Below are 72,089 nucleotides of genomic sequence, written 5' to 3'. Positions count from 1 at the left end.
TTGCCCGAGGGGGCTGTGGCCCCCAAAAATTTTTTAAAATTACAAATTTACTTATAAATTTTAGTATATTTTTTAAACAATTATTTTTCGCCCACCCTAATTTTTTAAAATCATAAATTTACCTATAAATTTTAATATATATTTAAAAAAATTATTGTTTGACCCTTCAACATATGTCAATTTCATTTAAATTTTTATATTATCTAATTTTGATCCCTTAATATTTTATAGTTTCATTTTTATTTCTATATATTTACAAAAAATTCATTTAATTTCTTTTTAATATTTATTTTTGGCCCCCCAAATCCAAATTTCAAGTTCTGCCTCGTTTTAATGAGTCTTTACAATTATTAATGCAGAAAATGTCCTTTCAATAGAATAATATAATATGAATTATAAAATAAAAATAAAATTTAACTTGCAAAATTAAATTTGTTTAATATAGTTTTATCAACATAAAAATGAAAAAGAAAAAAATAAAGTAAATTGATAAAGAATGAAAGAAAAAAAAAATTATAAAAAAAGTAATGAGAGAAGGAAAAAAATTTTGATTCTATGGATACAATATATGAGATGAGAAGAGATGAAGTTAAAAAAAAAAGAAAAATAGAAATGAAAGTTAGTCTTTTAGAGTTTTTAATAGATAGGTTTTAACTTTCTGTTCAGATTTTATTATTTATTTTAAAATTAAAATAATAAGTGCCTAGAGTGAAGTTTCTAATAAATCTAAATTTATTAAATATAATAATATTATAATGGGTTAAAAATTTATTTTAATGGCTCATATAAAAAATTTTATATATTATACATGAGAAATATTTTCTTGTTTTAAGAAATCGAGTGGGTCAATTGATAAAATACCTACAAGTATTAGCAATGGATAATAAAAATAATTAGTGATGAATTTTCCGCACTAATAATTTTTTTTCTCTTATTAATTTTTTATTTTAATTAATTATTTTTTATAAAATTTTATATTTAATTGAAGTATAAGTAAGATTAAGAATTTTAAATTTCTATAAACTCTAAAATTAAAAATGTTAAATTTATGTAAACTTTAAAATTAATTTAAATAATAAAAATATAATTATAATTAATTTAATAAATAATTGATATTTTTGACAAACCTAATATTTTCCTCTTCCTTCATACATTTATATATATTGTAGATATTACGAATCTCTTTTATATATTGATGTGCTAACTTCTTATCTATTTTTAATTGAATATGTTAATATTGTTGCTTCTTTATAGGATCATTTACGTGATTCAAATGTGAAAGAATGTATACAAATAGTGAAGGACAAATGGTTGAGTTATTTCATTGAAATTCCTTTAGTTAATTTTGTTGCTATTTGTTTTTTTCTTAGGTTTAAATTAGATGGTATATGTGATTTGTTAGTTTACTATTATCAATATACTGAAGTTGAACGATATACTTTAAAACTTATAGCAAAGATAAGGCAAACTGTTATAAATATGTATGTCTCATTTTCCTGCCAACTTAGCAGTTGTAGTCACTCCTAGTGTAATTGTTTCATCCCAATCATCCAATACAACAAAAAAGTGGTTACAATACTCAACGCAAAGACCAAAAAAAATATATTGAGGTACAGGTGAGCTATTTGAAATTGATTTATATTTATCTACTATCTTATGCTTCTAACTTTTTCGTACATCACTGATGGAAATGGCATGAATCAAAATTTTCAGTGTCAGCTAATATGGTGAAAGAATTATCAGTAGTTTCAGTTTCAACAGTTGAAGTTAAACAAGCATTTAGCATCGGGGGTAGGATATTAGATAAATATCAGTCTACGTATAAAGCCAAAATTACTAGAAATACATGCTTGTTTGAACGATTGGACAAAAAAGCACGCAATTGTCAATAAGCAAAATAAGGTCGATAGCACTGATGACAACTTTACAAGTCAGAACAATTTCAAAACTCACAAAAAAATAAAGGTAATTGGGGTTTATACTTTTTTGAGATAAGCAAATTGCAGGGTTTTGATTCCTCTAATACACAGATGACATGTAAGCAACTTAATTACCATATAATTAAGTTCAAGCCCAATTTGTTTTTATCTTGTAAAAAAAGATGTAATTTTTCTATTTTTATTTTTTCTAATGTATATTTTATTTGTGTCCAATCAATTATCAATGTAGTAAATAATGTAATATACTTTTGAATTAATAAAATCCATTTTTATTTATTTTACTTGCATAATTTTTCTTTATTTTTTATTTATTTTCATTTAACAATATGCAATTCATAAGAAAAAAATTATTTTTTTATCAAAATTTGTTCTTTTTTATATAAAAAATACATAATTTTAAAAATTTAAATGTAATTGATTTTTTCAGTTCAAACTGAAATCGAAACCAATTTGAATCAAAATCGAAACCGTCAAGAACGGGGAACCTGAATCGCCAAAGAACTGGACCAAAACAACTGTAATCAAAACTATTTTGTCCAGTTTTTGTTTTTCCTCCCTTTGATACTTGAACCATCGGTGGGTAGGTCTAAGAAAAGTAGAGGAATCCAATAAAAACATGCGCCGCAGTGATTGTAGGCCTTTGAGCTTTTTTAAGGATTTCTCTTTGCCTTTCTCTCTCCTTAGTCCTCATCTCTATTATTGGGGCCATCATTTAGATGGTTTGTTTTGTTCTCTCTCTATATATATATATTAAAAAAAATTTTGGTTTTGAGTATCTAAGATTTCTTTAATAGCTTTGCTGTTACATACGATTTCTTAACGCATATCATTTTATGAGTATTTGAGATTTCTTGATATTTTTACTCAGTCTTTGTTAATTTCGATACAATATGTGACATGGGTTGGCTATAGTTTGTGGGTAATGTAATTTATCAATTTGCATCTCTGACGAGGAGTTCTAATTTTGGCTACTGTGCAGGTTATTATCACGTTGACGTAATGTATAGAGCAGAAAAAGATAACACATGATCAAATCCTTAAAGTAGACAAGATGTAATCCAAAACCTCAAAAATAAAATAAGACTTAAATCCAAAGTTTAACATAAATAAAGCAAATATAACTTTATGAAGAAAAAAATTTTATTGAACAATTTTAAAAAGGAAAAAAAATTTCAACATAATAAGAATAAAATGGGTATTTATAATGCTTATAATCCTAGACTAATCAACTAGGAATAAATTTAAAAGTTCTAATTTAAGTAGGAAATAATTTAAAGACCTAAACTAAATAGGAATAATATTTTGAGTCCTAAATAAATTAGGAATAACAAATCAAAACTAAATGGGAATTAAAGAATTCAAATTGTAGTAGAAGTCCTAGTCTAAGTGGGACTTCAAGTGCCCCTCTTTTTCTTTGCACCGTGCCATTCACCCATATTTAAAGAAAAAAAATTTGATTTTGAGTTAATTTCTGGCCCAAACAATAATGAAACAACTATCTTCCATACCATTCTCCTTCATTAAGGATATATTTGGCCTCGTATGTTGAAGTGTACAAGAATTAAAAAATCCATGAGAAGATCACACCTTATCTCTTTCTTGAATAGTATTAGCAAGATTAACTTGAGCAATTTTGCATCTTCCTTGGCATCCTTAAATTCACCTTGACAAATAAAATCAACAAAAACACCAAGGAAATTGTTAGAGAAAATTTCAATTTTCAGTATAACCTTTATGGCTTGATATTATTCTTTCCCATAACACTCTCTTCAAACTCTTCATTATTCACTATAGCAAAATGCATTTCAAAAGTGTCAATTTTGAATTCAAGATGATCCCTTTGCTTTACAAAATTTTTCAATGGCTTATCTTCAATCTTTTATGAGAACAATGACCTTCTCACCAAGTAATTAGATTCTTATGCTCAAGCTGTTCTTCACTATCCTCTACATCCGATGCATAATAAATTTCATCATCATCTTGTTTTTTGATGATGTTGATGGCTTTCCTCTTTGGACATCTATTAGACTGATACCTGATCTCATTACATCTATAACATTTGATAAGAGCAGGCTTGGCATATGGATTATTACTCTTCCAAAGCTAAGATATTTCTTGATCCACTTATGGTGTTCTTAATGTTTGATTTCTCCATGTTAGCACCCGAAGAAATATATTGTGAGGATTCCTCCTTTTTGGTTGTGGCCTGGTGATCATCTTCATCATATAAAGGATAAGGAATTTGGTGATTTTTCTCCTGTAACATCATCTTAACTTTCAAAGCTAAATTTCTTGCATTTTGTATACTCATCACCATTTGAATTCCAATTTTATCTGAAATAGAAGGTTTTAATCCCCTCAAATATCGAGTTGCTTGTAATGTCTTGAACTTTGAGCTCTGAATAGTGTCATATTCAGTCAGTGAATAGTATTATTCAAAGCCAAGTTGAGGATTAAAAATAAGTTGAAAATAAATTGAATTAAACACTATAAAAATCAAAGTGGCCATCGGGTTATGGACTTACAAGTTATTTTTTCGAAAAAAAAAAAAAGATTAACTATAACACGATGAAGGGCATTTTGGTCATTTGATACCCAGAGTTGACTTTTGACCGAAATGTCATGTAAAATGTGTTGAGTTAAAAATGATTAAAAATGAGAATAGGTAGAGGGAAAATGAAGGGGGATATGGGTGGAATTAAAAGAAAACATATAAATATAATTATATTAATTAATTTTAATTAAAAACTAATACTAATTATATTAAGACACCTAAAGACATATGAGACAAATCCAATTAATAAAAAGGTGGTCATCTTCTTCTTCCTCTTTGTATGGCCGAACCATTCCCACTTCCTCCTCCCACCATTTCCACTTCAACAAGCTCCAATTCTTGCCCTTATCTCCATATTTCTCCTAGCCATCTTCATTAAAATTTGTCATTAGACCTTGTTAGTGTGATCAGAAGCCAAAAAGAAGAGGAAAATTTGAAGTTTTGGTAAAGGGAAAATCTGCCTATTAAGGTTAGTGCAAAATCCATCCTCCCTCCTTCTTTAGCTCTTGTAATTGAGTTGAGATAAGAGTGAATTACATGAAAAACAAAAGAATTAAGCTTGAATAAAAATCATCAAATTTCTGCCAGCCTTGGTACTTGAAGAATTGATATGTTTAGTTGAACTGAAACTTAAATTTAAGCTTGGATAAAGATGTATATATGATTAGTAATGTGAATTGCATGTGGGATGCATGAGTTGTGAATGGGAAGTTAGGGTTTGAGAGGGAAATTGGGGGTTTGATAATCTGATGTTTAAGTGAAGTGTTTAAGGTCAATTATTGACCAATTGATGCATATTGAGTTTGAATTGAAGTTGGAATTTTGAAATTGGAAGTGCTCTTTTGTGCAGAAATTCTGGACTCTAAGTCCAGCATATTTAGGCAGCCATAAGTAGAGCTACACTGCTCCAATTGGTGTGAGGCTAATTGGACATGAAACTGAGGACATAATGCCACAATTTTCATGAAGAGATCCTTCCCAGAAACTATTCTTAGAATGCCCTAAAATTTTCTTGAATCAGGGTTACCATATGCTTCATCTGGGAAAAATGACCATATGAATAGAAAATGTTCAAAAGGGCATAACTCACTGTAGGAAGCCCCAATTGAGCTGATTTTTAAACCAATGGAAAGATAAGACATAGGAAAACATTTTTTGTGGAAACCTCAGAGCCTAGTTGTCACACCCTACCCCTCCGTAAGGCATAAAAATATCCCATAGTATACCTAATGAATTACCAACTTCGTCTACTGATAACCCATTAAATATACTACAAGGGATTTTAAACATTTTCTTACTTCTTTTTACAGTGGTGAGCACTATTTACAGGTGTTAAAAATTTTTTTAACTGAAATGAAACTAGATAACACATTTGAAGTATTAATCATTTCTGTAAAAATTTTGGTAGAGTGCCATCTGTATTTTGAATAAAATAGTTCTTCAAAACCTTTAAAAAAGCACTTCCAATATTTTGTTCAATCTCCAAACTCCAACATCCAATCAACACAATAAGTTTCTCAACATTTGCCAACTCAAATCCATAATAATTTTCCAGTATTTTTAAAAGCTGAGATAAAAGAAATATATCACAATATTTACAAACCAAAATAATTTACAAATTTAGTTTACAACTTTAATGTACAATTTAATGTACAATTTTAATTTACAACTGCTTAAAACTAAGAACAATATATACATACAGTGAACATATATTACAATGCAAAATGCAAAATATGGTATACTCAATATACCTGATGAACTCTCAATGTAGCACTAGCAGCCTAGTCTGCTGCCCTGTCAATCTGTCTACCTGCGACAGCAATGAAAAGCTATCGCTGAGTAAAATTTACTCAGTGGTGCACAATAACAATTTAAAATGCGATATATAAAACTTTTATTGACAATTTACAAATCAATTAATTCACAATTCCATTTCACAATTTACAAAGCTCATATAACACAAATTTGATCAAACAATTGAATAACACAGTTTTGCCAATCAATAATACCATTTGATCAAATAACTGAATAACACAGTTTTGCCAATCAATAACACCATTTGATCAAATAACTGAATAACACCGTTTTGCCAATCAATAACACAATTTGATCAAATAACTGAATAACACCGTGTTGCCAATCAATAACACAATTTAGGCCATGACACAAATTTTTTTTTCCGAACATGCCGTGTTGTACACCACGACAAGGCACACTCACCCCACTAATCGAAATCAATGAGGGAGGAAGCTAGCTAGATAATAAGTACTCATCAACACTCACCTCAAACTGGCAAGTCAAAGAGGGAGGAATATAATCATACTCACCCCATAAATGGAGGAGAAACATAGTAATATTGTCATGCCAAGTGTGAATCAAAACAATTCCAAATCACAATATTTAAATATTTCATACAAACCGCAAATCATATTTTATCTCAAAATTTCCCGATTAAGATTCCCGAAGCCAAAACAATAAAAAATTATTCATAACTCATTTCTCTAAATAAATTTTCTGGTAAAAGCAGTGAATATAAAAAGTATTGTGCACAAACACAATTTAAAACTATAATGTTGAATTAAATTTTTAATTAGAAAATGAGAAATCAAAATTATTGTGCACAAACCTTTGATATATGCCTCCTGGCCCTGACTCAGTGTTCCTTGTGCTTCTCAATATCCTTTTCAACTGAAACACACAATTTAAAGTGTTTCAGTACTCAATGAATTTGTTTCTAACAATAAAATCTAATATTTAAATTTTCTTGGTACTATTCCCTTCAATTCATTTCATTAGTCAACCTATAATGTTGACCCTTGATGCACTCTAAGTGAGTCAATTCTAATGTTACTAATATGTCACATTTTATAGCCCTTTAGTGTTAGTATATGTTACCAATTTCATTTCCAAGTGTATTGCATTTTATTGCAATTTACTAGATTTTGGTATACTAATTTGACCTAGCCAGACAACCTAGTTCCCTCAGTTTTCGGATTCCGGTCCAAACTACAAACCTGTAGGTCTATGTCTTATTACACGCGGGGCAAAATTTCAGGTCATTCTGAGTTGTGTAGACCAAGATATAGTCAATTTACCAATGCTAGACATAATGCACTAAAATGGTAGGCTTAGTTCATTTTTAGGTCACTTTTGGTTCAGCTAGTTTTGGTACCTGAACTTGTGCAAGCTATTTGGCTTGGTTCTGGTCATTTTTGGGCTTTGGTGTCTTCATAAGAATTGTAGATATATGTCTAAACTATTCATGGTAAAAATTTCAGGTCATTTGGACCTGTTTTGAGTGAGTTATGGCCAAAATACTAACTACTACCCAAATGGTCAATTTTCAAGCTTTCAAGTCACTAATCCGGATTTGGTCATTTTTCAAGTTACCTTCTAGGTAGAATTTAGGTAAGCTTCCTTCATGAAAGTTGGCACATTTTGTGCCTAGTTTCACCTCCAATTGGTCTCATATCAATTGGAGTTACACACTTAAAGTTCTACGCCAAAACATACACTGCCCTACTACACACTCCTCATCACTTACCAATTACATATTCAACACTTACCAAATTACTTCCTTCATGCCAATTCTGGTTTGTACCTTACTGTTAACACATTTAACAACACATTTCGGTCATTTTGGACAGCTTGTAACTATTCTCAATATGCCCACTATAACACAGAATTTTCCAAAGTCTATTTACACCATTTAACCACATGAACATACCCCATTTACATACCCAATTCCAAACAATTATTCACATACACATGCTGCCACCATAAGCAACATAATTCAATAATATTTCATAAATTTAAACACTTTAATCTTCTTCATGAGGCTGCCACAAGTTTACACATACCCTTCAACTTCTATTTTCATTTTTCAAGCTTACAAATCAAACCTTACACATGGGATTCAACTTCAATACAATTAAACATTTAAATCAACATCCAAATAACCATTTACATGCAAGGACAAGCTGTTCATGGTGAGGTTTCATGGCTACCAAAATGCTCCATCACCAATAATTCATTAAACCTCAAATTTCTTCCATAATTCAACTACCCACAACCTTAGTTACACTTTTAATGAAATAAAAATTGAAAATAACCACTTACCTCTTTTGGACTTCTTCAAAACTCTACCAAAACTCTTCTTTCTTGCTTCCAATATGCTGCCCAAGATGTGTAGATAAAGTTTAGTAAAGGAAGTCTTGAATCAAAAGTTGAAAATGATGGTGATTTGAAGCTTTCTTGCAACCATCCATGGAGGAAGAATGGTGAAGTGTGAATCGGCCATGGAAGGGTGAAATGAAGAAATTAGGTACTGAAGTGGTGAGTGCTATCCACTTATGGTTCTTTATACCCCCATTATCTCCACTAACCATTATTTAATTAACTAAATAAATCAAGTTTCAATATTTCCATTAATCACCCCTTATTTTTCCCTTATTATATTTTATACATAAGTTCATTTTTCATATTATTTACAAAGTTTAATACCACTTATTTTTAATGGACATTGAGGTCAAAAGACAACTTTAGGTGTCAAATAATCAAAATACCCCTCTTCGAGTTGTATTCCTGATTTTTCGGTAACACTAATTTTTATCATTTTCTTGATTTTTCGTTTTTATTTGTACTAATTAATTAATTTTTCTTTGATATTTCTAATGAAATTTATACTTCAATAGATATTTATTTAAGTTTTAAAAATATTTTTCAGGGTTCCCCGCAGTCTAGGGCTAGTCAACGGTCCACGCCATAACTTCTCAGTGCGGTCACCCATCGCTATGATTTTTGGCTCGTTTAACTTGTTTTCATTTCATTGCTATTATTTTTCCTTTATTTTTCTTGTATTTCATTATTTTATGTCTCCTCACTAACATTTAAATGTAGTTCTGGGCATCCTAGCTGTCCGGACAGACATTGGTCACCGGAATAATAGAACGCACTACCGAACATAGGGATGTTACACTAGTTCTGACCCTAACCCAACCAATTTGCTAGAATAATTTGGTCCAGCAAATTTGACAGAACCAAACCTGACCTGAAATTCTGAATTTTAGGGTTTCTGATCAGTTGTGGAAAAAATGCCATAACTCAGACTCCAAAACTGCAAATGCAGTGATTCAAAAGCTAAAATCTTCATAAGACCTAGAACTATAATTTTGGTGTTTTGACCAAAACCCAAAACCAAATGCAACTTATGGAATTTGCTTAGAGAATTTAGGAATTCCCAATCTGGAAATTCCTGCACCTGAGCAATTGACCATTTGACATCAGAATGATAATAAGACTATAACTCCTAGTAGGAAACTCCAATGGAGGTGAACCAAACTACTCTGAAAATATAAGAAATAGGGATACAACTTTGGTTTAAAAACTCTACCCAAATTATGAGGATAAGGACCTCAAATGTAAGTTCAAACACTGACCTGAAATTTGGAGTCCTGAAGGTATAGGGTCCTTGAGTTCAGGTTGGTTAAATTGCTATAACTCACCATACATAACTTGAAAATTAGTGATTTTGAACCAGTGTGACCAGGAAACATAGGGGAACAGCTCATATGAAGAATATCAGGCCAAAATATGATTGTAGCTTGTCCAAATGGCTGGACAAAGTGATATTCCAGAATCTGTCAGATTCTAGAATAGCAAAAGGTTAGTGGACCAGTCTTGGTTAATTGACCATATCTTGAGTTACAAAACTCCAAATTGAGTGATTTAAAAAGAGAATTAAAGTTAACACATTAAGGAATAACTTTGATAGAAAGTGAGATCAAATTTCCACTGTAGATTGGCTTAATGTAACAGTGAACTTAAGTTACAAATTCTAAAATTTTTACAATACTCCTAAAATGACTTGAATTATGGGTCGCAATTAATGCCAATAGCTTAATGAACTAAAATGTGGGATGAATATGAATTTGGGACTTGTGTTCCCATTATGAATGGAATGATCAAAATTTAGCATGAATAGTGCAATGATAGCGTAATGAATAGCAAATGTAATAACATAATGTAAAGAACAATGCTTAAGGTACTAAGGTGCCCATGTATGCCTAGTTTTATAATTGGTTTGGATAGGCTGGCATGCCAATAGGGTTCTGATTTGCAGTACTGCTTATGGCTCTGTGCCATTCTGTGATTTATGACTTTTAATGCCATTTTGTGATTTATGGCTTATAACCATTCCGTTGTTTTTCCGATACACATGCCTTTATGCCCAATTGATGTTATGGCTCTTTAGCCATTCTATTGCACACCTGGCAGACACTATGTGACCGATGGTGTGACTGCCTGAGGTACTTGATACCTAGTACTAGATTATCCGTTTATCCAATCTAGTCAATCTGTATAGGTTACTTGGGCATTAAAATAAGTCCTAAAAATTTAATAATAAATAATGAATAAAAAAACCAATAAATTAAGTATATTACAAATGGTTATCAAAAATACATCCTGTGTGGCATAATGACATAATTTCTTTGTTTATAATTATTTAGTTTATTTTTACTTTATTATTGCACCACTAAGCATTATGCTTAGCGCATTACTTTTTGCTACGCGTAGGTACTGAAGAGAAGGATAAGGCCTAGGAGGAGACTGACTGGGATTACTTAGAGATCAGAGTGCATTGTGTCAGCTGTGTCACCTCACTATAGTCCATTGGTAGGGTCCATCTAGCTGATGTATTTTGTTTTTTATCATTGTAATTAATTATTAAGCACGTAATGTATATTAAGAATTTGTATTCATGTGTACATTATTGTAAATTAATAAAGTTTGTAAATTTCATATCTAAACTGAGTATGAATGGAATGAGTACGATTTGAAATTTTGAATGGATGATGAAATTATGCGATGATGAATGAATTTGAAATCTATAATTATTGATAAAAAATTTTAACAGGTGGGAAATTGTCAAATGTTAACAAAATAGGAGAAACTCCGTCAGTTTCTTCATTTGATTTCTTTTGAAATTTAAAATAATAAATGAAATATAATTTTCAAGAAATAAAGTAAGATCAGATAAGGTGCTCCAGCACAGTTGTGGCATGCCTCGCCCGGCTACACTGTAGATTGGGTAAGGGGTGTTACATTGCTTGTTGATTATCAATTTTGGATAAGTGATTTCTTATTATCAATGATAAGAACTTAGTTGTATATTAATTGATACTCTTATTTCCCGATAAGCAATTTTGGTAAGATTTGTTCATAATCTGGAGGTGAAAGTCTATCCCTTAATAATTGTTACATCCTCCTTCATGAAGTGATTAGATTGCACCCTTCTAACCTTTTCATCTCCTTCAATCAATCCCAACATACGAAAGCTCCACCTTTTAATCAGTATGCCACCATTTTTACCTTTTGTTCCTCTGGAATTTCAACATACTCGAAGAAAATGTCATTCTCAGTTAACTAATCAAGAAAACCATTAATGTCAAGGTCTCCACTAAATATGGGCATATCCATCTTCGATTTGAACTTTTCATTCCTCCTACTTTATCTTTGGCGTCCAATATACTCCAAGTCCATCTCCTCATTGTCACAAGCATCATCATCCACCACGACTCTTCTTCTTGGATGAACAAGAACAGGATTAATTTCAACTCTACCAGGGTTAGCTCCATTCGCTTGAATGGGTCCTTGATTCCTATTTTCACCAACATTCAACTTGGTATTCAATTGCTCTTGGATCTTCTGCAATTGTCGCTCTATGTCTGTTATAGAATTTCGTTGCTCTTCAATCACTCTCCAAACAATTGATAACCTCTAAGTACTATCACGAGATTGATTGCCACCACTTCTACCAATATTGGTCACCTTAAAGAGGATGAAATCCCTACTTTGATACCATCTGATGCGATGTTTAGTGCAAACAACGATCTACACACGTTCAATTCTTTGAAATAGACCAAATTTATGCAAAACCTCAAAAAAAAAAAAAGACTTAATCCAAAGTCTAAGATAAATAAAGCAAACACAAATTTATGAAGAAGAAAATTTTAATGAATACTTTTAAAAAAATGCTACACTATAAAAATAAAAGGGGTAATTTAGAATTCTTATAATCCTAAACTAACTAGAAATAAATTTAGGGTCCTAGATAGAAAATAATTTAAAAGACTTAAACTAAATAAAAAAAATGTTTTAAGTTTTAAATAAATTAGGAATAATAAATCAAAACTAAATGGAAATCAAACAATTTTAAATTGATATCCTAGATAAAGTGGAACTTCCACTGCTCTTGTCTTATTTCGCATTGCATCAATAGGGCTGAGCATTCTGTTTAAACTGAACCGAACCGAATCGAATCATCAAAATCGACTTAACTAAATTATCATATTTTAGAAATCGAGCCGAACTAAAATGAATGAAAAATCGAATCGAACCGAATCGCTCTATTGTAGTTTAATTTGGTTCGAACTGATCAGTTTTGAGTTTTAATGGGTTTTTTAATTTAGACTTAATTTTTAAGTTATTTGATATGATTTTGATCTTTATTTGACCATAATAACTATTAATCAATGAAATTAAAAAATTTATATATATATAATTACATATAATTTATAAATTTCTAATAAAAATAAATCAATTAAACAATTCGATTCAATGATTTTTTTTCTCTCCAAAATCGAACTGAACTGAAATAACTGAAATTTTTAATCTTCAAAACCGAATCGAACCAAACCGAATTATCTTAAAAATCAAATCAAATTACTGAATTAAAATGATTTGATTCGATTTATTCGATTTAAACCGAGTAGTGCTCACCCCATGCATCACATGTATATGCCCCCATTGTTTGTTCTTGACCATAGTAATGGAGCTGGGCTCAAGAGTTCATCAAGGCCCTATTTGTGTTACGGAGTAATTCATTTCTCAGATATTTTGATTATTGATAATTCTGATTTCTGACCCACAAATAGTAATTCAGATTTAGATTTGGGATCCCTTTATTTTATACTAGGAAATTATCAAAGTACGTGGTTAATGATGGTTTTAATTGAAATATTTATTTTAATTTTAATATATATAAGAAAATTAAATAATATTTTAATTACTTCATATTTTATTTTTATTATTTTTATGTTGATTAAACTTTTTATTTCTCTAAATTTTTTAACATATTTTCTATAATTTTTTTTAATATTTCTTAATTTTTCTATTATTTCATTTCATTATAAATTATAATTAATTTAATTTCATTAATTTTCTCTATCTTAATTAGTTATTCAAATTCTTTAAATTATGATTAAGTTATTATTTTTTTAATTATATATATGTAAGTTATAAATTAGGTAATAATTATGATCTTGATGCTATAATAAGTAGCCATTATTAATAACTTACAATAAATATATATATATATATATATATATATATATATATATATATATATATATATATATCTTCTATTTTAGAATAATATAAATAATACTAAATAAAGATGATATTTAAATATATTATATTTCTTTAATGTGTTATGAGATATAAGAAATTTTGATATTTTGAAATGATAAAAATGGTCATATGATTTAATTAACTTTAAATTATTTTAAATCTTTAATCAATACTTTTATTATATTAGTATATCTTTTATAGAATTAAAATAAGCATTAATTAATTATATAAAATCTATTACAGGTACTGTTACTAATTATTCATCAATCATATGTTAAATAAATATTTTTACCAATTAATTATAATAATTAACAAATCATAAAATTTTAATTTTAATTTTATTTATCTCATCAAATAATCAACCCCTCTTAAATTAGTTTTACAAAATATGATTCAAGTGACATTAATAAAAATCTATTCATCAATATTCTTATAAAATAATGTATAACATTCGATGAAGTATAACAAGGAATTATGAAAATAAAAAAATTATTAATAATAAAAAAATATTTAAATACTATGAGATATATGATCATTAAAGAAATAACAATATTAATTATATATATAATAAATTAAAAAATTCATATCAGAAATTTAATTATTGATACCTTAAGTTCTGATAATCTATTATTAAATAAAATAATTATTTAAATTATAAAAATTGAGATAATAATAATAATAATAAACTCAACTCAACTCACCTAAGCTTTTATCCCAAAAATTTGGGGTCTGCTATATGGATTCGTTTTCTCCACTCTAAATGATTTTGGGTTAAATCCTCAGAAATGTGTAATGCTTCTAGATCATGTTGTACTACTCTTCTCCAAGTCAATTTAGATCTACTCCTTTTTTTCTTTCTATCCTCTAACCTAATGTACTCCACTTGTCTAACTGGAGCCTCTGTATGTCTACGCTTCACATAACAAAACTACCTCAATCTCCCTTCTCTCAACTTATCCTCAATTGGCACCACTCTTACATTTTCTCTAATACTCTCATTACGGACTTTATCCAATTAGTATGGCCACTCATCCACCTTAACATTCTTCTCTCTACAACTCTTATTTTAGACACATATGACTTCTTTAGTGCCCAACACTCACTACCATATAACATAGCCGGTCGTATAGCTGTACGATAAAATTTTCCTTTCAACTTATTGGGAATCTTGCGATCACATAAAACTCCCGTAGCATATCTCCACTTCAACCATCCGGCTTTAATCCTATGACTAACATCCTCCTCACATCCCCCACCTACTTGAAGGACTGAGTCGAGATATTTAAAGTGATTACTTTGGGGCAGTACCACTCCATCCAAGCTAACTCCTTTCCTATCACTAGTTTGGCCTTCACTGAACTTGCAATGCATGTATTCTGTCTTCGTTCTACTTAACTTAAAGCCCTTTGACTCTAGAGTATTTCTCCAAAGCTCTATGATGTGGCCCAACCGCAAGTGCACGGGTCGTACAAGTAGTATAGAAAAAAGATATCGTTCCCACGAGGAGTTGTGTTAATGATTGAATTTTTGATATAAAAAGTTGACTAAATTGAACTATCTTTGAAATTAAAGTAACAAATTGATGGGTATTTGAGTATGAAATCTATATTTGCAAAATTAAAAATCTATCCAAAAATGTATTAATTAAACTAAAATTGCATCAAATTGAAATAAGCAAGTTCAAATATGGCAATATTTAAAATGGCAAGCAATTAAAATTCAATTAGAAATTGACAATGATAAAAAAGCGATTCTGGAGTTTGGGATTTCATATTCGAGCTATTTTGGGATTTTGAATTGGTTATCCAATCTTGCGGAACTTACGGGTTTTAAGGAGATTAATTCTTAAATCCTTTGAATACCCTTTCGAGTGAGACAAAGAGTGCCTTAATCAATCTAATCCTACTTTCGTGGAGTTAGAGTTAATTAAGACCCATTAGGTTCTTTAATTAATCTGTGAATCCTCTTAATCCTTAGTCTATTTCTAGATCTAAGTTAATTAAGTTCAATTTCTTGATTATCTATCACAAGGCCTTCTCTTTTCGGTGCCTCAACCATGGATTAAGAACATCACTTAACGGGATCCTACACTAAGCGTGTCATTAAGCACACAAGAAATGAATAAAACTCATTAAGACCACAAAATATGGATTACCCAATCAAAATCCACAAAATATCTTAAATATTACAACCCTTACTCCAAAATCAAAATAAAACTACTCACTAACCATAATATTTACAAGAAATTCTTAGTTTGTATGGAAATAAAGCTTTAATCTAAGCTAGGAAACAATAAACTAAACACTAGAAATGTAGGAAAAATGTAAGAAAGGAAAGAAATCTGCAAATCTTGGTTGAAAATGGTGTGGAAGGTGAAAGTGACTCTTTAGCTGCTGCCTACACCTCTTTCTTTTTCTGCTCTCCTCCTTGTCCCCTCTAAAATGGGAAATGGGACTATTTATAGCATTTTCTGACATGGAGCCCTAAAATGGTGTGTTTGAGGAGGGATTTTTTTGAGGGAATCTTCTGCCAGCTCATTAATGAACTCTTTATGGGACTGCATAAGTCATGCAGTCCCTTATGCAGTTTTCGACTGGTTTCTGGTTCACTTATGCGAAACTGCATGACTTGGTGCATAGGTTATGCACAATTCCGTGAAAGTGCATAAGGGGGGCATGAATGTGCATAAGCTATGCAGTCTCCTTATGCACATTTCGGCAGGTATTGGAACAGTGATTTTTCTCCTTATGCAGATCCGCATAGCTTATGCGGCAAGTTATGCACAATTTTGGTCAATGCATATTTCAGCTTGAAAACTTGTTTTTGACATCTTTGGCTGTGGAAGTCACTCCTCAATGGCAAAATTTCTTTTCAGTCCTTCACAAACACCATTTTTCCTATAAAACAAAGTAAAAATTACAAATTAATCCAAAATTGACAATTATGAAAAACTAACTAAATAACTAATGAAATTAGTGAAAAATAACTAATAATAAAATAAAATGGCTATGAAATTAGACCTAAATGACTATGCAAAATGTATGCATCACTCTAGCTTTCTAGTGACTCTTTCTCGCGTCTCATCTATCAGAACAATATCATCTGCAAACATCATGCGCCAAGGAATACTCTCATGTATAAGTTTCGTCAATTCATCTAAAATTAATGTAAAAAGGTAGGGGCTTATAGCTGATCCTTGGTGTAATCCAATTGAGATCAAAAAATCCCTTGTGTCCCCTCCCACTGTGTGCACAATAGTAGTTGCTCCTTCATATATATCTTTTAACACTTGTATGTACCTAATAGATACCCTCTTTTGTTCTAACACACTCCATGAGACATCTCTTGGAACACTATCATAAGCCTTCTCCAAATCAATAAAAACTATATGTAGATCTTTCTTCACATCTCTATATTTCTCCATTAAGCTTCTAATGAGAAAGATCGCTTCCATAGTTGAACGACCGGGCATGAAGCCAAATTGATTAAGAGAAATAGAAGTATCATGACGTAGTCGATGCTCCACAACTCTCTCCCACAACTTTATAGCATGGCTCATGAGTTTAATTCCCCTATAGTTTGAGCAACTCTATATGTCTCCCTTATTTTTTAAAATATATACTAAAATACTCCTCCTCCATTCATCAGGTACTTTCTTTGAGTTTAGAATCTTATTAAATAATTTAGTTAACCATGCCACTCCCATATCTCCCAAACACTTTCACACTTCAATTGGTATTCCATCGAGTCCACAGGCTTTATCCACTTTCATTCTCTTAAGTGCTTCCTTTATTTCTAAAGATCTAATCCTTCTAGTATAATTCATATTCTTTTCAATTGTTCTATAGTCTATATTCACGCTATTACCATTTTGACTATTATTAAAGAGATCATTAAAATAATTTCTCCATCTTTCTTTAATGTCCTCTCTTTCACCAACATTTTTCCTTCTTTATCCTTAGTGCACCTAACTTGATTGAGATCTTGACATTTCCTTTCTCTCCTCCTTGCTAATCTATAAATATCTTTTTCCCCTTCTTTAGTTCTAAGTTTCTCATATAACTTTTCAAAGGCCTGTGCTCTTGCTTGACTAACTGCCTTTTTTGCCTCTTTCTTTGCTATCTTGTACTGTTCATATGCCTTATTATTATCACATTTAGGTAATTTCTTATACCATTCCCTTTTTCTCTTCATTGCCTTTTGTACTTCCTCATTCCACCACCATCTCTCTTTTAAGGGTGGTCCATGTCCTTTAGACTCTCCAAGCACTTTTCTAGCTACTTCTCTAATCTTTGATGCCATCTGTTTCCACATATCATTGGCTTCCATATCCAGCTTCCATGCTTCGGACTCGAGAAGCTCATTTTTGAACTTCACTTGCTTTACTCCTTTGAACTCCCACCACTTTGTTCGAGCTAGACTATTTCTTCTGACCTTACTTGAATTGTTCCTAAACTTGACATTCAAGACCACTAACCGATGTTGACTTATTAAAGCCTCTCCTAGAATGACCTTGCAATCCTTGCATAGAGCTCTATTTATCTTCCTGGTTAAGAGGAAGCCAATTTGGCTTTTAGGTTGCCCACTTTTGAAAGTCACTAAATGTGACTCTCTTTTTATAAAGTAGGTATTTGTTAGTATTAGGTCGTATGCCATAGCAAAATCTAGGATATTTTTTCCCTCCTCATTTTGACTGCCAAAACCAAAACCTCCATGAACATTCTCATAACCTTGCCTATCACTTCCTACATGTCCATTCAAATCTCCACCAATGAGAACATTCTCTTCATTCAGTATGCTTTGCATTAAATCATCCATATCTTCCCAAAACCTTTATTTACTCTCATTATCAAGTCCTATTTGTGGGGCATAAGCACTAACTATATTTATTGTTTCTCCTTCTAGTATTAGTTTTACTAGTATAATTCTATCTCCTACTCTTTTCTCAACTATTACTGTGTCTTTCAATGTCCTGTCTATGATTATGCCCACGCCATTCTTATTTCTCTCCTTTCCGATAAATCACAGTTTGTACCCTGAATTACCCACTTCCTTGCTTTTCTCTCCTACCCATTTAGTCTCCTGAATGCAAGCAATATTCACTCTTCTCCTTTCCAAGGTATCCACAAGCTCTATTAATTTTCCTGTAAGTGATCCAACATTCCAAGTACCAACCTTGATCCTCCTCTTATCCTGTTCCTTCCTAATTGGTCTCCTTCTATGATATCTTCTATTGTTTTCTAAGTCTATCTTGCATCCTGTTCCACTATCTGTTCTACTATCTGTCCTATGGACTAACTTCTTTACCCATACTCGCCCATGATGTCGGAACCCTTGCTCACTTAACAACACACCCGGGCGTCGGCACGACGCGTCGCTTTCGGTGAATGCCCTACACCCTTGCATATTTCTTCCTACACCCAGGCTCCGATATAGCGCGTCGTTAATAAAGGACGCCCCAACGTTTATATTATTTGAATCCATATCATAAAGTGTAATAAAATTTTTACGCTGGTTGTCACCTACCGCAACCCTCCTCCTTTATCCTGACTTGGGACCGGCTAAGCCCAAACTACTTAGGCAGAGTTTGAGATAATAATAATAATAATAATAATATGAAAAATAAAATTAAATATTTAAGCATAAAATACAATAATGATTAATTATAAATAAGTTTATATATATATATATATATATATATATATATATATATATATATATATATATAATTTGTGGTGTGATTAGAGAGAGACTAGATATTCCTTTGGTTTCTGGCTTTTCCGAATCTTTCTAGCAACAAAAGGATGAGATTGAAATTCCTGGAATTATCCAGCTAATAATGGTTTTGGGATTTTCACATCTGAAGTTATTTAATTTATGTTGCATTAAGGAGTGAGGGCAGTTAGACCAGATGAGGAGTTGGCGATTTGCTTATTAGCTTATAGCTAAGGTAGACAAGAAGTATTTGGCTTGGAATTGCCATCTTGTAAGCTTTACAGCCCATAGCCAGAATGCTTGGAGCTTTCCAATAGAATGACATTTCTTTCTTAAGACCATAATTTTTGTATGTTAAACACAAAATCAAAACAAACAATGATAATTACTTCTACAAGAGACACAGATTAATACAAAACACAATACATGGGTTGGATTTGATCCATTTATGATGTACCTTACTACTCCCATTTATGGAGGAAGTAATACAAGTTTTACGAGATTGATTGACAAGTTGAAAAGTAATTTTAATTAAAGGGCTACTAATCTTGATCATAATATAACTCAAAAGCATCTTTCGTTTAGTCATTCAAAGTCATCGGCTTCTACAGTATCTCATTCTTTTTCATTGAGTATCCAAAAACCATCCTTCATTTGAACCAACCCCTTGTTTTTCACACTTCGCCAAGCACCAAGCATGCAATAACGTCTCTTCAAACTACTAATTTCCTTGTTCACCAAAGCAATGTCCCTCTTAACTTCTAAATGAAACCCAAGTGATAACCCTTGCATTTCAGCAACTCCATGAAGATATTCCTCCAAGTTATGCCAGCTCCTAGGCGCTCCAGGTTGCACCAAGTAGTGGGACTACTTGGTATCGATTAGTAAACCTTTCCAACATCTACATACCCCATTGTTTCACTAGGAACTTTAGGTACAATATCAGGAACATTTTTTATTTGTAAAAGATGAAGGTTTTCCAAAGATACACCGGCTAACTTAAATCTTAAATACCCAACTCGCAGGCTTCAGTAGACAAATACTGTAACAGGGGCCTTTTCGTTGCATCTGTTGGCTGTAATATCAACTGCATTTAGAGTTGCAAGTGATGTTTAGGCAGTGGGTGTAGAATAGGCTTTGAGGCGTGATGAATCACTGTCTTTAAGGTATTAATTGCCCCCACTAGATTGCTGCAAGGTTATGACAATATACCTCCAGAATACAACAAAGCCTAAAATCTGCAGACAGTAACTCCTAAAGATTTCCCTTAAGAACTCTTTATACGAACTGAATTTAGAGAGACTAGAAGAAAAGAAAAAGAAGTAAAAGTAGTATATATCTGAATTGAAAAACTTATCCATATTTATAAAGAATGAAAAGTCATGACACCTTTTCTAGATAGACACATTTGTTTATCTCTAATAGATACAACTGTTTGTGTAATAGACATGTCTGTTTATTAAAAGATACCTATACAAATAGTTGTGACTGTTTGTATAGAATAGATATGTCTTTTTATTCAAAGATACCTATACAAATAGTTATGACTGTTTGTATAGACATATCTATTTATTAACTGACACCTATACAAATAGTTATGACTTTTTGTATAGAATAGACATGTTTATTTATTAACGACACCTATACAAACAGTTATGACTGTTTGTATAGAATTGACATATCTATTTATTAATAGAGATATCTACTTGTCAATAAACACATCTATTCGTAATTTATTTACGAAAATTATAATATGATAATTATTTTATTTTACACATATACGTGTCAAGTGCCATAATAGAATAATATATATTGAATTATATATATATAATTTTATACATATTTCACTCTTGCCATTCCTTCACCTTCTTATATTTTAACAATATAGGAATTCTTTCTCTTTATACTATCTAACATATAAGCTATTTATAACAATCCCCCACTTAGCTTGTATTGTTAGATCCCATTTTTTCATGCATAATGAGAAGTATCTTTCGATTTAAACTTTTCCTTAGTGTAAGTATTTCAAAGTTCTAAAAAAACCATGGTGGCCTTAGCTTAAACCTAGAGTCCTATTAAATAGAACCGAAAATACTACACACACGAATCAATTAATTCGACTTAAAAAGTTCACCAAAATTTTAGCACGAATATGGCCTTATGCTACCTCCTATTTTCATGAATATTTACAAAAGTTATTCTCACTTTTGTTGAAGCGGCACCACTTCCTATATTCATATAGGTGAAGTTTCCTTTGTGATAATTTTAAACTTCATTAAGAGTATAAATACTCATCCTCATTCCATTTACTTAGTCCACTAAGTACTTAATTACAACATTTACAAATGACTTGTTGTTACCCTTTAAACTTTATTTAGTAATAATACTATAAAGTAGGGTTTCCATCATTAGTAAATTTAATGAAATATTTTTAATCCTAATCCAGTACACGTATTTTTTATTATATCTCTCGAGAGCTTTTTTGTAAACGAATTTGCCAGATTATTACAAGACTTGACATAAGTAATAGTAATAATTCCATCAGAGATTAATTGTCTCACATACTCATATCTTAAGCTAATATGTCTAGACTTTCCATTATAAATTTTATTATAAGCTCTAGACATTGTTGCTTGACTATCACAATGTAAGGAAACAGCAGGCATCGGTTGTGGCCACGACTTGATATCTAGTAAAAAATTTCTCAGACATTCTGCCTCCTTACCAGCTGCTGCTAGATCTATAAATTCTGATTCCATTGTAGAATGGGTTATACAAGTTTGTTTCTTTAATGCCCAAGAAATAGCACGTCCTCCTAAGGTAAAAACCCAATTGGAAGTTGATTGATTATCATTAACACTAGTTATCCAGCTAGCATCTGTATAACCTTCTAACACAATTGGAAATTTATTATAAAATAAACCAAAGTTTATAGTTCTTTTTAAATAACCAAGAACTCTTGAAATTGCTTTCCAATGTTCAATACTAGGCTTACTAGTGTATCTTGATAATTTACATACTGCAAAAGTAATATCAGGTCTAGTGCAATGCATAGCATACATTAAGCTACCAATTGCACTAGCACACTCAATTTGAGCAACTGCCCTGCTAGAATTTTTAGTTAATTTGGAAGAAACATCATATGGAGTTTTTGCTTCTTTGACTTTTAAATGATTAAATTTATTTAATATTTTCTCAATATAATGAGATTGATAAAGAGCAAACCCCCACTATGTTTTTTTACTTTGATACCTAAGATTGTATCTACCTTTTTCAAATCTTTCATTTTAAATTTTGAGGTTAGATACTTCTTTGTATCATTCACACCTTCCATATTTGTTCCAATTATAAGCATGTCATCAACATAAAGACAAATTATCACACCAAAATGATCTGTAAACTTGGAATAAATACATTTATCAGCACTATTATGTTTAAAGCCATATTCCAAAATTGCAGAATCAAATTTCTCATGTCATTGTTTCGGTGCTTGTTTTAAACCATATAAAGATTTAATTAATTTATAAACTTTTCTTTCATTCCATGGTAGAACAAATCCTTATGGTTGCTCTATATATACTTCTTCTTTTAAGTCACCATTTAGAAAGGTTGTCTTAACATCCATTTGATGTACATATAAATTATATATTGATGCTAAAGATGAAAGTACTCTAATAGATGTTATTCTAGCCACTAGTGTATATGTATTAAAGTAGTCAATTCCCTCTTTTTGTTTAAAACCCTTTGCAACCAATCTAGCTTTAAAAGTTTGAATCGATCCATCTGTGTTATATTTTCTTCTGAAAACCCATTTACATCCTATTGGTTTGGAACCAGGTGGCAAATCAACTAGAACCCATGTATTATTAAATAATAATGAATCCATTTCATCATCGATTGCCTCTTTCCAAAAAGCCACATCCCTTGTAGTCATTGCCTCTTGAAACGTTTTAGGATCATTTTCTACATTTAACAAAATTGGTATTTTGTTAAGTACAACTGACCTATTGCCTTCTACTAGAAAAACAATAGCCTAAGAATATATACAATTTGGATGTAAGTTCTTTTTTTTTTCTAATACGTTGACTTCTTCTAATTTTATTAGAAGAATCTAACTTTCTTTTGTTGCTAAAAGTCGATTCAAAGTTAATATCAATACTAGAACCATTGCTTTGACTTGAACTATTCATGGGCTCATGTATAGGGTCATTATGAAATTTATTTTCAATAAATTCAACATCCCTAGATTCTACAATTACATTTAAGTCTAAATTTAAAATTCTATAAGCTTTGGAATTTTCGGTATAACCAACAAAAACTCCTTTCAAAGCTCTAAGACCTAATTTAGTCCTTTTAGGATCTGGAACTCTATAATATGCTAAATAGCCCCATACTCTTAGATAGTTTAAGTTAGGTTTTCTATTTTTCCATAATTTATATGGAGAAATCTTAAATTTTCTAGAGGGAATTCTATTAAGTAAGTGACAAGTAGTAAGTAAAGCTTCTCCCCATAAGTTTGTTAGTAAATTAGATTTCACAAGCATAAAATTAAGCATATCCACTAAGTTTCTATTCTTTCTTTCTGCCAACCCATTTTGTTGTGGTGTATAAGGTGCACTAATTTGATGTATAATTCCATTTTCTTCACAAAATGAAGAAAATTCAATGGAAAAATACTCACCACCTCTGTCACTTATCAAAATTTTGATTTTTTGTTTATTTTTGATTCTCAACTTCAGATTTGTAAATCTAAAACATTTGGAATGCTTTATCTTTATTTTTCATTAAATAAACATAAGTATATTTGGAGAAATCATCCATGAAAGTTATAAAATACCTATTTCCTCTTTTAGTCAATATTCCATTTAATTCACAAATATCAGAATGCACAAGTTCTAATAACTTAGAAGATCTTTCAACTTTTGGAAAAGATTTCTTAATCATTTTTGCTTGTATACAGATTTCACATAATTTTTATTGTCATCTCTATATGAAATTAAACCATGTTTAGCCATAAATTTTAAAGATCTAAAGCTAATATGTACTAAACGATCATGCCATAAAGATAAAGATGACTCAACAGTATAAACAGAAATATTCATATTATTATTAATACTAAGTTTAAACATTCCATCACATGGGTAACCTTTTCCCACAAATAGTTCATTTATGGACACAATTATTTTATCGGACTTCAGAATAGCCTAATAACCTCTCTTACACAATAGACTAGCAGACACAAGATTTTTTCTTATTTCTGGCACATACAACACATTTACTAATAATAGCTTCTTTCCAGAAGTAAAGTTTAATTCAACACTTCCTTTTCCCACCACTTTAGCGGAATCATGATTTCCCATTAGAACTTTCTGCCCATTTACAACTTCTTCATAATTTTTAAATTGAGTTTTGTCATTGCAAACATGAACAGTAGCCCCAGAATCATACCACCAATCATTGGATTTGGTTGTTGTAGCCATATTGAGTTCTGTTACCATTCCAATATGCAAATCTGATATCATTGCAATCAATTTAGTAGTTTGTTCAACTATATTTGCTTTATTGGATTCTGAGCACTATTATTCGTATCTTCTTTCTTATGTTTCTTTAGAAACCTGCATTCACGTTTGTAATGCCCTTTCTTGCCACAATTGTAACAAGTTTTTCCTTTCTTTGATTTGTTGTTGCTGCCATAACTAGTACTATTGTCTGCTGCTTCAGAAAACTTTCTCTTCCAGAATTTTTCTTTTGAAAATTCTGACTTCCTTGCACAAAATTCACTTTTGTAGTAGATTTAGAAACAAATTTCTTATCACGATTTCTTGTCTCTTCTTCAATGCGCAAGTGTTTCTGAATCTGTTCAAGAGAAAAATCTTCTGTGGTATGCAGTAATTTCTTCCTATAATCATTCCAACTAGGAGGAAGTTTTGCTATTATTCCTCCTACTTGCAATGATTCAGGAACTATCACTTTCAAATCTTTAAATTTTGAAACAATGACATGTAACTCATGGACTTGATCCATAACAGATATATTATCAACTATTTGGAATTGAAAATATTTCATGATGAAAATTTTATCCACACCTTGCTTTTTGAGTTGTATTTGAACTCCAGTGATTTCCAAATTTCCATTGGAGACTTGATAGAAGTAAATAGATCATATAGCCTATGTGACAAGTTGTTAAGAATATGACCTCTGCATAGCAATTCATCTTCTTCACGTTTGTCTCGATCTGCTTTCACTTGTTTAGAATCTTCTAGAGTTGGTGGTGATATGGCAGGCAGACTTGGATCAAGTATATAAGAAATCTTTAATGTGGTGAGTAAGAATAGCATCTTGTCTTTCCAGTGAACATAGTTTGTCCCATCAAAACGATCAAGTTTCACAAACTCTTGATTCATCACGGAAACAGCCTTGGACTCCATTGCAATTAATACCTTAAAATTGTTGAGGTAGTGGGTGTAGAATAGGCTTTGAGGCGTGATGAATTATTGTCTTTAAGGTATTAATTGCCCCCACTAGATTGCTGCAAGGTTATGACAATGTGCCTCCAGTATACAACAAAGCCTGAAATCTGCAGACAGCAACTCCTGAAGATTTCCCTTAAGAACTTTTTATACGAACTGAATTTAGAGAGACTAGAAGAAAAGAAGAAGAAGTAGAAGTAGTATATATCTGGATTGAAAAACTCATCTATATTTATAAAGAATGAAAAATCATGGCACCTTTTCTAGATAGACACATTTGTTTATCTCTAATAGATACAACTGTTTGTGAAATAGACATATTTGTTTATTAAAAGACACCTATACAAATAGTTATGACTGTTTGTATAGAATAAACATGTCTTTTTATTAAAAGATACCTATACAAATAGTTATGACTATTTGTATAGACATATCTGTTTATTAACAGAGACCTATATAAATAGTTATGACTTTTTGTATAGAATAGACATGTCTATTTATTAACGACAACTATACAAACAGTTATGACTGTTTGTATAGAATTGACATATCCGTTTACTAACAGACATATCTACTTGTTAATAAACACATCTATTCGTAATTTATTTACGAAAATTATAATATGATAATTATTTTATTTCACACATATACGTGTCAAATGCTATAATAGAATAATATATATTGAATTATATATATATAATTCTATACATATTTCACTCTTATCATTCCTTCACTTTCTTATATTTTAACAATATAGGAATTTTTTCTCTCTATACTGTCTAACATACAAGCTATTTATAACAAGTGATGCACCTAAACTGTGCCCAGTTACCGTCAGGCAATTTCCTCATTTTTGAATTCGCTCTTTAGTCTCTTCACTTCCACCAAAACCTGACCATAATTAAAGATCATATATTTAACTTATAATGTGTTACAAAAATTAGCCAGAGTACTTTACCAAGAAAGTGAGGTTCCAATTTTATTGGTCCCTAGCACTGGCTTTACTGTATGGAGAATCTGGATTACTTGATGTATACAAAGAAAGAAATCCATGATGCACTTGAGAATCAGTGCCTTTCCCTAGTATCTCAGAAGCTGACACCAAAAGAGATTGGAAATCTTTAACCCAATCAAGAGGCAAGATCATTCCTCTCCATGCAATTACAATGTCCCTCCTACCCAACATAGCCTTTCCCTCATCTGTAGCTACTGCTACTAATCCAATCCAATTGGATTGTCTATTCCAGGGCTGCTTTGAGTACGACTTCACAGTGAAGCTACCTGGAACTTCAATTTTCGAGGTTGCATAGAAGTACTTGATAGCTTCGTGTAAGATTTTGTCTAGTAATTAATATTACTACATGGGCCAAGATCAATTCCTTTAATGTGGCCCAATATTAATTGATATTTACTTTAATTAATACAAATCCTAATTATACAATGATTACTTTAATTGAAGTAAATCCTAATTCTAATTGTATAAGGATACTTGATGGATGTATCAGATTAAGTCTTATATATATATATATATATATAAACTGCTCCTCTCTCTACCCATAAGGTCACACACATTCTTTTTCATAAAATCAGAGATATTAGGATCATCTCAAGAAAGTCTTCCATCAATAAATTAAAGTTTTGTGTGTGAATCAAAAAGGGTCAAGAGGGAGAAATCAGTTTATTGAATCAAAAGGTCTCTCTCAATTATTACCATGGCTCAATTAAAACTCCCCATCAAGTACGCTTTCTAGATCTGTGAGAATTTATTTGTTCAAGATCCATTATTAGGGTGATAGTTGAATCTTACGTTTATAATTCACATTATATTTATGATTGTAATGATTTATTAATATTTATTTTACATGTGGTATCAGAGCCCTAGGTTTTGAACAATTAAATTTCTCCATTAAATTTATGATGATGAACATAATATTAAAGATCTTACTTATTATTAGATATGAGTATGATTAAAGTGTAAATCATGAAAGTTTTATGATTAATGTTAATGATTAGAATAATTAAAATAATATTATTAAAATTTGACCCAATTAAATTTTAGGTATGAAGATTATTAACATGACGAAAAATCGTGTTATAAAAGGATTTAAGTTTAAGATCATATTTTCTCAAAAGAAATAAATTAAAAGAAAAAAAAATTATGTTTTCTACCCAATCTAATTAAGATTTTTAATTAAACCTAATGAATGAATAAATATTACGTTTATTAAGATACATAATTTATATGCATACCTTATGATATTTGTTTTAATTGGTTAGTCACCAAAGTGGCCAAATTAAAATAAAATAAAAATAATAGTTTGTTAGTCACCAAAGTGGCCGAACTATGAATGGTGTTTACATGCATATAAAAATTATCAATTATCCATACTAATAGATGCCTATGATTAAAAGTGGATTAATTGATACTTACTAGTCATCAGAAAGGATTTTACCCAAAGGTAAATTAATTATTCTATGATAGTGAGAATTATGAGGACAATAATATTTTATCAAATATGTATTGGGTGTCCAAAGACAACATGTATATTTGATATAAGTTCATTATCATTTAATTTTGGATAGTATATTATAGTATCTACCCAAAGGAGAACTATAGTATACTCTAATTATTAAAGTTATCTGAATCTATTTTGAGCATATAAATATTTGCAGCTTTTTCTCTTCATTCGCAAGCTTAATCTCTTATTGTTTTAATGAATTGAACTTCTCTGAATGGTGTGAGCAAGTCAAGTTCCAATTAGTGTCTTGGACCTTAACTTGGCTAATTTGCTGCCATTATGGATATAAGTAGTGAGGAAGAGAAGTTATACCATAAGCAATGAGAATCATTAAGAAAATTAAGCCTTATGTTTTTTGTGAATGACTATTGCTAACAACATTAGGACTACAATTCCACCGGGTGAAAATATAAAAGAATACCTTAAACTCATGAAAGATATGTTTTATTCTGAAGTTAAGTCATTCACTGGTACTCCAATGGCATAACTCACGACCATGAAGTATGATGGGTTGAAAAGTATGCAAGAGCACATTATTGGAACGAGTGATATTGCAGCAAAATTAGAAACTTTAAGAATGACAGTTGATGATTCCTTATTGGTGTAGTTCATCTTAAACTCATTACCTCCTGAATATGAGTTATTTCAAATTAATTACAACACTACTAAGGATAAGTGAAATGGTAATGAATTGGCCAGTAAGCTAGTATAGGAGGAAATAAGACTGAAAAATTAAGGGACTCATTCTGTCAACATTATGGGTCAAGAAGCTAATAAAGGACTTAAAGTTAAAGCCTACAAGTTTAAGAAGAAAAAGAATGGATCTTCAAATGTTACTTAAGCTAAGGAAAGGAAAAAATGATAGTATGACACTATCAGAAAGATTATTTGAAAGATAAAGCTTAATTTGAAAAGAAAGGTAATCTTTATGCTTATGTATGTTTCAAATCAAACTTATTTGAAGTTTATAATAATACTTGATGGCTTGATTTTGATGCTACTATTTATGTCTACAATGTGATAAAAGAATTCCTTATGGTCCAAACAGAAAACCCAACTAAAACTTTCCATTTATGGGGAACCATATGAAGGCTCTAATTAAAGGCATAGAGACTTACCGTTTGGTCTAAGATAATGGCTATCAACTAGACCTATTAAAAACCTTCTATGTGCTTTCAATTTCTAGGAATGTCATTTTTGTTTTAACACTTGATGAATTTGGGTTCAATGTTAAGTTTGGGCATGGATGTTTTAGTTTATTTAATAATAATGATAATTCCATTATTGTTTTTGGAATTCTTACTGATGATCTATACATACTTAAACTTGATGATAATTTTGTTGAATCCTTACTTGTCACTTATAGCAATAATGGAATTAAACATAGTAGACTGAATGAGAATTCTGTTTTCTTGTGGCATAAGCATTTGGGTCACATATCCAAAGAAAGATTAGAAAGGTCAATAAAAAATGGGATTCTACCGAGTTTAGATATTATTGATCTTAATGTGTGTGGATTACATTAAGAGAAAGCAAATCAAACACAATAAGAAAGAAGCTACAAGAAGCAGTAAGCTTCTTGAAATTATACACACTGATATATGTAGGCCTTTTGATACTCCATCTTTTGGTGGAGAAAAATATTTTATTACCTTTATTGATGATTTTTAATGTCATGAACATATTTATTTGCTCAATGAAAAATCTCAATCAATAAATGCACTTAAAGTGTACATAAATGAGGTTGAGAGGCAATTAGATAGAAAAGTAAAAATAGTAAGGTTAGATAGAGGTAGTGAATACTATGGGAAACACACTGGAATGGGACAATGTCATGGTCTATTTGTAAAGTTCTTAGAAAGTTATGGCATATGTGCACAATATACTATGCCAAGTACTCCTTAATAAAATGAGGTGGCGAAAAAAAATCGGACTTTAATGAATATGGTTAGGAGTTTGATGTGTAACTCTTCTTTACCTATATCTTTGTAGATATATACACTTAAAATCACTATATACTTGTTAAATAGGATTCCTAGTGAGGCAGTCTCAAAAACACCTTATGAATTATGAACTGGAAGGAAACCTAGTTTAAGACACCTGCATGCTTGGGGTTGTCAAGCGGAAGCAAGAATTTATAATCCATATGAAAAGAAATTATATTCTCGAACGATAAGTGGATACTTTATTGTTTATCTAGAGAAATCTAAAGGATATAGGTTTTATGTTCCAAACCATAGTCCAAGAATTGAAGAAACTGGTAATGCAAGATTCCTTGAGAATGGTAAAGTTAGTGGGAGTGTTGAGAGACAGTATGTTGATATACAAGAAAATAAAGTTGATTTGTAACACCCCTATTTGTATAGCCTGGTATATTTCACTATTCCGATTATCGGTGTTGGTCCGGACAATTAAGGCAATTAGAACCACACTTAAGACAACTAAAGAAGCCATAAATACAAATAATTAGTAATTGCCAATTAGTTAAGTATAAATAAGAAAAACAGAACATAAGAAGTTAAAGGAGCCGAGAGTCACAGCGATGGGTGACCATCTCGGGAACGACAGCGAAGCCATTTTAAACTCAAATTTCGAACCGTAAAATGTGACGCTGCGGTCCTTAGGACCATTATGAACACAGTGGAAAAGAGAAAATCACGAAAAAGAATTGTTAAGTCAGTCAAATAATTAGGTCAGAGAGCCAGAAGAAATATTGAATTATTTACAAACCGGGATGAACCGGCGAGGGTCAATTTGGTCAATTGACCCCAAGAGCTGACTCATGACCTAATTGTCAAATAAAATAGGAGAAAAGAAAATTTTGGAATCGAGAATTAAATTAAAGAAAAATATATGAAAAAGAAAAAGAAAATTTAAAAAGTTATTACATTATGCTTATCTCACCTTTATGACATCATAATTGATTTTTTTATTTCCCACCAATATTGACCAAGTCAAAAATTGTTTAAAGAAGACAAATACATAAAAGTTAAAAGAAAAAAAGTCATTCTCCTTCCTTCATGAAATCGGCAGCCCCTCTCTCTCTTAAAGATCTCCATAGCCAACCTCCATTAACAAGCTTTTAAAGCTTGAATTTCTTGATTGTGTCCCATAAATTCCAACCCTAAATCTTAAAAAGCTTTTAACCTACACTAGAGAAGGTGATTGAGCAAGAAAGAAAGAAGAAAAGAGGAGTATAATTGAAGATTGAACTACAAAGTGCAAGGTTAGTGATTTAAGATACAAAATTAGTTTAATTGTTGTGTTTGTAGCTTGATTAACTTGTAAATAAACTTAAAATGAAAAGAAAATTTTATTGAGGGACTAAACTGAATTTCAGCCAGCTAGGGTTACTATGTATATGTTTGAGTTTTGATTGAAATTAAATGGTAGGCAAGCTTGTATGGATGTGCTAATGAGATTGGTATGCTTAAATGTGGTTAAATGCAACAAGTTAGTAAGTTAGGGTTTTGGGACACTTAGGGTTAGAGACAAAAATGTGAGAAACTTGTAAATGGTGTCTTTGACCTAATGTGAAGTGAGAAATGGTCATTTGTGACCTAATTAAGTGTGTTAGAAGTGTTTGAATCAAAGCCAAATTTGGATTGAGTGTGGTCATGCTGCTGGCAGCATGACCAGGTTATATTTGAAGGACCAAAAATGAAATTTTACAAGTCCAATTGGTATGAGACCAATTGGGAACGAAAATAGACACTAAATGACACAATTTTCATTTAGGAAGCATGCCCAAAAAGTAACCAAAACCTAGTGAACAAATTGACCAAACTTGAAAAAATCATAGTCTACCTTGTACAAACTGACTAAATGAATAGTATTTGTTCATTTAGTCATAACTTCAGCTAGGAAGGTCTAAATGTCCTGAAATTTCACCAGTAGTTAGATGAGATATAGACCTAAAACTTTCATGAAGAAAATAAATCCAAATTATGCCATTAACCCACTCAAATTACTGAGCAAAATTGAATTACTGAATCTATAGAACTACAGATTTACCATATGAACAGTAAAGTTTTAATGGATATAACTCTCTCTAGAAAACTCCGATTTAGGTGATTCTTGAACCGATGGAAACCTAAGGAATATTAAAACATTTCATATGAAGAAAATTAGACCAAATTATAGACTTAACTTGATCAAATTGCTGAACGAAGTTGGATCAATAATCTACCAAAACTAAAATCTGTAGCATGAACAGTAACTGTATTTTGGATATAACTTGAGCTACAAAACTCCAATTGGAGTGATTCAAAAAAGAGAATAAACTTAAGACAATAGGGAACATTTTTTATGAAGGAAGTTTTGCCAAATTCCAACAGAAAAGTGACCAATGGAATAGTGCAACCTTAGACACCAAAACTGAAAATTTGGCAATTTTGCCTAAAAGACCTGAGTTTTGAGAAAATGACCAAAACCAACAAATTTGGTGACCAAAATGTGGTATGTGGGTGAAGTTGAAATTCCCATACCTATTAAACCTTAGAAAGTCAACAATTTAACTTGAATAGTATAGTGAATAGTAACCCGAAACACAAAAATTTCAAGAACGTCGAGTTTAGCACATTAGAGCTAGATAAAAGTGAAGTTAAGTTTATTTTTGGATTTATGCTAAGTTATGGTACTGAAACACTGTGAAACTGTGTGTTTCAGCTGAAAAAGACTAGGAAGCTCTGAGAGACTGAATCAAAGCCTAGAGGCGACTCACGTCAGGTTTGTGCACAATAAACCTTATTTAAGCCTTTTGTCATTGAAAATTTGATTTAGTGTGATTTATGAAAATTTGAAGTTAATTATGAATTGTGTTGCCATCTTGTGAATGAAATTATGACTTTGGAAATTTATTGGATTTCCCACGAATCATTTGAATAAAATGTTTGAAATTGATTTTTGATTCACACTTCGCATGACAGTATCTTATTATTCCTCCTCCATTTATGGGGTGAAATTGGTTATCTTTCCTCCCTCTCTGGTTTACCAGTTGAGGTTGTAGATCGGTTGAGTACTCATTAGCTAGCTAGCCACCTCCCTCATTGATTTCGATTAGTGGGGTTGTAGATTGCTTTGCCGTGGTGTACAACACGGCATTGATCGGAAATTTTGTGTCATGGCTTAAGTTGTGTATGAATTGACAACACTGTGTTCTTAAATTATTTGACTAAATTATGTTATTATGAGCTTTGATAATTTGTGAAATGTGATTGAGAAATATTTAAATTGTGTTTTGGCAATGAATTATTTATGTATTGTATTTCAAATTTTTATTGTGCACCACTGAGTATTTTTATACTCAGCGATAGCTTGTTTTGCTGTCGCAGATAAGAGCAAGGAGAAAGCAGCAAAGTGAGCTGCTATCGATATTGAAGACTTCATTGACCTTTTCTGTACGGGTATTATTTTATACCCTTGTAGTTATTTTGATGTAAATACTGTAATGTCATAAGTATCAATGAAAAGTGAGCAGTTGTATAATAAGCTGTAATAATATTATTTTTGAAACTTCTTTTTGTAAATTAATATTTGTAGTTTGTGAATTTCATACTTTATGCACTGTGAATGAAGTTATTAAATATTTTGAGATGATAAACTTTGATTGGATTGTGGAATTATTTTTGAAGTGGATTAAATTGAGTTGACTTGAAATTATTTGGTGGTTGGGAGTTGTGAAAAATTTTTAGAAGTGTTTTTCTTAGGTATTTGAAAAATTGTTTTCTCCAAATACAAATGAAACTCTGTCAAAATTTTTATAAAATTTACGGTAAAAATTAAAATGGATAAAAAATTTTACTAGTTTATAAGCTTTGAATAAATGATTTTAATTCCTACCAAAATGCTCACCACTTCCAAAATGCAAAAAAAATAGTTTTAAAATTCCTTATAGTGTACTTAATGAATTATCGGTAGGTGAAGTTCGGTAGTTCATTAGGTATTCTACAGGATCATGTTATGCCTTACAGAGGAGAAAGGTGTGACATGATTTTCATGTGCCTATTAAAGTTCCAATATCCACTCCTGCTCCACATATTGTTCCAGCAGTTGTTGAAGTACCTAACAATGCTACACAATATAATGTTGAAACACTTCCTGAAGAAGCTAACCCACAAAGGGCTAATGAAGGTGAACCACAAGAAATGCCATTAAGAAGATCTCAAAGAGAAAGGAGATCAGAAATTGCTAATGATTACATGGTTCACTTGCAAAAGTCGGATTTTGACATAGGAATTAATAAAGATCCAGTTTCCTTTTCACAAGCTATAGAAAGTAATGAGTCTGATAAGTGATTAGATGCCATGAAAGATGAGCTAAAATCTATGGAACAAAACAAAGTATGGGATCTTATCGAATTGCCCAAAGGATCTAAACGAGTTGGGTGTAAATGGGTCTTTAAGACCAAGCACAACTCGAATGGCAAAATCAAACGATATAAAGTAAGACTTGTTGCCAAGGGTTATACTCAGAAGGATGGTGTTAACTATAAAGAAACATTTTCACAAGTCTCAAAGAAAGACTCATTAAGAATGATCATGGTATTGATGGCTCATTATGACTTAGAGTTGCACCAAATAGATGTGAAAATAGCCTTTCTAAATGAAGAACTTGAAGAGGAGTTTATACGGACCAACCTTAAGGTTTCTTAGTTAAAGGAAAATGCCATATGGTGTGTAAATTTAAGAAATCAATATACATACTTAAGTAAGCTTTCCACCAGTGGTATATTAAGTTTATTAATACCATAAAGTCTTTTGATTTAAAGAAAAAATCATTAATTGATGTATATATATCTTAAGATCAGTGGAAGTATGTTTATTTTCTTAATTCTGTATGTTGATGATATTTTGTTTGCTGCAAATGATTTGGGCATATTACGTGAGATTAAAATTTTTCTCTCAATGAATTTTGAAATGAAAGATATGGAAAAGGCATCCTTTGTGATTAGAATAGAAATATTCTGCAATAGATCACAAGTACTATTGGGTTTGTCTCAGAAAGCCTATATTGATAGAATTCTATAGAGATTTAATATGCAGAAATGTTTAGCATGAATTGTTCTCATACAAAAAGGAGACAAATTCAGTCTCAATCAATGTCCAAAGAATGATATGGAACGTAAAGAAATGGAATCAATTTCTTATGCTTCAATTGTGGACAATTTGATGTATGCTTAAACTTATACAATTCTTTATTCTGGAATTGATAACTAGAAAGCTGCAAAGAAAGTCTTATGATACCTACAATGAACTAAAGATTTCATGCTCACTTACAAAATATCTAATCATTTAAAAGTGATTGGATATTTAGATTCAGATTTAGCTAGATGTGTTGACAATAAAAGTTTATTTCAACTACTTGTTCTTATTAGTTGAAGGAACAATATTATGGCAAAATACCAAAAAATAGTCTGTCATTATTTCATCCATTATGAAAGAAAAAATTATGGCATGTTTCTAAGTTATAATTCATGCATATGGATGCGAAATTTATCTCAAGACTTGAGGTAGTCGACACCATTAGTAAGCCATTGAGAATTCATTCTGATAATTCCGTAATAATATTTTCTCCACAAACGATAACTTTGCCAAATGTACCAAGCATATGGAATTAAAGTATTTTGTTATTAAGGAGAAAGTTCAGAAATAAAGAGTGTCTATTGAGCATAATAGTATTGATCTCATGATAGCAGATCCGTTAATTAAGGGTTCACAACCTAAGACATTTAAAGAATATTTTCTTACAATGACTCTTGATTGTATTAATGTATAATGTATTGGCTTTGACACTCTGAGCTCATTGATGTATTTCTGATATATATTGAAGTGTTTCCTATTTCTCATTATTGTGTACACATAATATTTTGAATGAATGATAATAGGAAAAGTCTTTGGAGACATTATTGTAGACCATGATATGATAAACATATATCCGTTATATACCTACTATAGTAAATTGCTATTATTGTGGTATATGGAAGGAAGTATGTGATTAAACAATGTACAATCGTCATAACTCATACTTAGTAATTTATTATAGGAAGGTAATTGTGAAGTACATTATGGAAATGACTTGTTCACTTTATGCGTGCCTAATGTTTATATTATTAAAGTTTATATCACCTAATTATTGTGCCAAGTGAGAGAATGTAAGATTTTGTCTGGTAATTAATATTACTATATGGGCCAAAATCAATTCCTTTAACGTGGTCCAATATTAATTGATATTTATTTTAATTAATACAAATTATAATTATACAATAATTACTTTAATTGAATTAAATTCTAATTCTAATTGTATAAGGATACTTGATGGACGTATCAGATTAAATCTTGGATATATATATATAAGCTGGTCCTCTTTCTACCCATAAGGTCAGACACGATTAAATCAGAAATATTAAAGTCATCTCATCAGTTTATTGAATCAAAGGGTCTCCCTCAATTATTACCATGGCTCAATTAAAACTCCCCATCAAGTAGATCTGCGAGAATTTATTTATTCAAGATTCATTATTATGGTTATAGTTAAATCTTATGTTTATGATTGTTATGGTTTATTATGATTTATTTTACACTTCGTACTTAAATGGATTGGCAATGGCTAGACCCACCGTGGAAAGCAGATTCTTCTTCTTATATCTGCTGTCGCCCTGCATGGCGTGACTCTCTTTCTGAAATGAAAGTGTCATAGGTAGCTTGAGTCATCTCACCATAATGAATGATGTATCGACGGAGGTCTATGTCTAGCGGGTAAAGAAGGTAGTTCCAGTTATCTATCCCGCTTAGCTGCTTCCATCTTTTGGCTATGCATCCAATTCCGGACATTTCCTTTCCTCAGGTAAGCTTGCGTTTGATTTATAGTCGCTAAGGATGCTTCAAGATGCTTGTTATTTATACTTTAAATAGAGATGCAATTCGGGCATGATTCAAAAATATTTACGCCATTGATTGCTATCTTGATTTTTGAACCTCCCTTGATATCCGTGGCCATTGTAGCCAATTCAGAGAATTGTAAGTGAACAGTTTATTCTGGACAAGAATTCATGCAAATTGCATTTGCCAGATGGAAAAAAAATCTACTTGAAAGACCTCAGCTATGTAGTTAGTCTAAATGGGATACTAGAATCTTAATCTTATGTGAATTACAATGACCATTGATCTGAATTTCATCATATCAATGACTATACTCGTCTGAACACAAGCAGTTGAGCCAAAAAAAAATGGTCGAACTCTTGCATTTTATTTTAATCTGCTGTAGCAAAAAATGGTCTCAAATGTACTCATATGATGGGCAAACAACATAATCATCAACCAAGTAGTACTAAAACATGATTATGAACTGAATACAGTAAATGTTTCAAAGTTTCACCATTCCAAAATCACAGATAAAGCAAAACCAGCCAAAAAGGCCATCTATGCTCTTGAACCCATTCAACAGAACATATAACATAGCTTATATATCACTTCTTATCTACTTAATTTGGTTGCTAGAAGGAGAGGCCACCAAAACCTCTAAGAACTTAAACTTATTCTCTGTTTTGATGTTCTTCTTGCTTGCTATATTGGGTTTGGCTTGCTTCATATCCAGCAATGTCCTGTGCTCTAGGTTGGTTGTGTGCAATAACAAGCTCTTTGGTTGTCTGAGCAATCTCAGTTATAGTTTTGCCAATGGCACCGAGAAGGCTGCCTCCCTTTTGCTGCTCGTGCAGATGATGCTCCTCCTCTTGTTCTTCTGAGGCTTCTGGATAGACTTTCCCGCTGATGCTCTCGGTTGGTTTGGCCTCTGTTTTTCCTTCTCCTCCTGTTGAATGAAGCTGGGATTCTTCTATGTATTATCCACCCTGGAAACTCTCTCATTATCCTCAATTAGGCAAACATAAATGTAAAACTCCATTTCAATTATAGAACAATTAAACATTACAAAAGAGTAATCATACTTGTATTAAGACTATTGGAATACAACATTGATATGAAATAGTCCAATTTTGACATGCTAGCCATTGGTAGGTGAAGCTATATATCAAGCTAGCATTTCTTGAATAGTTAGCCGCATAACGACTTTCTCCAAGCCCCTAGTTGCTTCTCTTCTTATCCAAACAATGGACATACCAGCTGAATGCACATCTTATGCGATGTTTCCCAGTATTAGATTTAGGCTGAGAGCCAAATATGTGAAATTGAAATCCTTGTTAGTATTTATCTTCAAATTAACTTGCTTTCAGTCAATTTCAGCAATATTTCTCCTAGTATTCCTTGACCATGCAAATTAACCTGTCATCACCCAAAGTACATTATATATCTTCAAGGAAAATTTAATGTGGTTTTTTCTTTTTCACCATCGGTAGTATCTTTCTTCTTCTTAATTGTGGTAGTGGAATCACATTAGCTTTCGCACTCATGCTCCCTGCATTACTTGCGTAATAGCATAGCATAAGATTTCTCTGTATTAAGAAACAACTACGCAAACCAAGAAAAAAACTATCATATACAAACTTGAAAGAGTACTAGGTACTAAATTCAATTCAACTGTCATGACAAATTATCTGTTGAAGCTAGCGTACCTGTCGACTGTTATCCTGGCTTCCAGTCCTCTCTCTGCCTCCTCTTTCTTCCTAGCAGTATCCTCCGTTATACTCTCACCTGTAGACACAGCAGCTTGCTTAGCAACATTAAAAGAGTTGGCCGCAAGCTCCGCGGCCTTCTCTGTCACTCCCTGAACGGCCTTCGCTGCCGCCTTAGTCCCCTCCACCGTTTTCTCTGTGGTGTAATGCGCGGCGGTCCAACCTGTCACAGCAGCTCTGTCCTTCACATCAAGTGCCACTTCCCCAGTCGCATTTTTAGCAGTTGCCGCCTTTTCTTTCGCATACTGTGTAGTTTTTTTAGCCCCTTCAATGACAGCATCCTTTGCCTTGGCTCCTTTCTCTACAATTTACTGGGAAGATTTTTGAGCCCCTTCAACTATAGTGTCTTTTGCTTGGGAACCCTTCTCTGCAACATATTGGGTGGTGTTTTGAGCACCTTCAAGTACGGTGTCTTTTGCCTGAGTGCCTTTCTCTGCCATTCGTTGAGATGTCTTTTGGGCCCCTTCAACTACGGAATCTTTAGCCTGGGAACCCTTCTCTGTAGCATACTGGGTAGTCCTTTGAGCCCCTTCAAGGACTGTCCCTTTTGCCTGACTTCCCTTCTCTGCAATCTGTTGTGATGTTCTTTGAGCTCCTTCCAGGACAGTGTCTTTTGCCTGTGCACCTTTCTGTTTGAGAGTATCTTTGGCTTGGGTGCCTTTCTCTGTTACATACTGGGTAGTCTTTTGAGCCCCTTCAAGGACAGAATCTTTTGCCTGAGATCCCTTCTCTGCAATCTGTTTTGATGTTCTTTGAGCTCCTTCACGGACAGTGTCTTTTGTTTGTGCACCTTTCTCTTTGGCATATTCAACTGTAACACCCAAACCTTGGCCCGTCTTTTCTTTTGCCTTCTCATATCGTTCTTGTGCGCCCTTTAAAGCCTCCACCGAATTCTGCTGTGCCTTTTGTCTCAGCTTTGATATTTCTTCAAGAGAAAGTTGTTTGTTTTCTCCATCGTCTTCTTTGCCTGCCCTTTCAGCCTCTGTTGAACCTCTCTCTTCCTCAAGTACAGAAGCCCCACTTAATTTCCCTCCTCTTTATCCACTTTCCGTCACTTTTCCCTTCTGCTGTTCGCTTCTTTTCATCATTATCACGAGAAGCGTCAATGTCTGTCCCCTTATCAGCAAGAGACTCGAATTGGGCTCCCACCTCATTGGTTTCTCTTGCTTCCCCCGCCTTATCCGATGCACCAACTGTATTTGCACTCCTCTCCCTCTCACTACCCAACTCTCTGTTGGTTCGTTGACGAGTTTCTTTTCCACCATCTGAATCTTTTGTTGTCAGAGACTGAAAATGAGTTGTCATCTTTGGGACACTATCTCTCTCCAAGTAAACTTCTCGCTCAGTGGTTGTATTCTCTCTGCGAGCTTTCTCAGACGGCATTTCTGGCGCGTTTCAAGATATGTTTCTATGGTGTGTTTTTTTTTTTTTTTTTTTTCTTGACCTCTTGATTTCACGAAGTGGGTTTTCAAACAGCGCGGAAATGGAGTATTTTACAAAAGTGTGTAATAAAAAAAAAAAAATATATATATATATATATATATACACACACCAAAAACGTGAGTTTAAATTTAATTATTAAAAAATGTGAATTATATTAAGCGGAAGATTTGAGTATACGCTAGCATCTTGAAGGTTTATACGCTGTTATAAATAGCGTTTTAAGGGTTCAAATGTTATTATAAATAGTATATAATATTTAATTAAAATAAAATAATTAAAAAATTTAAAAGAAAGTTGGACAAAACAATAAAAAGCTTGTAATTTTTTTAAAAATTTTTAATTATTTTATTTATATTTTAAATAAAATATAAATATTATTTTAATAAATAATATTATAATAATTAATATTATACCTTATAATATTTTTATTATAAAAAATTATTTTTTTAAATTAAAATTATTTTAAATTTTAATTAAATAAAAAATTAAAATATAATATTTTTATTTAAAATTAAATTAAATATTTATATTTTAAATTTTTATTTAATTAAAATTTAAAATAATTTTAAATTAAAAAATAATTTTTTATAATAAAAATATTATAATATAATATAACATTATTTATTAAAATAATATTTATGTTTTATTTAAAATATAAAATAAAATAATTAAGAAACTTAAAGGAAAGCTGAATGTGGCTACGGTTTACGGTTCAGGAACAGTTGGTTCAGGTTCAATGAAATCAAGAATCTGAACTAAACCGCTAGGGAATGGTTTGAAATATAATTTCTGAACAGCCGGTTCTGATTCGAGCTCCGATTTAAAATAATTTAAAGGGTGATCCGAAAAAAAAACAGTTCAATATGCTTTAGAGAATGGTTTATGAGCGGTTTAGGGGCGGTTTAAGGGTGATTTAGAAAAAAAAATTAGAGAAAAATTTTATTGATTCAAAATTTAAGTTATATTTATAAAAATATTTTCATTTTTTTAGAAATCTTTTAATTAAAATAAAATAAAAAAAATAAAAATAATTTATCTTTAAAAAAAATTTAATAAGTAAAGATTTGAACTTGATTAAAAAAGTAAATATGAAAATAATTTATTTTAAAGAAATGAGTAAAAAGTATATGAATTTAATTTTACCTATGTATCCCTTTAGGATTTAGAGAAATTAAAATTTCTAGTTTTATGGCTTAGCTTTTTTAAAAAATTATATGATAATTGATAATTAAAAAAATATAAAAGAAAAAAAAATTAAAATAGAGGGTATTGAAAATTTTAGTGAGTATATAAAATAACAATAAAGTAATTGAGATAGGATTGAAAATTTTAGTGAGTATATAAAATAATAAAGTAAATTTTAGTTAGTATATAAAATAATAAAGTAGGAAAATTGAGAGAGTACTCAGAATTAAAAGGAGTGTAGAAAATAATTATTTAGAGAATTTGAGAAAAATTAAAAAAGTATTAAGAATTAAAGAGAGTGTATAAAATAATTGTGTAGAGAATTAATGATATATATATAAATAAATTAGGAGTAGGGTGAGATATTTATTAAATTTTTTTATTTAAATCGTTGATTTGGTCTGGTTCGAAATTGTCAATTTAATCTGATTCGAAAAAGTTGGTTCACTGCTCCTGAAAAATATGAATCTGAACCAAACCTCAGAAGGACAATTTCGATCCGATTCGAAATCAATTTTGATTTTGATCTGATTTTGATCGAACTAATTTCTATTCGATTTCAATTTAAAATATTACCGTAGCCATCCCTACTACTTATAGTAGTGGTCAGTATTTTTTTTAAAATTTTTTAATTATTTTATTTTATTTAAACTTTACACACTATTTATAATAATATCTCTAAACTCTCAAAATATTATTATAATTAGGGTCTTATCTTAAATCTTTTACTTAATATAATTCACCTTTTTTAATAATTAAATTCGGAATCACTCTTTTTCAGTTTTTTTTTTTTTATTACACCTTTGGTCAAAAACTCGCGGAAATGGCGTTTAAAGCAGGAGGCTAACGGACATGTGTGCATGGAGTGGAGAGGACATGTGTTGGACGCACCAATGCCACGTGTTATAGATGAAGTTCGAAAATAGGTGAGTCAGCTATTAACCTCATCGACCTATTTGTATACGTGTGTGAGACGGTCGAAGATTAGTCAGCGGGCGAAAGCCCATGCAATATATTTACGCGTGGACAAGCGTTGCGAAGCCACGTGTGACGCTACTGAATGGGATAGGTCTACGGTGGCCATTGAGTACGTGCTTATCAGATGAAAACACAATATTATTGGATCCTATTCATATAACTTTTTATCCAACAATTAATCATTTAATTGAGAATTTTTAATCCATAATACAATATTATTGGATCATATATCGGTAAGTTTATGGACCTATGTTTCCACAGAGCTGGACCTTTAGGAGAATAAGAACCCATCTAAAGGCTTCGTTTGGCAGAGGGAGGAAAGTAGATGAGAAAATAAACAAAATGGTGGGTCTCTTGACCCATTTTCGTCCCTTCCAAACAGAGCCTTGGATGTTGCCCTTGCAAATAGCCCAAAATTTAGTGTAGTCTAAAGCCAAAAAGCTTTTTAATTAAGACATCAGAGGGAATTTCATACATTGCATGGCAACAACTTCATTGCCAAAAATAAAATCTAAAATTTACAGTTGAAGCATCAAGCCCCCTCCCCGTGTCTCTTATTGCCCACTTGCACAAGAAAATTGGAAAGAAGAAAGAAAATTTTTTAACCCTTATCATCGAAATAATTAATGATCTTCTAAAAAAATCAACTGCCTTGAAAGATTATTAATCCTATTAATTTAAATATTGTCAAGTGAAGAGAGCTGCATATAAAAGCTGGTTCCAAGCATCGGGCAATCCAGGTAGACACCAATGGCTACAATCTTCCTTGTGGTCGCCACTATAGGCCGATGGGTGAGCATCCTTTCGATATTGTGAGAGGGTGGTCACGTCTAGCAAGTAGACTGGTTTCTTTATTCTACTCAATACCTTGTTAACAACCACCCAAGCCAATGGCTTGCCAGATGGGTACCTCGTTCCAAAGAATGGCTGTGTTTCCTCGGGACATGACTTTGTAGGTTGATTCCAATCTTTCCCCCTAATTATTTTGTTAACAAACAAATACCACTTAAATATATAATTGGACAAGCGTCATTAATTAAAGTAAAAAAAATTAAGGATAAATTACCTTTTTTATCTTTGAATTATGTCAATTAATACATATATTTATCAATTTTTAATAATTTAATTTATGTATTTTTACTTCATCAAACTAAAACTCTCTCTGTTCATATTTAAAAATGGTACAATTTTTTTAATTTAATGAAATGAATATATAAATATTAGATCCTTGATTTTTAAAAAGTCAGGAAACATATGTTTTAACTTAATTTAAAGATAAAAAATTGTCTACCTTTAAGGATATTTTAATAATTTCTTAGATAATAATAGAAAATTAAATTGATGGACTTTTAGTTTGATGGGGTTAAAAAAAAAAAAGGATTACCGTTGATTTTTAAAAATTGAAAGACATATATATTAATTTTAACGTAACTCAAAAAAGAATGAATAATTTATTCAAAAATTAAAGAATAAAGGGATTTGCTTACTCATAGTGTGTGGGAGATATGCCCTGGAAGAAGACCTTGGTTTTAGAAGGATCAACATATAGATTGACCCATCTAGCCCACGTAGTAAGCCCTTTATAAAATGCCACAAGTCGGTTCATATCTGTGTACTTTTTATTTCCCTCTTGCATGTATTTCCATCTGAAATAATGAAAGATATAGAATTATTACAAGGATTTTTTTATTATTATTTTAATTTCATTTATTATAAATTTAAAATAAAAAAATATAAAATTTATTTATTAAATATATAAATTTTTTATTTTTATATCGTAAATTTATAATAAATTAAATTTAAGAAAAAATTAGCCCATTAGGAGAGAGAAAAGAGATGGAACGTACGGTTGTGTTCTTCCGGTGTGAGTCCACCAATGCCAGGTGTTAAAGATCAACATGTCCATCCCAACCCATGCTCTACCACTGTATATGGAGTCAAGCTTCAAAATTGTCCCATCCTTGTCCTTAACAAGATCTACTAGAAAAGGTGTTCGATACAGTAATATCGTCACTCCATATTCCTGCTCAATAAAAAAATATATATTTATTTATAAAAATTAAATCTGAATAAGAAATTTTTTACTAGACTGTCTACTTATAATTTGGACTCTTCTTTTAATAATTTAAGAAATAATGTTCCTATGACATGAGAATTGAAAGAGATTATTTTAATTTTCTTTTGTATAATTGACTTTATTGAAACAATTTGAAATTTCACCATTTCTAAATCATTAAAATAAAAAAGAATTCTTTTTAATACTTCTACATGTTGCAAAATAATATTTAAAAAAAGCCGAAATTTAAATAGAAAAAAGCTGAAATAATTAAGCTAAAATAATTAAAACTTTGTTAACAATATTAACTATTTTACTAGTAATTAGTTATTAGATATTAATTATTAATAATTAATTATTTATATAATAATTTAAAATAAAAATATTTAATAAAAATAATTATCGAGTTAATTATAAAATTTAAAAATAATAATATTATTTTATTCACTATAATTAAAACTCTCTAATTAAAAGGAATAATTTTTTATGGACTATTATTTTAATTTTTAAAAATCAAAACAAATATTATATTATTAAATATTATGAATGAGAAAAGATAATATTTTAATTAAATTAAAAATATTAAATATTGTATTAAAAATTATTGCTCAACAAGGTGTAAAACACTAAGATAGGCATGTGTTTAAAATTTGAAACGTCTAGTGATTAATGATTACCGTTCACACAAAAAGTACACAGCCTAGACATGTCTCCGGCAAACAAAGAAGAAGGAAGTCCGCCATCAATCACGCTTCATTTCTAACGTTAATTATAAGAGAAACTCCACTTCTTAAGAAAAAAGAGCAACTTCAGACCTCAAAAGTTACAGGCTTGAACCTCAACTATGGGCAAAATTGGGACATTAAAAGACGCGCATGCACTAGAAGCAAGCAATGCTTATAAATTTTTTAAAAAAATTACCAAAAAGAAAAAATTTACCTCAAATGTGACTGAAGATAGCCCATCTTTCCTTGTGACTGTAGTCTTTGAATTAGGAACCCAAGCGTGAAGCATACATGTCAAAGATTGCCACTGATTCAGACTCATTGAGTCACCCACGAACATTATCTTCTTTCCTCTCCATTTCTCCAAGAAATACAACCCATTAAACCTGCAACACTATAAATGCATAAACTAGCTGCATTTTCATATATTAATTATGAGTTTAATATAATTAATTACCTGGGTAACTCGCAAAAGAATGGCTGCCACCTATACTTGAGATAGTATCTATCAGGACGACCATTCTTTTGGCAGTTGAATTGTGAATCTATGAAGGGACAGGTTGAAGAATCATAGAGAGGGTAACCAGAATCAAATACCCATTTTCCTTGGAACCAATTGCATTTGCTTGCTAATAATTTCCTGGAACTGAATAAGCCATCAGTATCAGTGTTATTGAAGAAGGTAGTGTTGAAAGTCTCAGCTTTTGCAGCTGATAAATGGGGATGAGGAGATACCAACAAAAACAAAGAGAGAAATGAGCAGGTTTTGAACAAGAAATTGAAACACATCTTGGGGTTTTCCAACCAGAATTTGGCTTTGAAGAAAAGAACAAGTAAAGAAAAAAGTTGTCTCAGACAAGTCCTTATATAATGTAAGAGAGATTAGGGAAGGTAAGGGCGGTGGGGATCACGTGGAATGTGTTACATAGTACTATATATCTTTTAATTTGCTTCTGAGAAGAAAAATTGAGAGATCCACGCTTTTTTTTTTTTTAACTGTGGCATGTGATGATGATCCAATTTCAATCGCTTTGAAAAATAGGAATCATGATGAGTTTCGTTCTAAAATAATGGCAAAATTTTCTCCACCGAAAAAAGGTGAAATTATATATATAATTAAATTTTTATTAAAATTCAAATTAAAATTTTACAATTTTATCAAGATTTTTTTTATAATTTATAAAAAATTAATATTTTTAAAGTTTGTGATGGCCTCTCTTAATAATATATAATTTTTTTAAAATTGAATTTGAATTCAGTGAATCTTTATCACTGCACTGAAAATTTCCTTTCCTGATCCTGATCCTGTTGGTCGATTCAATCATTTGTTTCACTTTACTTTTCTTTTCCATTACCATACAACTTTAAATAAAGTCATAAAAACACCCTTCAAATTGCCTCACATGTAGTTGTCCCTTAAATTTTCTAGTTTTATATTAATTACAGCGCTGTCTAACGTTTGTGCCATTTTAATACAGGGTATCTTAATATCAAAAAATATTAGAATGTGGTAATTGTATTTATAATAATTAATTTTATTATATGAATTATATTATAATTAATTATTAAAATATCTTTATTGTACGTATAATATTTATATAAAATAAATTCTCATTAATTTCTAGTTTTTGATGAGGAAACTCGCAATTAATACATAGTTTAAGAGCTATCATTTTATGACTTTCTTTTTTTCTTAATTTTCTATTTTCTTTTAAATTAAATTAAAAAGTTAAATTTATAATGAGTTTGACACTATAAATTGAATTCAGCCCAAATAACTTAAAAGGTAATTTAAAAAGAAAAATTAGAATTAAGCTTCATCCATAATAAATTATCATTTTTTAATCAAAATTTATGTTATTAACAATTCATTTTTAATTCCAACAAATTTTAATAAAAATATAAAAAAATAAATATATAAAATTATCTTTTTATCATAGTAAATAAATAAAATAATAATAATAATAATAATTAAAATTTTGCAAAATTTGTATTTTATATCCGCTCGTGATGATTCTTAATTCCCATGACCTTTTTGATATCCTCAAAAAGACATGGATAACACCTCTCCCGATCAAACAATATTTTTTATGTGTGGGCATTTTTTTTTATTATTAATATTTTAGTAAAGATGTATTATAAATTAATTTTGACATATTATATTAATTTTTATATATTATATAATAAAGATGTCAAACATTTTTTTTATTATTTTTTTAGTGAAGTTGTATTATGAATTAATTTTGACATAAATCAAACAATATGTATGAATTACGAGAGCCACCAATTTAGTTTAGATTAAGAAATCACATTGCTCAGAAGGATAGGAAATTCTGTTGGAGAATTAATATTGGAAACAACTGAACAAAACAGAAAATTATTGCATGCACCAGACCACTGTAAAAATAGCGATCCTTATATATATATATATATATAATTGTAATTATTTTTTAAATTAAAGAGTAATGAGTCTTTCATACGAGAGAGAATATATATATATATTCTTTATGTCTCTCTCGTATGAAAGACTCATTACTCTTTAATTTAAAAAATAATTACAGTTATATATATATATATATATATATATATATATATAACTGTAATTATTTTTTAAATTAAAGAGTAATGAGTCTTTCATTCGAGAGAGAATATATGTTTCATAAGCATATAATAATTTTTAAAAAGAAACTTAGCGTATACTTTATTGTAACAGTTAAATTCATGATAGAAACACGTAGCATGATTTTAGGATGTAAATGATTTTGTTTTGTATCAATTTCTTTGCTTTTATGAATTTTTGTATCATTAATAAAGGAGACTTCACAAAACTTTTCTCATAATTCTTGATGAATTGAGACATGATTTCAGTGTAAACGACAAAGTGTTTCAACTAGTAAATGAAAATTAAAAAATAGTGATTTCCACATACAATGCCAATTGATGATATCAATATCAATAGGTATTAGGAGCTTGTCATGCAGTATTATAAAATAAAGATAGAATTACAGTGAGGGATGGGTCCTTTATTAGAGATATTTCTGATGTTAAAATTAGTTATTTGTGGAAAATATTAGTCCAATGGTTAATATTAATTATAAAAATATAAATATGTGAATTTCTATCGTATATGTGTTAGAAGAAAGAATATGAGTAATGAAGAAAAGGATTGTGTAATTATCTGTGTCTTATTTACAGAGATATTACATCTATTTATATATGAGAATATGAGCTAATTTAGACAAGAATAATAATTGTTGTAATTATGTTACATAAATCTCCTATAATCATATTAATTGCTGTAATTATACTACACAGATCTCCTATAATCATGTTAATTGCTGTAATTATGCTAACAATATAAATTATTTTAAATATATAATTAATTTTTTTTAACTGAATCTATAATCAATTAAGTCTAAATAAAATTTTTTCAGAAATATTTTTGCGGCAATAAAAGGGAAAATTTAAGGATGTTTGCTCCTAGTTCAAGTGTAAAGGATGTGAGGGGGACCACAGAAGCATTAACGGGCAAGTTACCCATGTGTCTCCTATTGAAGGTTGTTTGAACTTTGAAGGAGTTCAAGACAATTAGCCCCGCAAGTTTTGGAAAACTCAAAACTAGCTGGTTTTGTACTGTCTTGAATTGAGTTGTCGCCCACTTGTCTCTATTTTCCAAACCAATTCGCTACTTTTTACAACTGAATTATGTAGATTTTTTTGTAAATTAATTTTACGCATTTTCTTTCGACTTAACTAATTATATTAGTAGCAACCCTAACTTTAAATTATATTATAAAAATTTATAAATTTCAATTTGAATATTATTAAATTTTTTTATAATGTGCTATTATTGATTTATAAATTAATATATATCTAAATTTCACCCACCATCTCTAAATTTAAATAAATATATCACAAATGTCTCATAACTTTTAAATTATGTTACAAGACTTCAATTTAATTTATAAATAATTTTTAATACAAAATATGCTCAATAATAATTTAAGATTGGATACATTATTTTACTCATATAAGAAAGTGTATACATATACATATATATTAGCTTATAAAAGAAAGTAATTCATATTTAATTAGAGTTTAGATATTATTAAAATAAAGTTAAATAATATATTATTAAAATTTTTTCTTAACTATATTAAAATAAAATTAATGAAATTAATATAAATTAGATATGAATCCGTTAGGATAAAATAAAAATAAAAATTTTATTCTATTAAGAAAATAATAATAATAATAATAATAATAATATAATTTTTAATAGGAAAAATTTTATATATATATATATATTAAACTATTTCTAAAATTATTATTTTATTTAAATAATAAATAAAAATTTTAAATTTTGTCTTATTATAAAAGTTTGAAAGAAAAATTATATAATCATAAATTATAATTTACTATGAATGTTTATATAAAAATTTTAAAGAATAATATATTAAATAGATTAAAATTTTCATAATACAAATTAAAGTTGAGGAATGTTCCTAATATAATTACTTAAGTTGAGAGATGATAGTAAAATTAATGTTTTTTTTATGAGGAATAATGTAGAATATTTGAGAATATTTCATTTATTTAATTTTAATTGAAATTTAAATTAATCTTAAAAATCATTTTAGTATTATAAAATTAAAATTTATTAGTATTTAAAAAATATAAAATCTTAACCTCTTTCCTTTAAAATTTATGTATATGCATGTATAAATCTCCCACTAAATGACATGAGAATTAAGAGGGAATCATGGGAATTTTTATTTTTTTTTTAGAAAAAATCTCAACAAGAATTTTTTTTTAAATAATACTTTAAAAATTTTAAAAGGGATATGATTATTAGATTTTAAACTCTTATTTTCATATAGTATAAAATAGACATTTAATTATTAAATTATTAATACAATATTTTGAAAAGATATCATATTTATTTTATTTGTCTATTTGTACATCTAGTCAAGCGTCAGTTTAAGTCCTGAATCAAGCAATATCAGCTCGAATTAAATTTAGAATCAACCTAGATCAATGGTTTAAGGATCTGAACTAGAATCAGACCGGCTATAAGGACTAGTTTGGGTTCCTCCTCGTCAAGCCTTCAATCAGATCTAGCGATTTCATTCTAATTCAAAGAAGATCTTTTTTTTTTTTTTTTTTTTTTTCCTGAAAATAAGCAATGACTTTATAGGGTCTCACATGGACCAAACCATTTTCAAACTGAAATCAAAACTATAAAAAATCAGAACTAAAATTGGATCAGACCAAAATTAAACTAAAATCGACTAAAAACTAGAACCGGCTAGAACCTTAACCACTAATCCAATTCTGGTTCATCTCCTAGTCAGGCCTTAACCATCGATTCGGACTCAAAATTGGTCCAAATTGGACCCGTGGCCAGGCTACTTATTTGAGAGAGTAAGTTATCACCATCATGTTCTTTGCATCATTGTTCTTTAAAGCTATCTACAAGTTGGCCTTGAAAAAGCATTTGGCAAAGCAGCTTTGGAACCTTAAATTGTACCAAAAAATAATAATAAAAAAACGTTTCTTCCCTTGCTTCCTCTTTGATTACATGGTTGCTTACATCAATTTGACAACCCAATTTGAGAATTTGATTAAATTAGTGTTAATAGGTGTGAAAAATTGACATAATTTGAGATGGAATTTTGTTGACTGAGAAGCTTCCTTCTATTCAAATCAACCCAAATTGATTGATATTATTCATAATTCATATTAAATTATTATTATTATTATTATTATTATTATTATTTGCTAAAGACATTTTTCATGTGTTGGACCCATTTTTCCAAAAAGTTTCTCCACTTGTGGTGGTTCCAACAATGAAATATCATCAATTTGTACATGTTGTCAAGCCCAATGAATAGGATATTATTTCTATATATACATCACCAAATGGAACATGGTAGGTAATTCTGAGAAGAAAAGCCACCTTCAAGTTGAAGTCCAAAACTCCCAAAGTAATTTCAATTTGGTTAAAACTTTAGAATTTCCTTTGTGGGATTTTGATTTCTTGATTCAAATATGGGGTTGAGGGCAAGAGATTAATGAACAAATATATATGTATATATATTACCAATGAGTTAGTATTGGACTTATTTTCAATACTTTGAGACCTCGAGTTTAAATCCTAATTGAAATAATTATATATAAAAAACATAAATTTAATATTATACTTTTATTTTCCTGATCTTAATAATAAAATGACTAAATACATTATTTTATACCTAAATTTTATTAAAAATTCGTATAATATCTTAAATTTTTAAAACGTCCTATAACATATCTTAACTCTTATAAACGTCTAATGATACATATTAACTCTTATGAAGTAGAATTAAGATGCCATTTGAGTCTCAGTTAGCAGATCACCATATTAGCAGATCAAAATGTATTTTAATTTTATTTTACAAGAGTTTAAGTGTATCATAGACTATTTATAAAAGTTAGAGTGTGTTATGAAACGTTTAAAAATTATGATGTCATGAAATTTTTTGAATAAAATTTAAGGATAAATTTATATATTTTGCTAAAAAAATTACGGATTAACTATAATTTTTCAATTCATAATTGTTTAATTGTTTGTTGGTGCCAAGAAATTAAAATCTTTTTTTTTTTCCAAAGGAGATGAGATGGTGTCAAGTAGACATAATTAACTAATAGTGAACTCCAATTGTACTTATTAGCAAATCAGCGGGTTTGAGAAGAACAAAAGAAAATGTTGAATCTTTAAAAGCAAGTTGTACCATTTTCAAATTAAGTGGGCCACAGAAGGAAATGCTGGCCCACTTGATTAGAAATTAGCAGAGCTTTGCTTATACGCCATTTTTGACTTTTGAATGCATAATCATTGTTTGAGAAAATTTGTGAAGCAATCACTTTCAAAACTCAATCATAGCTACGATCCTTGTGCTTTGCTTTGGCTGCATTTACCAAACCTCCCGTTAAACATTACAATGGCATGCGGTTTTGACAAGGCAAGCCTAATTGATTACTGGATTGGTGATTTTCTTTTCTTTTCTTTTTTTTCATCTCTCCCTTAATGGTTAGATTGCTTAATCATTGATATTGAACAATCAAGAATGTAGCAGAATATATTTATATTTCTAAGTTTTTTCTCCCACTTGTTCTTTTTCGTGTTTGAAATTTAAAATTTTATAAAAATTTAATTAAATTAATTTTTTTTATTAATTTTCATATTTGAGAAAAAAGAATTTAATTATTTTTAATTTAAAATAATTTTATTATTAAAAAAATATAAATTAAGTAGTATAAAAGTTTATTTAAATTCTTTTTTTACAAATGATTTAGTCAAATAAAGCTGTTAAAAATGTTGCTTAAGAAAATATACCGAGCCTATTCATTCCAAGACGTAGTTCAAAGGAAAGAATTGCGAAAGTGTTTATATTTAATACTATTGTCTTCTAGAGCATGAAACATATACAAGTCTCTCCAAAGTTAGCTTAAAAGGGAGAATTGTCAAAATTATTATATTTAATAATATTTTCATCTATAATTTGAAATACTTATAAGAGGTCTAACATTGATCGAGGGGATCTGATTCCATATTAAGAAAATGAATCAAATCTAATTTACTCTAAAAAAAACTAATTTAAAAAAAATTATCTAAATATTTATTGTTAGCATCCTGTATAAAAGAAAAGGACTAATATTATCTTTTTCACATTAGTCATGTCACCAAATGTCAATGGGCTAGGGTAGAGCCCATTTTCATTATTTACAGAAGAGTGGAAAGCCCACTACATGAAGATGGGTGATTCCACATGGGTTATACATGCCACTCCCTAGGGCCATTAGTTGCACCTTGGCTATCAAAAAGGAAAATCAAGTGGGGACTAGTAAACAATTTTGGTTCACAGAGATGATGGCATTTGTCGGCTAATGTGTTCCCTCTCTTCTAATTTGGGCTAATGAATTTCATTTTAAGTCCATTATTTGGGGTTACCATGCGACTGGAAGTTTTTTTCATATTACGAGTCTTGTGACTTAGATATTAAAAGGCTAAAAATCTACAATTTATAGTATAAGAGATTAAAGACTTTAATTTTTTTTTTAATTTCTTTTCTTATTTAGAGAACATAGATTCCACAATAGAATGCAATTCTCTCTTTTTATAATTTTCATTATAAAAGTGAAAATTATTATTAGTGATTTTTATTTTAAAATTTCTTAATTTTAATAATGATTTTAATATTATTGTGTAAAAACCTATTAATGGTAGCTTTTCACATTTAAAGGTCAGAAAAATGTATACTTTAAATTAAATATTTATTATAAATTTTATTGGAGGATAATTTTAGTACACATTTAAATTTGAGTTTATAGTTTTAGAATACATATATAAATATTAAATTGTTATATAAATTTTATTATTTAAAGAAATAAAAATTAAACCATATCATCAAATCCTTAAATAATTTGCAAATCAAAAGAAAAATTATAAACCCCAAATAGTTATGCTAAATAACAAATAATCTAGGATTAAAAAATAAATATAACAATAACCTTTTACCTAAATTAAAGATACAAGAAAAACAAGACGTTAATAAAATAGCAAAAATTAATAAGCGACAACTTTTTACCCAAATAAGTGACAACTTCATGGCCACTCGGAAGGAGATGACTTATTGAGTATCACTGTTTTCTTACTTTGGCACACATGGAAGAGAAGGAATTTACTCTCTTTCTTCCAAGAGACTATTAATTTGGCACTTAAACATATGGCCCCTCGTGCTCTTGCCACCTACACAACGCTTCTGCCTTCACACATTAAGTTAAATTTTGACGCAGCGGTCAACAAGCAAAGAGGTTATGTTTCAATCGGGGTTATAGCTTGGTTATGGGTAATCCGTGTGCATGGTATTGTAAGTTTTTCTATGGCCTAACAGACCTTTTAGTTTTGGAGAGTATGGCATGCAGGGAAATTATGGCATTAGCTAAGTTAAAGGGGTTTTCGATGGATAACGTTGGAAGGAGATTCTCAAGTGGCTATACATTCCCTTCAAGAAAGTCCAATTCCTTCGGAATTATACTCGACATTCTTTCAATGGCTTTGACTTTTGAAGATTTTTCCTTTGACTTTGTTAGAAGAGAGGCTATAATTGCGCTACTCATATATAGTCTTGCGGCAAGAGCTCTAAGGACTTTTCTTTTATTTATAATCCTTTATAGGACTGCTATTTAGTATATTGTCTTATGCCCATTTAGAGTCTTCAATGAATTATTTATATTTGAAAAAAAAAAAAAAGTGACAACTTTATAAAACATACAAGATAAAGGTAAATGTATGTTTAAGTTTATGGATCTAAAAATTTACATTAGAGCCAAAACGACTAGGTCTTAATACTTGTACATATATAGAAATAAGGTAAATTTTTAACTTGAATGGCATAAAGAAGAGAGGAGTTAAACGAAACGAGAAATAGAGAAAAAAAAAATTATTGTGCCAATTTGGGAAGCGAAAGCATAAATTTTAATTGAGAAATCTCATTTTAATTTGGGATATATGGTATAAGCTCTGTTGGATAATAATTTTTGAAATAATTTTTAAATTTATATATAAATAAATAACAATTAGTTAATATCTAGCAGTCAACAGATAGTAAAATAATTAACAGTTACGGTTACTATACAGCTAATATTATCAAACAAATCCATAATAAAAAAAATTATTAAATTAACTTATATTTAGCTTTTAAAGTCCCTTGAATCCCTTTATAAGTGTAATTAGCTCCATTGAATGCCCTGCTTCCTTAATATGAACTTGAATGCATTATCCACCATACTACCCATAAAAAAAAAAAAAAATTAGCACAACAAAAGTAATTGAAAAATATAAATTTTATTATGACCGAAATTATGATATAACTAAAATTATATAATTATTTTTAAATATTTATATATAGTCATATTATTATAAAATAAATAAATAAATAAATAACATTTTATAATAATTTATTTTTTAAATAATTATAAGTATTTATATTTTTTAAATATAAAATTATTTTTTATTATGGACAGTTAAATATTTTTCTTTTTTTTTTGAAAAATATATTATAATTTACTTAAAAAATAAAAAAAAAATATATTCTAAAAGTAAACATATCCTTTGCAACTCATTCTTCAAATCTTATTCTAGAACCTTGCTAGGTGGCGTTTAATTGCAGCTAAATTAATCGTTTAATTTGACGATTGAAGGCATTAACCCATTTTCTCACAAAAAAAAATTAATTGGTTTCATTTGTTTTTTAGATATAAAAAATATTTCATTAATTAAAAATAAAATACAAAAACAAATTACAAATCAACGTATTAAACTTATGCATAAATAAAACTAAATGCTCATACAAAAAATAATAAAAAGATTTTAAAGATTTGATAGTGTTGGCATGTAGATTGGCCAATAAGCGGGCTGCAGGTTCCAGTCTTTAACTCCATGCTTTTCTTTTACAGGCTCCATCACATAACCTCTAAATTTAAATTTCCTATTGAATGAAAGATCTGCACATTCTCTAAAGAAACAAAATATCAAAATACCAAAAATATATAATAACTCCATTGAAGGAGAGATAACACCATAAAAATTCAAAATCCATCAATAAGGACATATTTGATGACTTATTTAATCAAAAGCTATTAATAATTATAAATTTAAGGAGATAGGCCCAAAACCTATTCTAAATGAACATAGATATGAGAGTTATTGGAAAAGAAAAACCATAGAAAATAAAGTGAAGAGTTGCCAAACACTCATTGGTGACCATTCAAAGAGGAGATTAGAAGGAGGAAGAAGAGAAAAAAAGGATATATATATATATATATATATATATATATATATATATATATATATATATATATATATATATAGAGAGAGAGAGAGAGAGAGAGAGAGAGAGAGAGAGAGAGAGAGAGAGAGAGAGAGAGAAGAGAAGAAGAAGAAGAAGAAGAAATTTCTATAAACTTATTTCTATGTTCAATGTAGTCCCTTCGACTGTTTGATTTAATGATATGATCACATATAATGTTACATTTTGAAAATTCATAAAAAAGAATTTTTTAAAAAAATTCAAACAAAGGTGATAAAATTAAAAAATTATTTTTAATAAAAATGTCACACGAATCAATTATATAATTATTTTTATAAATATTTTAACAGAGTATTATTTATTTGTAATGATATTTTTTAAGTGTTGGAATAAAATCATAATTTTTTATTATTTAACTTATTTATAAAATATTTCATTGAAATTAATAGTGCTGTATATCACTACTCATTACAAAAACCAGTTCACAATTAGTGAAATTAACATTTACATTAAGACATTTTGCTTAATAAAAAGTAACTATTTAATTTGTTAGTGAAATTTAATATCAAGGATTATTCTTTTTAAAAAATGAATGATGTATGTGTTATTTTTTAATTTTTTTTAGAATTATGTATGTTATTTATATACTAAATCTTTGTTTTCGTGTTAAATTGGTTACTTAATTTAGATGCGTTAAAATGAATGATGTATGTGTTATTTTCTTTTTAATTTTTTTAGAATTATGTATGCTATTTATATACTAAACTTTTGTTTTTGTGTTTAATTGATTTTATTCAATTTAGTCGTGTTAAAGAACACGTACAATCTTGTTATTTTCATTTGAAGCAATTCATTTATAATTTTTTTTGTAAACATTTCAATTCTTATAATCAAGATCGTTATATGCATTTTTGCAATTTAATAGGAACATCTTAGTAGTCAAGTGATTTTAACTATACGAAATCATACTCTTTTTGTTATGAGAAAAACTTACTTAAATCTGATTTATTATATATTTAAGACATAAATATGTAAGTTTTATTTATTTTACATGTGAATTTTATCAAATATATTGCATCTTTAATTTATGATAAATCGAGTCTCACCATATTATGGTTGCCACAACAGAGAAAGACAAGCAACTTCTTGTTTGTAATTTTTCCCATATTAGTGAACAAACATTAGAACATTGAAATTCCGATTGGGAGAAAAACACTAAAGTTATTCTATTGCTCAAATTTTTGAGCTAGAAAAATACATGATTAACACTTTAGAGTGTATGTATTCACCAATATAAAACGAGAAACATGTATGATAACATATTATTCTAGTTGAGGACTAATTATTGAGCAATTGGATGGGAGGAATACAGTGCAATCCCACACAGTCCTTCCTTATCATCTACATCTCTCTGCATCCTTATGTATCCTTTCTCACCCCAATCGCTGCCCCATGAATTCTTCACAAGCCAATACTTGGTTCCATTAGTGGTTGTGCCATACCCTACCGCTGTCACACCATGGTTTATCTCAGTTCCACAGTCTCCTGTGAAAACACCGGCGTTGTAGAACTGAAATTCCAATCCGCTACCATCAATGGAGACCGACACAGGTTGGTTTGCTACTGCCTTCATTAGTGATGCTTCGCTTTTAGCAGGAACCACTTCATACCTTGTGATGTTGGCAACGTGGGAAGCCTCCTTTTTGGTGTTACAAGTTCCATTAGTTCCATTGTAAGGGTAATTAGCTTCACTGGTGATACCATGGTTCTTTATTACGAATTTGAATGCATCTTCCATGTAACCACCATTACAGCCTTCATCCTTGCCTTTAGTGTCACAATCTACAAGCTCTTGCTCAGATAGAGCAATCAATGTACCTGTAGTTATCTTGTGGATCCCCTCCATAGCTCCCACAGCTGAGAAAGCCCAGCAACTCCCTGTACAAAATTGATAAGCATGGTACATGCATCCAATTTTGAGAAAAATAAACTCGATCCACGATAGATTCAAAATACATCATTAAGTATAACCCATAAATAAAATTGGTGGGATATATGTATTTATACTTTGAGTTTATAATAGATCTGCTCTAAGCTTTCTCAGATGGTAATATATGTACAGGGAAAAGTCAAAACAATTAATGTTAGTTTTAAAGTCAAAATAATTAATGTTAGTTTTCTTGTCTCTTACCACAATCGCCTTGATCCTTGATAGGAGTAACAGCCCCTTTCTTTCTCCAGTCCATACTAGTAGGCAAATCAGTTACATTTGCATACTTAAATGGTGTTGCTTTCACTGATATTGCCTGTTTGTTCCTCCTGTATCCATTCAGGGAAGCCTTAAACTCTTCACTGGTGAGGTCTGCAAATTTGTTAAGGCTTAGCTTGTAGGGTTTGTTACCAGCGGCATTGAAGGACTCTATGAACTCAACATTGCGCTTGAATATGTGGACCCTTCTTTGTTTCTCTACCTTATCCTTGTAAACCCTTCCATATTTTTTCATCCATTCCTCATGTCTCTCAAAAATGGATGAGGAGTCATGGAGCTTTCGAGACGTGGCTTGATTAACCAAAATGAAGAAGAAAGCAATCAACAAATGTTGCATTTTACAAACTAAAGCCATTGCTTAATAGTTGACGGATGTGTTTGAATATGGTTTCTATGTATATAGTGGAACTTTCTGAATCTAGGTGAGCTAGCTTCTGGGTTTTATAGATTCCTGAAGTAAATAGCACACGCAGTGAGATTTTGGCCTCTGGTTGTGTGCCATGTAATTAGCTTTAATATATGGTTAATTATTTGGTAAACGAAAACAAACCACAAAATTTGAGTCTACTTAATAGGATTGACTGATCCTATTGTCTTAGCTCACTCAATTTTGCTTTTATTTTTTTAAAATTATTTTTAAAGAAGTTTCTCGACACATTCTTTATTGGCCAGCTCTTCATAGTTTTTTTAGATATGTTAATAAAAAAAAAGGAGCTTTTACTCGGTGATATTAGATATGTGATATCTAAGTTTGAACGCCAATGAAACTAAATGTATATAATATAAAAAAGTGCTTCCCAAATAACCTATAAGCAATTAAGGAAATTTGAAAACTCATAAATTCCTTACTTTTTAAATTAACTAGCTAATAAATGCTCGTGCATTGCCAATATATTTATAATCTTATTTTTTTAAAATAATTTTAAATTTTGCTAATTTTAAAATTTGTAATTTTATAATCAAACGATATATTAAAAATTGAAAAAAAAAATTAAAAAGGACATAATAATAATAATAATAATAATAATAATAATAATAATAATAATAATAATAATAATAATAATAAAGATATTCTGAAATTTAATTCAATTTTATTTAATTAAATTATTAATCTCTCCAAAATTAGTTAGCTAAAATTTATTCAACTGACAATTAGTCAAGATTTTTCTTCAGTCTTATAAATTAATGTATAACATTTGATAAAATATACTAAAAACTTGTGAAAAAGGATAAACAAATGATCCATGATAAATATATACATACTATGGAATGTATAAGCATTAAATAAAAAAAATTATTATTTCAATCCTTAAAAAAAAGCAATATAAAATAAATTTTTAAATAACAATTCAATCACAAAGCCCTTGAATTTTCACAAACAATTGTTAAAGAAAATAACAATTTAAAGCATAAAAATTAAGATAATAATGATAATAATAATAATATTTAAAAGAAAAATAAAAAAAAATAATTAGCATAAAAGAAAACTAAACACTCACTCTTCATAAAGAGTGTCACGTAGCAGTTATATATATATATATATATATATATATATATATATATATATATATATATATATATATATATACTTTTTTGTGGCCTTGAAAATTTTAAAGAGGAAAAATAAGTATGATAAGGAAAATTATGATTAAAATTAAGTTTATGTGGAAATTGCAACACTGTTAAATTTTCTTTAAATTAATTTTTTTTTGGTTTTGTGTGTTTGATATTAATTTATTTAATAAATTGTTTTTTTAATTAAATAGATAATTAATATTTTATAACTTTGGTGATTTTTAAGTTTAGATATATAATATTTAATTAACTATTTTCCTCATTTTTTCATGTTTAATGAACAAATAATTATATAATTCTCTCTCTCTCCTCACTTTTGTCTCTCTTTCTTAAGAATCTATGGATCTTGCAATTTGTTTTGAATTTTGAAAATTCCTTTGAGAAATATAGGGAAGATAGACATGAGAGAGACAATGAGATGAAACACATGAAAGATAGATAGAAGGAAGGAGAGATGGAGACAAGAAGAGATAGATGAAGAGAGAGAGAGAGAGAGAGAGAGAGAGAGAGAGAGAGAGAGAGAGAGAGAGAGATAATAATAAGAAATAGAGGGCAAGAGATATAGAGAGAGAGGTAGAGTGAGAGGGAGAGAGAGAGGGAGAGACATGGCAAAGATATTATATTTAATTATCTTTCTCTCCCTCTCTCCATTTCCATCTCTCTCTCTCTCCCCTTGTATATTATAATTATATTATTAAAGAATTATAATACTTAAGGACTTATTTATTAAAATATAAGGACTTATTTGAGAGGAAAGTACATTTAAATATATTGTACTTTCATTTTTTAGAATTTAGGGCTTGACTTTTTTTTTTTTTTTTTAGGAATTCGAGGCCTGTGCTTTTAGTCTTTTGCACTTATGTTCCAAAATAAAATAACTATTAAAAATTTTGATGTGGCACTAAAATCAGGGCCACATTGGCCTTTTCTTGCCACATCAGTGCTTAGTTAGTATTTTTTAATGCATTTAGTCACTCTGCCCTTATATATTATTGGCATTAAAGCGTAAAAGAAAAACTCAGAGCCCTTTTAATAAAAGGCCTAAATCATAGGGTATCTAAGTATATACTTGGCTAAAGAATTCTTGGATAGCATATTTGAGAGTGAAACTTTCTAGAAAGTCATTTTCTTGAATGATTAATCTCTAAGTTTATTTTTATTATTCGGAGAAGGTCTAATAAATTGAATAAATTCTCTTTCTTTAACTATCAACATGTGACTAGTAATCTCAAAATTAATGGATGAAGAGACTTGAATTTAAAATTTTTACACTCCTTACACATTTAATGATGGTGATAATCTCAAGCTCCTTAATATTCAATTTTCTTACAAATGTATTCATAGATAGCATGTTTGGAAATTTAAACATAAGATTAAAAATTGACTTCTACCATAATCAATGGCTATAACGAAACTATTGTACATATAACAATTGTATTTTATAATTTCTCAATTGTAGCCTTTCTTCTCCTTTTTCTCTTTTCTTCAACATTAGGAAAAACAATTTCTGAATTGTTGTCAGCCATTTTACCAGTAGTAAGCACCTTCTCCTTTCACGTTTTATGTAAAATAGGGTCTTTTTTATCACTTTTATTTGATTTTTCTTTTTTTAGTAAATTTTCATTGTTATCTCTCTTACTGAGAGTTTTGTTCTTCTTATATTAGAGTTCCTTCTCTCTCCATTATGGGAACTTTTGATCTTTAAAGGATAAATAAATTGTGGTGTCTTTCAAATTTTATAATTTGTTATAATTTATTAAGGTTAATCTAGTGTAGAAGAACACTTTGAACTCTTAGAAAGTTATAATATATTGGTTATAATGCTAATTCCTAACTAATAGAAAAATTAGTGTTGTTAAATAATTTTCATGATGAAAATAATATGATATCGAGATCAAGCCAAGTTTTAATATTAGTAGTATAAAATAATAGTTTTATTACAATGTTAAGATTTAATAGATAATTTTATAAAAGCACACAAATTCGTGACTAGAAGATATCTTTCATTGATGTAATTGCAGTGTTGAAATACATGGCCAAAGTATAAGATCAATACAAGTGGTTACAAATAAAAGAGAAGTTGTTACAAGTTTATATGAATAAGGATACAACAGAGTAGCATTAGTCATCTTAAACTCTATCATGCCCCCTCAATTCGAGGTGTTGAAATTCAAATTGTCAACTAGTTTCGAAGAGCAACATAATGCGACCGAGGTAGTGACTTCGTGAGGACGTTTGCCAATTGGTCTTTAATTGAAATGTAACGAACGATCATCTCTTTTTTAGCCACCTTGTCATGGATGGAATGGTAATCAAACTCTATATGTTTAGTTTTGGCATGGAAAATGGGGTTGGCACTAAGGTATATAGCTCCAATGTTATCACACTAGGGAATAGGAGCTTGCGAGGGACAATGACTAAAGTCTTGTAATAAATTTTGTTGCCAAGTACTTTACATGTAGCTTTCCTAATAGCTTAGTATTTTACATAATTGGATGACCGAGCAATCGTGTGTTACATTTTAGAGGACCATGACACAAGATTTATACTAAGAAAAGTGGCAAAACCAGAAGTTAACTTATGATCATGGTGGTTTGCTGGCCAGTCAACATAGGTGTATACATGAAGTTGGTAATGAGCTAACTTGGTGATGTGAAGGCCTAAATGTTTTGTGTCCTAGAAATATCGAAGTATCTTTTTGGCTGTTGTCCAGTGAGCATCCATTGAAGCATGCATGAATTTTGCTACTATGTTTACTTTGAATGTAATATCCAGACGAGTGTAAAGCTAAGTACTAGTGAGCACCAACAATGCTAGGAAATAGCATGTGATTGTCCATGAGTTTGTCTTTGTTAGGTGGAGACTTATCTTAACAGATTACAAGAGTAGAGATGTTGTTGTGTGTGCATATTAACTTTAGTGAGAAGATCACTTATAGACTTTTGTTGTGTCAATAAGATGCCCGAAGATGTTCTTATGGCCTTTATCCCCAAGTAGTCAAGGTCCCCTAGATTCTTCATTCTGAAGTTGTCTTGTAAAAATCAGATAAGAGAGGTGAGAAAAGATGACTTGTTACCGTAAGCAGTATGTCATCGAAATAAACCATGCATAGTGCCCATATGCCATCTTGGTTATAATGAAAAAGGGAGGTGTCTGCTTTAAACTATTGCAAACCACTTTATAGAAGAACTTATACAAGTCTTTTGTGCCATTGGCATGGTACCTGGCAAAGGCCATAGAGGGACATTTTGAGATAACAAACATGAGTAGGTTTATTAGAATACATACCTTGGAGGTTATTTGACAAAACCCACATCATCAAGATCTCCATTTAGGAAGGCATTAGATATGTCAAGTTAATGGATGTCCTAGTTATTTAACACATATAACTAGAAAGAGGACTATTTTAATGGTTGCAAGTTTACCACTAATGAGAATGTCTCGAAGAAATCTATTTTGAGCCTTTAATGAAAATCATTTACAACTAATCAAGCTTTGTACTGATCAATGCTTTTATTGACCTTTTTGTTTTATCAGAAATATCTACTTGCATCCAATCCCATTAGTGGCAGTGGAGAGAGGGACAAGCATCCACGTACTATTCTAAATGAGAGCATTAAACTCTTTGGCCATGGCATCTGTCCAGTGCTTGTCTATTATTGCTTTAGAGTAGCAAGTAGGTGTGAAAGGTGAGGCGGAAATGATAAGTCTTAGGCTTTAGATTTTTTATTTGGGATTGAGTTATCATCGGGTGTGTTTTGGCAGAGTGAGTAAGTGGTGCTTGTTGAGGTGGGTTAGATGGTTAAGGAGGTAGAGGTTCGGTGAACTGATAAGATGAGAGGTTAATGACTATAGATACGCCTTGTGGGATTAGATTAGGATGAGGATGGGCAAATGAGTGGGATAAAATCTGTGGAGTTAGGTTATTGAGTCATATTGGTTGTGGGTGTTTTGAATATTGAGGTGAGATGGGATATGGTTGTTAAGAGGGATGAAGATGAGGGCTATGTGGACTGGATAAAAAAGTGTGATGCTAGACAGGACTAATTAGAGAGGGTACACGTGGTGGGGTACCAATAAAACTTATTTGATTCAATGGAATTGATGTAGGAAGGATAGGTTGCATGAAAAGCAATAGTGTGATGCTGGAGTATTTATTGGTGATTGGATAGTTGAAGCAGTAGTCTAATTATCACTTTGTTGGACAAATGGAAGTTCCTACTCATAAAAGAAAACATGGCATGAGATAAAAATTTTACCAGTTAAAAAATCCAAAAAGTAAAAACCCTTATGAATTTTACTGTGGCCTAAAAACACACATTTACTAGAATAGGGAGATAACTTATTTTTTTAGTAAGGCTTAAGCAGAGATAGCAGAGAGTCACATGTGTGCAATTCATTATAATTTGGTCCGGTTCTAAATAATTTTTCAGAGGGAGTGATTGTTTGGGAATGAACAGATGGCATTATATTAATGGTATACACACTAGTATCAAATGCATAGGTCCAATAAATGTGTAGTATGTTGGCATGATGCAACAGTGTGCAACCTATTTCTACTGTGAGATAATGCTTACACTCGAGACCATCAAAGCAGGAATAGAGAGGTTCAACTGTTGCAATATACTCATGGCGAGAATTTAACAGATAATTCATCCTTTCCATATACCTTACATCCAACTAACAACCCAGTTGTTTCTTTTGTCACTTGCCTACTCAAAGAAGATAATTATCCAACATGGTACAGAGCCATGATCAATGCATTGCTAGCCAAGAACAAGCTCGGCTTTGTAGATGGATCTCTCCCACATCTGTCATCCGATTCTACAAATGCTACTGTATGGATCAAAGGGAATTAAATGGTTATATCCTGGACTTTTAAATCTCTCCTTCCCTCTCTTCATGATAGTGTGGCTTTCTTTGATATAACTAGAGAATTATGGGTGGACTTAGAGGAACATCTTTCCTAAGGAAACACACCCCGCATTTATCAATTGAAAATGAATATAGTAAATACTCAGCAACGGGATCAATCTATTGTAGTATATTATACCAGGTTGAAGGGATTATGGGATGAGCACAATTCTTATTCCTAAATACCAATGTGCACTTGTGGGGTTATTAAGGCTTTGGTAGCTGAGAAGGAGAAAAAAAAAGTACATCAATTCTTAATGGGACAGCATGACAGGTTTAATGTTGTAAGATCCTAAATTTTAAATACTGAACCTTTGCTTTCTTTGCCTTGTGTCTATATATTGGTTGCACAAGAAGAAAAGCAATAATAGGTTGCCACATCAAAAGGAATGAACATAGTGGAAGGTGCAGATTTTGTGTCCACAAGAGGTGCAACAAAGTCCTCAAATTCTCAATCCTCAATAGGTTTGCATGATGTTTCGAAGTTATTTTGTGATCATTGCAAGCGGACCAGACACACCAAGAACACTTGCTTTGAACTACATGGTTAGCCAGACTAGTAGGAGAAAAGCAAACCTAGGCATGGGCGATCAGCCAATAACAATCGCATGACAAATACCATGAAAGACACGATAATTACACTAGTTGGGAGCTTGTCTAAAGAATAGTATGCACAACTGATTTCCATGCTTAATCTTAACACGTCTAAGACTGCGAGTCATGTGGCCAATTTTGCTGGTAAGGAAGATACATTTTCTTCAACAAATCATGAGTGGATTTTAGATTATGGGGCATCTAATCATATGACTAGTCAAAAAGATTATTTGATCAATGAAAGGAAACTTCATCAGAGATCATATGTTCACATTCCAAATGGATCATTTGTTTTTGTCGACACCTATGGAGATGTTGCTCTAAAATGTTTAGTTACCTTGGATAATGTTTTACATATTCCCTCATTTGCTTGTAATCTTATTTCAATAAGCAAATTAACCCAATCTTTAAATTGTGTTGCTCACTTTTTCCTTTCCTTTTGTGTCTTACAAAACCTAACCATGAGGAGGCTGATTGGCATGGGTGAGCTAAAGAATGGCCTTTATTATTTCCAATCCCATACTATTGCTTCGTCTTTAAATAAGAACCAGACTATTTTATGGCACCAACGTCTTGGTCATTTATCTTTCAATTGATTGTCTTTGATTACAGATTTGTAGTCTTGTAAATACAATAATTTTGATGATTGTTGTGATGCATGTCATCGTGCTAAACAGCTTCGTCAACCTTTTCCTATTAGTGATATTAAAACTAAAGCAACTTTTGATTTTATTCATTATGATTATCACACTCCTTCCTTGTCAAAATCACATTATTATTTGACCATTGTGGATGATTTTACCACTACTTGGGTGTACTTATTGAAATCCAAAACTGAGGTTCCTTATTTGCTAACATCTTTCCTTGCTATGATTCATAGATAGTTTAGTAGCCTTACTAAGATTATTCGTAGTGACAATGGTACTGAATTTACTAATATTTCCTTGTAACAATATTATCAGCAGGAAGGTATTCTTAACCAATTTTCATGTGTCTCCATACCTCAACAAAATGGTGTGGTGGAACGTAAATATAGACACTTCTTGAATTTGTTAGGGCCTTGATATTTCATGCGGGTCTTCCTATAAAATTCTGAGTGAATGTGTTTTGACAACTTATTTAATCAATTATACACCCACACCACTTTTATCTGGTAAGAGTCCTTGTGAGCTGTAACACCCCTATATTCGGTAGTGCGTTCTACTATTCCGGTGACCATTGTCTGTCTGGACAACTAGAATTCCTGGAACTACACTTAAATATTAGTGAGGAGACATGAAATAATGAAATACAATAGAGGAAAATACAAGAAAAACAAAGAAAAAATAAGAGCAATGAAATGTGATTAAGTTAAACGAGCCAAACCCGTAGCGATGGGTGACCACACCGGAAAGTTACGGCGATGACTGTTGACTAGTCATAGACTGCGGGGAATCCTGAGAAATATTTTTGGGACATAATTAAAGGTTTATTGAAGTGTAATTGATATTAGAAATGTCAAAGAAAATTAAAGAATTAGTACAAAGAAAAACGAAAAATCAAGAAACTGACAAAAATCGGTATTACCGAAAAATCGAAAATACAATTCGAAGAGGGGCATTTTGGTCATTGACACCTAGAGTTGCCTTTTGACCTCTATGTCCATTAAAAATGAGTGATACCAGACTTTGAAAATGTCATAAAAATTAAAATTATGGTACATTATAGGAATAGTAAAAGAATTGAGGTAAAATGTGTAAATTGAGAAACTTTGAATATTTAAACATTAAAATTCACTTAAGTGCTCCATTAACTCAATCCTTGGGACACCTATATAAGCTAAAGTGAGCAGATTGCATATCATCTTCAACATTTCCTCACCTTGCCGAAATGATTTCCACCATTAAACCTCCATTGCCATCCATGGAACAAGCTACATGCACTCCCATTCCAAGCTTCATTTCACCATAGTTTCTTCATTAAAAGTTGTCTATACACCTTGGGGAAGAGATAGAGAGAAAAAAAGAAAAGATTTGGTGAGTTTTTAACAAGCTTCATAAGAGGTAAGTATCCAATTTTCTTTCATTTCTTTGTTAAAGTTTGTGTTGTTGTTGTGGTGAGTGGATTTATGAAGAAATTTTATGGTTTTAATGAGTTATTGGAAGGTACTATTTTTGGCAGCCATGGAATCTCAAGGTTAATGAATTATTTCTTCATGTAAATGGTGATTTGAGGTGTTAATTTAAGTGCTTAAATGTATAAGAGTTGATTTGCCATGTATATAGTTTGAATTGTGAGTTTGTGAATTGAAAATGGAAGCTTGATGTATATGTGTAATTTGGGCAGCCTTATGGTGAAGTTGGAAGTGTTTAATTTCATGGAATGGTTTGTTAAATTATGATACTAAAGGTGGCAGAATTTGTATATAATTTAGTAGTGAATATATATGTAATTTGGTGGTGGAAGTTATATGTAATATTTGGGAGTGTTATGTATATAAATTGATATAAATGAACTTTGTAATTTAGGATTGTATTTGGTGTATTAAAAGTCATTGTATTCTGCCCAAGTTGACTATAATATAAAGTGATAAATGAATGTGGTAATGTACCAAATCAGAATTGGGTAGAGAAGTGGACTTATAGTAAGGTAAATGTGCAATTGATAGATGTTTAAGTAATGTATTTAAGGACAGTATACAAATGAGCCTATAACCTTAAATGTGTGACTCCAATTGGTATGAGGCTAATTGGAGGTGAAACTAGGAACAAAATATGTGAACTTTCATGTTGAAAGCCTATCAAAATTCTATCCAGAAAGTGATACTAAAACTGACCTAATCCGGAATTGTAAACTTGGTAACCCAGAAATTGACCATTTGAACAGCAGTCAGTCTTTCGGCCATAACTCACTCAAAACAGGTCCAAATGACCTAAAATTTATACCGTTAAAAAGCTTAGACATAGGGCTACATCTTTTGTGGAAATCACAAAACCCAAAAATGACCATAAGTAAGTCAAAATGCTTGCACAAGTTCGGTATAAAACCTGCCAGAATTAGAAGTGACCTAAAAATGACCTAAGTTTGCCATTTCAGTGCAACCTGTCAAGCATTGGTAAAATAACCATAACTTGGTCTAGTAAACTCCAAATGACCTAAAATTTGTGACAAAAGTTCAATAAGACATAGATCTATAAGTTTGTAATTCTGACAAGAACCCAGAAACTGAGGAAAACTAGGTCATCTGGCTAGGTTAAAACAACATACCAAAATTCGATAAATTGCAATAAAATGCAATACACTTGAAAATGAAATTGGTAACATATACTAATACTAAAAGACTATAAAATGTGACATATTGGTAACATTAAAATTAATTCACCTAGTGTGTATTAAAGGTCAACATTGTAGGTTGACTAATGAAAGTAATAGTATTAATAAAATTTAATTATTGAACCTTATTATTAGAAACAATTTAAATGAGTACTGAAACACTTTAAATTATGTGTTTTAGTTAGTAAAGACTCAGAGAAGGGGAAAAAACCACTGAGTTAAGGCCAAGAGGCTACTCATCAAAGGTTTGTGCACAACAGTTATTTCTTTTGAATTTTCAATTGAAATAAATTATGACAATTTGTATGTTATTGCTTAAATTGTGGAAATTTGTTTGAATGAAATTTGATGGATACTTATTGCTTGAAAAATATTGCAAATGGTTTGAAACCATAACTATCATGTATATTTGATTGAATTCCTTGCTAGCTTGTCTAGTGGGACGAATTGGCTTTGAATTCCCTCTCTGGCTGAAGTGTTGAGGTGTGTGCCAGTTGAGGACGAATAGGATGAGTACTCATATAATTGCTAGCTAGCTATGTTATTCCTCATTTGCCATTGGCTTTTGGGATGAATTGGACTTTGGAATCATGATTAAGCTGTGTGTGTGATTTATTGGTATTTATTGAGACATTGTGAAATGAAATTTAATTCCTTATGACATTCTCTGTCTTTTGAAATTAACTATGATTTTAAGTATCCACAGTTCATGTGATTTATGGTTTATGATTTTAAATTGCATTTTCTTAATGTTGTCCACCACTGAGATATTGGCTCAGCGATAGCTTTTTCATTGCTGTCGCAGGTAGACAGACAGATAAAGCGGTAGAGTAAGCTGCTTGTGCTACACTTTTGGGATTTTACCGGGTATATTGAGTATACCACCTCCTTGTAATTTTTATTGTAATGTATGTGAACTGTATGTATATATTGTACTTGTTCTTGAGCAGTTGTAAACTAAAGTTATAAATTATTTTGGCCTGTAAAAATGTTGTATTATATTTCTCTTATTTCAGCTTTTAAACTACTCAGTCATTTTGCATTCTATTTTTGAAACTACTGAAAATTGATGTTGAATTGAGTTTGACTTATGTTGAGAAAATTGATTTGTGTTGAACTATTATTGGAGTTGGGAAGTGAACCAAATATATTGGAAGTACTTTTTACAGGTTTTTGAAGAACTATTTTATTCAAAATATAGACGACACTCTACTGAAATTTTTATGGAATCTATTGATATTGCAGATTTGTTATGTAATTTAACTTTGAGTAAAAGGTTTTAAAACCTGTCAAAAGTCTTCACCACTGTAAAAAGACAGAAGAAATTGTTTAAAATCCCTTGTAGTGTATTTAATGGGTTATCAGTAGGTGAAGTTCGATAATTCATTTTGTATACTACGGGAACATGTTATGCCTTACGGAGGGGTAAGGTGTGACATGTTTTAGTGGTATCAGAGCTAGTTTTTAAATTCTATTTTTACCTATAATTTGAATATTCTTTGTTCATAGTACAACTGCTCAATGTCATGGTTTGATACATACAGTACATTACATTATAAATATGCATTAACGGGAGGAAATCTCCTTGTTTTATTTGTTCAGAAGGTATAATATCCTCTAATTGACTATGAAAGAAGGGGACCGTTCATTCGATCAATCAGTAGAGGCTGAGGTACAAGGGGAAGCTCCAGCCCTTCAAAATGTGAGTGGATCAGCTGCACCAGCCTCCTCAATACCGCAGTTCCCTATCCAATTTGCTCAGTAGATGGTTGCGATGTTACAACAGATGGCTGGTAACATGCCTACTCAAGTCCCACTGCAGACACCAGTGGTACAACCACAGCCTTCAGCTAGGCAGTACGACAAGCTGATTAAATATGGGGCTACTGAGTTCAAGGAGACAGTAGATCCACTAGAGGCAGAATAATGGTTGGAGAGAATAGATAGGGTGTTCAAGAAATTGCACTACACAAACAAGCTAAGATTTGAGTATTCACTGTCACTATTACAGCGGGATGCATATGACTGGTGGAAAACCATTCCTTATAGTTTGGTGGAACCTCTAGTGATAACCTGGAATGATTTTCTTCGAGAGTTCAGACAAAAATATGTCCCAGATGCCTATGTGGACTAGAAGCTACAGGAGTTCTTAAGTCTGAAACAAGGAAGTAGATCAGTGGCAGAATATGAAAGGGAGTTTTCCATCTGAGCCACTATGCAGGAAGTCTCCTTTCTACCAGTAGGGAAAGATGTAAGAGGTTTGATATCAGCTTGAAGCCTAGTCTCAAACTAAAAATGGTCAGATTCAAACATAGTAACTTCTCTGAAATCATTTCTTAAGCACTTGAATTAGAAAGAATTGAGTCAGAAGGGGCCCCAGAAAAAAAGAAATCAAAGAAGATAGAAAAAGAGAAAGAGGGGAAGTCAGTAGATCAGAGTTCCAGTGGTCCTCCAAGAAAGAGAAAGAACTTTGGGGGACAAAACAGGGGTGGTAAAAAGTGTGGTAGGGGAAGATTTTCGGGACAGAAACCTCCTCTATTTGGTCAGCAGACTACCAGAAGTTCCTACCCTCCCCGTTAATGTGAAACTTGTGGTAAAAATCATGGTGGGGTATGCTACAAGGCCATAGGAGCCTGTTATAACTGCGGGAGCATAGGACACTTTGCCAAAGACTGCACCAGTGCTCGCAGAGTTGGGCCACCTCTTACTACTGCAGAAGGGTCAGTTCAGAATCCTGTCACCAAAGGTTCACAACCAGCTAGCAGAGGTAGAGGCAGGGGTAGAGGTAGTCCATCAAGCAGCCAAGGCACAGTGAATCAGTTAGAGCAAGGCAGTGCTTCAGCTAGAATCCACAATGAAACAGAGAGAAGAGGTTGAGACATCTGATATTGTGGCTGGTACCTTCTTAACTTTTAATCAAGATGTGTTTGTGTTATTTGATCTAGGTTC

The 72,089-nt window shown here is 30.5% G+C and overlaps 2 protein-coding genes and 2 pseudogenes across 2 annotated transcripts; all 4 read right to left on the bottom strand.

Annotated features, from left to right (window-relative positions):
- Nucleotides 1–12,003: 12,003 nt before the first annotated feature.
- On the bottom strand, nt 12,004–37,440 carry LOC131181378 (phospholipase A1-II 1-like; annotated as a pseudogene).
- A 701-nt stretch (nt 37,441–38,141) lies between these two features.
- LOC110669328 (seed biotin-containing protein SBP65-like) lies at nt 38,142–40,725 on the bottom strand (annotated as a pseudogene).
- A 2,533-nt stretch (nt 40,726–43,258) lies between these two features.
- LOC110669326 (protein trichome birefringence-like 39) lies at nt 43,259–46,615 on the bottom strand. The gene is made up of 5 exons (XM_021830946.2): nt 46,081–46,615; nt 45,838–46,009; nt 44,690–44,865; nt 44,330–44,488; nt 43,259–43,818 (listed from the first exon to the last, which is right to left on the bottom strand). Exons 1-5 carry the CDS (start codon nt 46,410–46,412, stop codon nt 43,530–43,532), a joined length of 1,128 nt encoding a protein of 375 aa, XP_021686638.2. The 5' UTR covers nt 46,413–46,615; the 3' UTR covers nt 43,259–43,529.
- Nucleotides 46,616–57,818: 11,203 nt separating this feature from the next.
- Nucleotides 57,819–59,100, bottom strand: LOC110669327 (zingipain-1-like). Its single transcript, XM_021830947.2, has 2 exons — nt 58,668–59,100; nt 57,819–58,414 (listed from the first exon to the last, which is right to left on the bottom strand). The coding sequence occupies exons 1-2, from the start codon at nt 59,098–59,100 to the stop codon at nt 57,819–57,821; spliced, it is 1,029 nt and encodes a 342-aa protein (XP_021686639.2).
- Between the last annotated feature and the right edge of the window lie 12,989 nt (nt 59,101–72,089).

The sequence above is a fragment of the Hevea brasiliensis genome, chromosome 7 (genome assembly GCF_030052815.1).
Source record: "Hevea brasiliensis isolate MT/VB/25A 57/8 chromosome 7, ASM3005281v1, whole genome shotgun sequence".
In the NCBI taxonomy this organism is placed as follows: domain Eukaryota; kingdom Viridiplantae; phylum Streptophyta; class Magnoliopsida; order Malpighiales; family Euphorbiaceae; genus Hevea; species Hevea brasiliensis.
The sequence above is the reverse complement of the archived record's forward strand: the minus strand, read 5'-3'. Positions and strand labels throughout refer to the sequence as shown.

What these genes read in the sequence shown, in the direction of transcription:
- LOC110669326 (XM_021830946.2), bottom strand. Translation starts at nt 46,412, where the DNA reads ATGTGTTTCAATTTCTTGTTCAAAACCTGCTCATTTCTCTCTTTGTTT. An exon ending in TTCTTTTGCGAGTTACCCAG is followed by an intron (nt 46,010 to 46,080) that starts GTAATTAATTAT and finishes ATAGTGTTGCAG; the next exon opens with GTTTAATGGGTTGTATTTCT. An exon ending in CACACCGGAAGAACACAACC is followed by an intron (nt 44,489 to 44,689) that starts GTACGTTCCATC and finishes TCATTATTTCAG; the next exon opens with ATGGAAATACATGCAAGAGG.
- LOC110669327 (XM_021830947.2), bottom strand. Translation starts at nt 59,100, where the DNA reads ATGGCTTTAGTTTGTAAAATGCAACATTTGTTGATTGCTTTCTTCTTC. An exon ending in CAAGGATCAAGGCGATTGTG is followed by an intron (nt 58,415 to 58,667) that starts GTAAGAGACAAG and finishes AATTTTGTACAG; the next exon opens with GGAGTTGCTGGGCTTTCTCA.